The sequence below is a fragment of the Mangifera indica genome, chromosome 4, assembly GCF_011075055.1.
Source record: "Mangifera indica cultivar Alphonso chromosome 4, CATAS_Mindica_2.1, whole genome shotgun sequence".
Lineage (NCBI taxonomy): Eukaryota > Viridiplantae > Streptophyta > Magnoliopsida > Sapindales > Anacardiaceae > Mangifera > Mangifera indica.
This window is the reverse complement of record NC_058140.1, coordinates 2493707-2554654: the sequence shown is the minus strand read 5'-3', so window position 1 is coordinate 2554654 and position 60948 is coordinate 2493707. Positions and strand designations below refer to the sequence as shown.

The window sequence follows — 60948 nt, the reverse complement described above, 5'->3', positions numbered from 1 at the left end:
TCAATCTCATGATATAAAAACTATAAGTTATTATTTATATAAGACATTTCAAAAGATATAAAAGATTTTTTTTCTTATTTTTATTTTATTTTAAAACTTATTTTTCCTAACAAATAATCAAATTACTCAAAAATAATTAAATTTTTAAAAAATATCATAAATTTCAAACTAAGTTCTACCGGTTTTGATCGAATTTGACTGAGTCAATGAATAAACCACTTTTTAATGTTGGGGTTGGTTTCTGATTCAACCAGTTGAATCGATTGATTTGATTCGATTTTAAAAATTGTGTCGTTAACTTTTAAAAATCTAAATACTCATTCATCTATTATGTTAGAAATTTTAATAGATAAATAGATATTTAAGTTTTTAAAAATTAACAAATGAAAATTTGTCTTTTCACTCAATTTTAGGTGAAAAATAATCCATTGGTTATTCTATAAATAACATAATTGTGTATAGAGACAACAAAATACCCATTCATCTTTTATACTCTTATACTATTAGTTTGCCCAGATTCATCCTATACTATTTAAGCTTACAATCAAATGTTGATTGATGAGTTAGTAAAATTATGGATTCATTAATACATCACAGGGCAAAATACAAAAATAAATTCTAAAAATAAATCATATAATATGATTAGTTCAATATTATAAAGAATGAAATTGTATGCATTCGAATATGAAAATTGTCAGAGACAATCCACCGTAAGTAAAACAATCGGTTAAGATGATGAATTTTGAAGTATGGAGTTGGAAGATTTATATTCAACTCTACACTCTTACTAATGAATTTAAGTGTATATGCTGACACATAGAGATAATAATTTTGATATGAATTTAGGATTTCTAACTCTTATCGATCTTAACGGAAGGAGATTACTCGATAGAAGCAGAGACATAAACAAAAAAATCCTTGTAATTGAAGATGGGTTGGGAATGAGGATACATGTGTCTTCTTCCTGGCTCGCCTAATGCAACTCTCTCTTTATATTAATATATTTGTTTAAAATATTAATATATCTTTATAGTTTTAGATTATTTATATTTTCAGAATTTATTTATATTTTTTTTGTACATATTAAGGAGGTTAATATATAATATTTGTGATATTTGAAACAGTAAATTGATATTTAGAGGGTATACAAATAAGATTTTTTTTTCCATGGGAATAAGGATGAGAGAGGGAGGAGATTTTTCTTCCCAAAGAGGAGACAAGGACAAGGATTGATATCCCTTCTCAGTTGCCATCTCTACTAACACATTTTGATATACTTAATTTATAATAAAATTATATATATATATATATATATATATATATATATATATATATATATATATATATATATTAAATACATAAAAATGATTTTAAATTAATAATAAAATAATAATATATAATATATACTAAAAAATATATACACTTAACAATACTATCCTTATTAAAATAAGAAACAATAGATTGTTGGATTTGTCCCATGAAACACAATAAACAGACAAAATGCCCACGAAACACACAGGCCCAACAAAAACTAACAAGCCCTACAGATCTATAAATAAACCTCAGCCTAAACCAAAATAATAATGGTCTGGTCCAAAGAGTCCATTAACAGACAAAGTCTAACCATGACACACCAGATAATAGGCAGTACATTTATCTACATCTTTGTCCTAAACTTGACTCATTCGATTTAAATTTGAATTTAAGTTTAAATAGTTAAAACGAAATTCAGTTTTAAACAATTTTATAATCCAGATTTTTATATTCACATTTGTATTAGTAGTACTCTGATTCAGTATCCATACGTATACGTAACTCTATTTTTACGTCTAATTAATATAAATGATTAAATAGAGGAAAGAAATAAAAGGTCAAAATAATTATTCTTGTATTACATTATTGATACTCTTTCAAAATTCTTATCAAAGTCACATACCATCATCATAAAAATAAACTCTAAATAAATTTTATCGATATATCATTAATTTTATTAATATATATTATATTATATGATATATATATATACACAATCTATTATATGTATCAATTTTTTGCCGGGATTTTATTGTTATCATTCTCTATCAATGACTATGGTATGACTGTAACATGGAGATTTTGACAGAATGGAACTGACAAAATTGTAAATGAAAGTTAAAGTGACAGCGAGGTTTACCTGAACTCAATATCTATCTCTTATTCTGGTATATTCTAAAATATGCCCACGCCGTTAATAAATAAGCTTACTGTTGATTATTGCTTAGCTGGAACCTATTCCGGTTTGGTTTAAACAAAACTCAGAATTTGATAAACTCGAGAGTTATAGGATCAAGTTTATAATAAGAGCGATTGATTTAAGTTGGATTCAAGAAATTATAATTATAATTTATAATTTATATATTTATTAATTATTTTTATATAAAAATTAAAAAATAAAATTATAATTGTGTACAATTTTCAAATTTATTAATAGTATATTTAAATTGAATTCTATAATAATAAATCCGAACTTAATGCTTTTTTAAAATTATTTTGTAAATTTATATTAAGAGATTTTATTATTATTATTATTATTATAAAACAGAAATATCGCTGCCTAGTGATGGGTCGATTTGTAATTAAAGTATTTGTTTTTTTAATTTGTTTTAATTCAGCGAAATTGAGCAGTAATTTAGCACCACAAAATGAGATTATAATACTTACAAGAAGCCCCGAGAGAGTATGAATTTAAATATTATTTGATGATATTTTAAAATTAAAATCTTAACTTAGTTTAGTAGGTTTAGTAGCTACAAATCTAGTTGTTGGACTCGAGGTTTGGGGCAGTTTAGCTCAAATTGAAAAAGAATTAGAAGAATCATCGAAGAGTGAAACTTCATCAATGAGTCCTTGCACTCAGACCATGGTATTAAAATAATGTTTTAGTTCGATTTTGACTCATTCAAGCCAATTATGGATTCGATTTCAAGTTAACTTTATTTAAATTCACACATAGTTTCTTTTTGTTAATTATTGAATTAATGTATTCATATGTGCAAATTTACATATAAATTATGTTATTTTTAGGTATAATATTAAAAATTCATACTTTTCGATATAATATCCAAAACCCATACTTCGGATCGTAATTGATTCGTCAAAAAATTATGTTATATTTAGAAATATATACATGTAAAAAAAATGGCCAAAAGACATATTTCAACCCAATGTTTGTTGTAACTCCACACTAGTATCCGTTGGGTACTAAAAACCCAAAATCTAATATGTGAGCTATTATATTCAACAAAATCAGTTAGTTTCATAGGCAAAATCGTCAATTAATTAATAATATATTAAAAATAATAAAATATTATCTATTTTTCCCTTAAATTAAAAAAATTAACAATTTTTTTCAAGATTAAACTTTAAAATGTTATATTTTTCCCTCAAGGGTTTATTTATTTTTTCTCTCTCTTTTTTCAGGCTTCATCTTTGACCGACTTTTCTCTTCCTCTCTTTTTCTTCCCCTTTTCTAGTGTCTTTTTTGGACGAAGATGAAGTCTTCTTTCGGAGACAATGCATAAAAAGAGAATGGAGAGAGGGCTTAGCTAGAGATGACACTGAAAAAAGGGATGGAGAAAAGAAAGAAGCTATAGAGGAAAAAATATAACGTTTCAAAGTTTAATCTTTAAAGAAAAATCATTAATTTTCTAAACTTATAGGAGAAATAAATAGTGTTTTATTATTTTTAATATATTATTTATTAAATAATGATTTCACTTATAAAATTAACTAGTTTTATTAATTTTAATAATTTACAAACGAGGGTTTGGATTGCTAACATTTACCAGGTGCCAACTGAGAATACAACAAACCTTGGGTTGGCCTTAAAAAAAAAAAAAAGTATAAACGTAAAATCCGGAATTGAAAGCTTGCTAGAAAACACACGTTAGTAGTGGAAACAGCAGCCTCACTTTCATTGTTGGTGGTGTGTCCGTCAATAATCAAATATGTGAAGACGTTAAAACGAGACATCTTTTTCATTTTTTTAATTATTCGTACAAATAATTGTACTTACAAAAACACAAAGAAAAAATAGAAGAATTTATTTTCAAAAGGCCCACCCACAAGGCTGATTGATGACAATATATTTTTATAGTAGTTGGGGCTGTCGGTATTTGACACGGCGTGCACTGAAACTGGGCCGTTCATGTTGGTGTTTTAGCTTATGTGCCTAAAGTGTTGAAAATGACCAAACACAACACAACAATTCCCATAAGCTATTTGAACCTAAAGCTGTGTTCGGATTAGGAATTTTCATAAATGCTGTTGAGCTAGACCCTCCACTCCATGTGGGCTGTGGCTTAGTAGAGTTTTTTTAGAGGATTCTGTTCATACCTTTAACTTTTTTTTTTTTGGGTAACAAAAACATGGCTTTGATTAGTTTGACGGATAAAAACATAATAATCGGATCTATAGAGTCTCGTAAGTGTAGTAAAAATTCAAATCTAAATTTTTTTTCTAAAAATTATAATATTCTACTAATTTTATTATCTTGTTAGGTCTACATTCTTTAATATTTATATATAAATAACGGGTTGTGTTAAAATATATCATTAGAAGTGGATATATATATGAAATATCATATGTACAAATATTCTTTTACCAACATCGTAAATAAATTGGTATATTATCATGTTATTGAACGATTTAATTGTTGATAAAGTAATCGACACAAAAAAAAATCTGATATATAGCAATAATAATACTTCATGTAACAATGATTTTTGATCATGTAGATACTTATTAGTAACCGAAATATCATATTTTATGTAAACAAACCGAAAAGTTATTTGTTAGGCTAACCTCTTGGTGGGTAATAATAGGTACAAACAAGTTGACCTATTATTATATAATGAATAATAGATATATACCAATAATGAATACAAATTTGGATACTAACGATCATGTCTCATAATATAATTAATATTATTTTATTTGTTATTTAAAATCATTTAATTGTATAATAATTTTATTATTATATAAATAAATAATTTTAAATTAATGATTAAAAAAATATTATTACCTAATCACACAAAATTAATTTAAGATTAGTACCCAAATAACGTGTTTGTACCATCCATTTCAATTGAAAAAGAAGACTATCAATTTAGTGATTCTTTTTGTTTTAATAATTCAGGAGTTCCGTGACCAAGTTGGATTTGAAGTGGGACAATCTCTACAAGACAAAAAATAATATATATTTTTATTTTTATATTTAAAATTTTCGACCAAGCCGAATTTAAAGTGGGATAATCTTTAAAAAAATTAAAAAAAAAATCAAAGACCTTTTTCACGGCATAAGTACTTGTTTATGAGTGAACTTGGATCCCAAACTTTGTGAGTCAATATAGTAGCAAGACATACACATGGATATGTGATTATATTATTAATTATTAATTAATTATTAATTTAAAATTATTTAATTATATTGTAACGTGTGTGTTTTTATTATTAGAATTAAATTATGTTTATATATATAAGTTTAAAGCAGTCATGTCATGCACCAACCTTTTCTATTACAAAGCTATAGAAATGATTCAAAATAAAGCCTGATTTAATTTGTCTAAGATTTGAACCAAATCTGCAACATGTGACCACCCTTTTAAGAGGGAGGACCCTTGGCCAACTCCAAGCCCCCTAATCTGGTGAACATTAAAAGGGGAAAATGACCCCCATATTTTAGTTAAAAATAGATTTTCAATTGTTAATTCACTCGTTCGAACTCAAAACAAGAATATAAAATAATATTTGTATTATTTAAATACTATAAAACAACGTCATTTTGTTATAAAAATCAAACTAATTTTATCAAGCTCAAGTTTTTTTGCATTTGACCTCAAATATGACCAACCATAACAAACTCGAATTCGACTCTCTAAGAATCTCGAACTTTGCTTGAATCATACACATAATTTAATGGATTATGCAGAAAATTTGTATGAACTGTTTAAGTTTCAAACTTGTCATACGCCATATAAGTCTCAAAGTGGAAGAACATTCTCCACATTGCAGAAACATGTTAGGTAAAATAAGCAATTAAATAACTCAAATTTATTCCGGGGAAAATAACTCAAAAGGAGTAACAATTATGACTCAAGTTTATTCGACTCAAACCAAGAAACTAAAATCCAAAGCACAATCCAAACTGGTAAGAGTTCCCGAATTGGTTTCACCTGTTTGATATGATTGGTTTTTTGGTTCGACCAAGGGATCCTCCTTGACAAACAAAAAACAAGATAATTCAACTTCCCAAATTGAAAGGAGAAAAGATTCATCATTGATATTACTTAATGGGAAGAGATCTTAAGATTGAGGGACTTGTTGAGCCATGTCTTCCACTTCCCGCTTCCCCGTCGAGCAATGGCAGTTTCCAATGTTCCAGCTTCTCCAATCTTCTCAGTCTGTGGCTTCTTGCACAGCATAAAATTTCGGACGCCAGGCGAACCAATTGTATCCCATGGACTCAGAGCTGCAATCAAATTCACAATTAGAAAATCAGAAACTAATTGAGAAAAAAAATTTAACAATGATTTAAAAAAATTCACAAGATTGTAGAATAACCGAAAAAAATAATCAGAATTGTTTAGAGATGGGTATTGAAGAAACTCACCACCAGAGCAGGCATTGGGGCAATAGAGGAAGAAATCATTAAGATCAGAGCCAAGAATCGGCAATCTCCCTTCACGAGCATAAGATTTTAAAGCCGTATCAATAACAGCAGCAACAAGCTCTTCTTCATTCACCACAAAACGGATCGGGCCGGCGCTGCCCTGAACCGTAATGCTGATCAAGAACCTGTTGCCCTTTGGGGCCGGGTTCTTCTTCTGCTTGTACAACATTTTCGCTTACTAAATAAACAAAATCAACCGGAAAAGCTTGAAAGAATGTTAATGGAATTTGGGCTTCTTTTTTTTTTTTTTTAAATTGGTTTATTCTTCGAGATAAAATAAATCTAATCTTTTCAATCAAAACCAAAAAACCAAAAAAAAATCTAAGGGTCGACGCCAAGGCAGCGGAAGTACCAGCCTTCTTTGCAAGATCCAAAAGCAAAAGCAAGAGATGAGCTCGCCCTTGGTTCACAAAGGGAGAGCATCAATTTACTACTCTTCAAGATTGTTTCCACCATTCACAAACAATTTCTTAACAAAAACCACGAAGATTGAAATCGAAAATGACTAAGAATCTCCGTCTCGGGCTTATCAAGAGAGCGACTTCTGGACAATTTTCGAAAATCTGAAATATGGTATTTGATTATTGAGAAATTTGAGAAGTGGGTTTCAATTGTGGAGAATAATTAGCTCGGGCCAGTCTTTAAATAATGAAGGAATGCTCGGGGTAAATTAGGGTTAGGGTTTGTTTTCAAGTCGGTTTCGGTTTGACCTCGTTGTGTGCGAGGCCACGCTACATTGTGTTTCCGTGTTACGACGAAAGAGGCTTAGCAAAATACGGCGGCGTTTCAAAATCCAAAGGCTAGTGCATCCCAAATATCTCTCTATTTTAACAACTATTTGTTTCGATTTTTTTTTTATATTCAAATAGAATATTTATACTAAAATTTATTTATTTTTTATTTTTATCTTTGAATTTTGATAAATTTAATCTCATAATCATCCAAAAAAAAAAAATTGTTTCTAATTGTGCAAAATTTTATAAAAGCCACCATCAAGCACTGTTTTGTGTATTTATTACTATACAAATAAAATATATAGACATAACATTTTATAACTAAATATTTCAATCAAAGATTCATGCTAAAAAATATATAAACCATTATAAAAAATTTGCAAATATAATAATAGTTATAAGTATCTTATAATATACAATACGTACGTATATCGTATAATATAATATAAATAAAAAATAATATAAATTCTAAAATGTATTAAAAATTATATAATACAAAAAACGTATCATATAATACGATACATATAACTAATATAAATAAGTACACATATTTAAAATAGTGGTGTATCTGAAAGAATTTGAAAATTTCGAAAAATATTCATGATATTTTTTAAAATGATAATGTAATAATTAGATTTTTTAAAAATTATTTTTAGAAAGATGTATTTTATGATATAATATGATATATGATACAAAAATTATGTTTTTGATATACAACATGATACTTAATTCTATTCCCTAAGTGATAATAGAGATTTTCTTAATTATTTAATATGTTTTTTTTTTTCATGTAAAATGATTAATTATTCTTAATGAATAATATTATACATATTTACTTTGAATATATAAATGAGTAATTAATTATTTCTTTATTTTTTTGATTTGGTATAAGGTATCTTCTTGAAATTTGAGAATATAAATATATATATTTTAATTTAAAAACAACTTGTATAAAATTATTTTCTTATTATAGTTTTTTATTATTTATCTTCGTGTTCATAAAATTGAATAAATTTATTTTACTTATATAGTTACATAAATTATTGTTTTTAAGTCTGAACTAGATGATTGGTTTTGATTAGTAACAAATCCATTTTGAATCATGGGCAAAATGTTTTAATCATTAAATTGGATTAATATATTGAGTCATAATTTAATTATCCAATTAGATTAATTTATTCATCACACTGGTATCAACATGGTTAACATCCGTTTAAATTTTTAATTATGTTTATATAAACATAGAGATGTCATCGAAATACATTGGGTTCAAAAACCTTAATTCTTGTCTCTATAGAAGAAATCTTTGTCCGTTTTTATCTTGTCCGTGATATAGAGATGACAAGAATTCTTATCTCTTTCAAATGAAAAAAAAATTCTTTTACTTTTCTCTCTCCATTCTTACAAAAAAAATTTACAGCACTTTTATCTCTTTATTTCTATTAGAAAAATAATATAAAAAATATTTATAATAATTAAAAATATTTAAAGATGATTTAATATATAAAATTTTAAAAAATATGCTTAAAAAAATTACAAGCCGGAAAAGGGAACCAATTGAACAGTACATTATGACCATGGACATAATTAAATACGAATTTAATAAAAGATTTTAGCTAAATTTTGTGAACCGTGGAATCAAAATGGAGCCGACGTTTGTTGACTGTCCTTCGATTTGTCAAGACACGTGTGATTTAATTTTACCACATGTGTGCTTCTGCGTTGATGTGTGTTCTGTCGATACTTTTATTTGTATCTCTAAATTTAGCATCGAATGTTTATTACGAATTAATATTTTATTAAATCTAGCAACCATACAAAATTAATAATTAATATTTATTTCCTTTTTCTCTTTTAAAAATATCAAACTTAATTCTACTGCAAAGGGTTTGATTGGCATTTAAGAATTCTATCCAAAAAAAAAAAAATCTATATACTCATTTTGAAAATTTTTATTTTTCTCTTTCTCAAATTTTTTACTAATAGTAGATAGGGCCATAGTTAGGGTTGGAGTCGAATTGATTTAGTTGAGCTAAACTCGAAATCACTGAACTCGTTTTAAAAGTATTTGAGTTTGATTTGTTTGAGAAGAGTTGAATTAAGTTATACTCTACTTCGAGCTTGAATTGAGCTTTACGCTTAATTCGATATTAAATAATATCGTTTTGATATATATTAGTTGTTTTAGTCAATTTGTATCAAAATTTTCAAGCTCGCAAGCTTTACGAATTGAATACCCTTAAATTTTGAGCTAAATAATATTGAATTCTTAGACTCAGGCTTGTTTAAATCAAACTTGTTTTGGATTTATTCAAACCGAGTTTAAACTCAAACTTGAATAAAGTTGACGTAAATCCAATTCTAACTACATTTTCAGACATGAAAATTTAAATGTGAAGTCAAAGAAAGAACTCAAATTTATTCTCACCCTTTTGAGGGAAAAGTCTTGAGGTGGTTTGATTGTGGAATCATTAAAATAACATATTCAGTTTAATTTATATGGAATTCACAAAATTTGAACTTAAGTTTTACGTTACTTTAATTGTATAAAATTCTCAAATACTTTAATTTACCTGGAGTTCATATAATTTGAACTCGAAACACATTTTACCTAAAGAAGTTAAAAGATTAAATATTTAATATTTAGTCTAAATTTAAATTTATTCGATTAGATATATAAATAATATTATTGAATAGATAAATAATTAAACTAATAATTTTCAAATTGTCAAATAAAAATTCTAATTTAAAATAAGCATATTCAAGCAAAAAAAAGAAAAAAAAGTAAAATCTTGTTTTGTGTTATCTCTTTTACACATTTGTCGGACGATATTGCCCAGACGTGGGCATCGTTCGTGTGATGTTGTTTGACTGATCCATATGTCACTAAAGCACAAATCATCGCATAAATTTATGTGATTTTTGCATAGATTTGTATAAAAGATTTAGCCATTTTGATCAGATTTTTGATGATTTTCATATTGAAAAAATCACCATAGAGATAAGAGAGATGCTGTCAGAGAGAAACTTTGAGAAAAATGACCTTTGGAAAGATGAAATAAAGTTTTTGAGATGTAAATGTAATATTTTAAAGTTTGACTTAAAAGAAATAGTTAGTTTTTAAAATTAAGAAAGAAAAATAAATAATTTTTTTGGTTTAAATAAAAATATTTAAATGACAATTTTATCTCTGATTGTAAAATTAAAACTAACAAATAGGTAGATATTTAAGTTTTTAAAAACTAATGAGGATCATTTTGAACTTTTACTATACCTTGGATGGCAATAAGTCATTTGGCCTTTAAAAGTAAAAGAATTCACATTGAATCTACCTCCATGATTAAGAGCCATCCGCATGTGTGATTAATTGGACTCTAGGGAGAATCAAAATCTCTCAATTATTTGGTTCAAAGTTGTGGTCAAATTAACGTGGTAGGTCTATTTAATTAATGGCCAAACAACTATTTTCCACCCAAGGTATGCTGTAATGACAAGTTTCCACCCTTTAACTATGGAAATATCAAACACCCACCTATGATTGATTAAATTTAACAAAACTCTAACGGTGGTAAAGATAAAATCGTCATTTTCTCTATAATATTAAAAATAAACTAAAATAGAATCTACTTTTACCCCCCTAAACTTTAAAAACTAAAATTTTTCCCTAGCCTAAGTTTTAAAAAATTACAGTTTCACCCTAAGGTTTCGTTTTGAAATCTCCGACGACATCTCTGGCTCTATTACTGACGACCTCTCTCTCCCGAAGCATCCTCTCCTTTCGGCGATCTCTTTCCTCCCATTTGGACGCTCGATCGACGTCAGAGAAGCTATGGAAGACGAAGAACTTTGTCGGGGAAGACGAAGTGTCGTCTTCCCAGTCGTCGTCATCTGGGAAGACGATTTCTGTTCCCAAATGACGTATCTCTACGCCAGATGGGTTGGGGTGGAGTTGAGGGGGGCCGTCGGTGGAAGAGAAACCGTCGGGAGGGGAAGACGACTGACAATGACGCCAGAGAAAGTGAAAGGGTTTGGAAATAAACCCTAGGGGGGAAAATGCGATCTTTTCAAACTTAGCTTAGAGAAAAAATGTTAGTTTTTAAACTTTTAGAGGGAAAATGAGATTAAATTTACCACCGTTAGGATTTTGTTAAATTTAATCGACTATGGATGGATATTTGGTGTTTCCATAGTTAAAGAGTGAAAACATGTCATTACAGCATACCTTGGGTGGGAAATAGTTGTTTGGCCTTAATTAATTTATAATCACAGAGACGAATATTCCAAGTGATCCATTAGATTCTATTAATTTAAAGTCAGCTGAATTATTCTTTGCCAGACTGATGAGATTTGTCTCCGGGAATCTCTCATGTGAAAAAAGCTCAAAACCCTTTTGTCGTTTCTAGAAGGCCAAAAGACTTGTTCACACATGAGGTTTAGTGTAAAGATTAATTTATATTAATACAATTTTGAAAATTTAAATAATCACTTATTATAAAATTTGTTATTAATAAATAATAATATTAAAAAAATAAAATTTTATCTTATTCTCCCTCTTTAATTCGAAAAATTAATAATTTTCTTTTATTCAAAAGTTTGAAAAACTAACTTTTTATCGTAAGGTTTTATTCCTTCTCTTTCTTCTTCAACGATATTCTTTGGCTAACATCTCATTTGTCGATGCTCTCTCCAGCAACCTGGATGAAGATGCAACCACTGTTCTCTAGCCACAAATGCGATGGATTGTCATGCATCATCCAAATTTGATGCACGACGAACATCTTCGTGGTCACTTCTTCATCTTGTTTGTGGCTAGAGAACGGGTCTTTGTCAATGTCTTCCATATCTAAAGTCGAACAGACAAAAAATGCAACATATTCTCACCAACTGGAGCTGATTTGACTAAGCCTCTTCGTCTTCGGACTTCGTTGACCTTTGTTTGGTGTTGTTAACGATAGCAAAAGGAGATGCATGTAAGGTTGATCGACGTTGTAGCTGTTGTCAGAGTTTGCAATAAATCTTAGGGATTTGATGGAAAAAAGTTATTTTTTTAAGTTGAAATTGAGAGTGAAATACAAGTTTTTAAAACCCAAACAGGAAATAAGATAAAGTTATATATTTTTTAATATTATTGATAAAATAATGATTATACCATTAATCTTAATAAAAAATTTTAACAATAATTAATTTATAGATGAGTGTTTAAAATTTTAAAATTACATGAGTGTGTATTTTCCTTTGTATTAAAACTCTGGCAGGAAGTAGTCCCTTCGCCTTTTTAGAATCTCGCATATATAATTATTTATTCTAAATAACATTTTGAATGTTCTAGAAAAGAAGAAAAATCATCTGGGAGATATGCATGCATGCATGACATTTGCCGTAAAACAATATATAAAGAACCACGGTGGTCCATGCGGTTCTGTACATGCGGTCACATGGCAAACACATCAGCATGCACCGCACAAAAAAATCCAGTTACCATGTTGTTTCGGAAATATTTCTGTACATGGCTTGAAATGCAAGAGTGGGCGGCAGTAGCCATGTTTCTCAGCTTCTCTGTGTTCCCACGTTAGCTGTTATTCATAAATTCATTGAAGTGTCTCTGTTTGTTGCTGTGTTAGATACAATTGATGCTTGCTTCATAAATGGTAAAATAAAGGGGCGGCAATTTCAGAAATTGGGCTGGCTCTGTGCTAACTTCCAACAGCATATTGAATGTGCTCTTTAACTAATTTATTAGGGCAATTGATCAGTCAATACCTCCTTTGCTTTCTAATAACTAATGTATTAAGAAACTTAACTTAGCTGTTTGGATACTTTCAACAATTCATTCTAAGGTTGGATTTGAAGTGAGCTTATTCGGGTTTGGTATGAACTTTGTTTAAACAAACCGAATTTGAGTTTGACATATACAAACTTAAACCTGAACCCGAGTTAAAATATATTTGAAAATCAATCATTAACCTAAACTTAAACTCAAAACTGAGCTAAAATATATTTTAAAAAAATTCTAAACAATGTTGCACAAGCCACAAGGGAACCAAATTCAACCAAATTCAAGTCTGAGCCAAGTTCATTTTGTCTACATGAACTCTTGATCCATGAAGCAAGCCGAATATGAACGAGTTATTCTCTAGGCTCGACGAGCCTGAGCTGAGGACACCCCCCTGGAGAATGAGCTTTGCCCTATTCGAATTCAGTTCAATTCAAATCCAATCCTAATTCTTTCAAATCTAGATTGGATCAGTCAATTGAATCGGTATGAGTAGCCGTATCCAAATAAATGTTCACATCTATTTAGTCACTAGACTGAATTGATTTTGAATTGAATGGGTTGAATAGCAGTTCAACTACCGTGAAATTAGGAAGGGTAACATAATGCCAATAGGCCAAGTTGAAGAGTGAAAAATTTTGTAATTGCTGGGATTTAAATTGAGTTCATCTAGTAATGAATATGCACCATATATCACCCAATCACAATTTTGTTTGGTTGATACTATTTAAATGTTTATTTCTTTTATTATCATTTCAATCATCGAATGAACTGATCAAGACCTAGACAAACCATTTGTTCGAGTTAATGTCCGATCTAAATATGAAAACATTGAATTATCCGTTTGATAAATTGTTGTAGCCATAATTGTTACATTAAGTCAGTAAAAACATTTACCTGAATTTGATTTCACTCGTAAATTAATGGAATATACATATTAACATGTTTTTTTTGGTAACTGAAAAATGTATAGCAAAAAACAACACAGAAATATCGGTGACAACCTAAGCTCAACCAACCTTTAAAAAGGTAGGCTAGCTGAGCAAGCTAGAACAAGGCCAACCGACAGAACAACCCAACAAGCAGGCAGAGCAAGAGGAAGCAGGCAAACCAAGAGGAGAACACCATAAGCGACCCTAAACAAGCTACATATTAAACTATTGATACATCGGTTTAGAAATATGTTCATTCAGAAATACTCTATTTTAGCAAGTTCTTTTTGTTCGGGACATTAACTTGATCTCCCCTTTTCTGATAATCAAGTTAGCTCTAAATGTTACACTGAATAAGGGAAAAAACCTAACCAGTGTTAATTACAGTTATAAATTGATAGAACATAGCTCATGCTTGATGGAGACAAAAAAAAAAAAGAAAGATTCTAAAGGAGCCAAAAGGTCTTATCTTTGCAATAGACCGCATTTGTTTTGCTTGTAGCTCATGCTTGATTTACAGTGACCTTAAATGTAATCACAAATTTATCTTTTTTTTAATGAGAAAACTTTACTTGAACCGAATTGTTTATTCATGATTGAACTGATTATATTAAACATGTGAAAATCCAAGTCTAATGATTGATTGTATAACTATTACATCAATTTAATCAATAATTTATTCTTAAAATACCGTCGAAAGAGATATAAACATATGTTTTTATGCTTGAAATCGCACTCTATTGTTATTCAAGCTAACTGTTGAAACTATCAAATTTATCTGTTAAGTCATGTGGGTATAATCTCTCCGTTACTGCTATAGATTTTAATCCATATCTGGGATTCATAATTTTTGAATTAGAATGATCCTTTAGGGAATTCGAATTACCGCTGTACAATAATTAAAGATGTAAAATTTTGAAGTGATGGAATAACTTGAAACGATGGAGAGCTACCCCACTACATGTTCTTAATTATCTTTATGTCAATGTCAAAAAATTTGAAGGAGATTCTTTACAATCCTTTGAAAGGACATCATTTGAGATGGTTGGTGAACAAATTTATGCATGAAAATGACTGGAAGAGTTGCTTTGTTTGGCCATTGTGAAATTGAGATCTCTCTCCACATGCACTAAGGTCTGCAATTTGCAGTTGAGATCTCCCTCCACATGCACCAAGGTCTGCAATTTGCATTTGAGATCTCTCTCCACATGCACCAAGATCTGCAATTTGCAGAGCAGTGACTGCAAATGTGAAAGGATGAAGATGAAGTTACTTGAAAGTCTCTCTCATGTTTTATGATTATGTTCATGGAAAGATTTGGAAAAGGACAAGATTAATTGGCCACTTTTTTAATGTTAGATGAATATGAAAATATTAATTTCCCTCTACACAAAGATTTAGAATTTGAATCGATTGGAGAGGCAAAGTGTTACAAAAAAAAAAAAAATATTATGTGCGTTAAGTTTTAAGAATTTAATTGATTATTTAAATTATATATATCATCATTTGATTGAATATTATTTTATTTTTAATTCAAAATTATTAATCATACGATAATACATTATTTATATACTTAATTAAATATTCAAAATTAAATATATATAGTCTTACTGAAAATATAATGCTCATTTGAGTCTATGTTTTGCAACCCACGTATGATCAATCGGTTAAATTGGTTCAACTCAAACTCGATGGCTAACACGATTCAGGTCAAGTGTTGATTTAATTTTAGTCTTCACATCAAATTGATCAATAGTTGAGCTTGGGGAAAGATTATATTTTTTGTAAAAGTTTGTAATTGTTGAAAATCTAAATGATTATATAGTAGAAAATGTTTTGTAACATTTTGCAAATCCTAGGACTTAAATTAAGTTCATTTGATAATAGAATCGTGTATCGTAGGGTAGAATTCAATTTTTTCATTTGATGGACATAGTAGATTAAGCATTAGATTAAACAATATAAATAATAAAAAGAGTCCTCTCTCTCCCGTAAACACGTGCAAAAATTTTTCATCCAAATTCGTAAGATTAAGAAAATTAAGGTTTAGAGAGACAAACCAAAATTTTTACAAAATGATGGCTGCTACAAAATTGATGACTTCATTATTTGCTAATACAAATACGTTTTTCATAAAGCGAAAGGACTATTTTCTATTCAAGTTTTAATAGAAAGACAAATAAATATTTGTGACATTTTAAAAACTCAAACACCTATTTATAAATCAATTATTGTTGAAATTTTGTTTATTAGAATTAAAGATAAAATCATTATTTTATCAATAATATTAAAAAATATATAATTTTATCTAATTTTATCTTAGATTTTAAAAACTCTCATTTCACTCCCTAGCCTTAACTTTGAAAAGTATCTTTATTCTCCCAAATCCCTAAGGTTTTCTTTCCTCTTCAATAACGACATCGATGGTCACCACTATCTTCATCTTTAGGCTAATTGTCTCCCTCTTCAGAAGACTATGTCGACATAGATGAAGAACTTCATCTCTATAGATGAAGTTGTTTCATCTTTTTGTTGAGGAAGAGACGAAGATGTCTTCGTCTCTTCGTTGATAGAGACAAAATTTTTTGTCTCCGTTGTGGTTTGCTAAGGAGGGAGACAGACGAGCTAAATGTGGAGATAGTGGCAACCGCCATCATCGGAGAGAGGAAAAAACCTAAATATTTGGGAGGAAAAAAGTTACTTTTCAAAGTTAAAGTTAAGGTGAAATGCTAATTTTCGAAACCTAAAGGAAAAAATGAGATAAAATTATATATTATTGATAAAATAATCATTTTATCTTTAACTGTAACAAAATATTTTAACTATAATTAGTTCATAGATGGATATTTAAAATTTTAAAATATTATATGTATGTATTTGTTTTTACATTAAAAATTATGTTAAAAATAGTCCTTCAGCCTTTTTCATATTGGGCTCGTGAAAATATTTGGTTTAGGAAGTTTAGGGGATGGGCCTATTTAATTAGGTTCAGTGTGTTTTTTAATAAATTAGGATCAGCCGGGGCTTGTGTATGAAGTTTAGGTGAAGGGCCAATTATGTCAAGTTTAAGTGAGTAGGTTACTTATTTTCATACTTAGGATGGTTCCTAAAATTAAGATGTACTTTTTAAAGAAATCTTGATATAATAATTTTATATTTCTGTCTTTAATTTTTTATGTTTAATTTAATGTTTGAAAGAAATTATGATTTGATGCATTATTTTTATTTATGTAAATACATGCACGAAATCATTCCGATAGTTTATGTCACTAAATTGACTAAACTAAAATGTTTAATATATGGAAAAGATAGTAATTTATTTATATTAGGCGAAAGGACTTATACCCACCCAAGGTTTGATGTTTTCCCAAAATCTCCTCTATAAGTTTCATCCATGAGCTATTAACATTAGAATAATTTGTTCGTGTGTAAAGGTATCTATATAATTTATTTATGTTAATGCTAGAATATAATGAGTTTACGATAGGATGTGCGTAAATTTAGGACAAGTCAATTGTTGGTAAGTATGATGAGGTAAACAGTATGCAAGAACATATAAAGGAATTTTCTCCTTGTTAAAACCCTTTTGTTTTTTTATAATGTTGATAAAAATGATTAAGTGTATGATGAGTATTTCATCACTACCCAAATCATCGTGGATGTATGTACAACAACATGTTTATCGCATAGAGTTCCTATTGAGACAGTTTACAAGACTCCCTTTGAGTTGTGAACATGAAGGAAACCTAACTTCATGCATTTACATGTTTAGGGATGCCCAACAGAAGAGAGTTTACAATCCACAAGAAATAAAATTGAACTTTGAAACTATCATTGGTTACCAAAAGAAATCCAGAGGCTCTACGTTTTACCGTCCAAACAATTGTAAAAAAATTGTGGAAACTAGTACTGCAAAATTCTTTGACAATGGTGAAGTTAGTGGGAGTGTTCAACGTAAAGTTGTGGAAATAAGGCCAATGTTATTTTACCAGAAACTTCACTCATCCACGGTTAACCCAAGGTGTTTCAATAGTTAAAAGAACGTGTTAACAATATTTATTAACATTTAAATGAGAAAACACCTCTTAAAAAAACTAATATCCAATGATTAGATACATAAAGACTTCAAGAAACAGTCTTAAGAAAGATTTCAAAAAGAAAAAAAATCTATAAAATGTTGGTATAATAGAACAACTCATTATCAATATATTATTCATTTTGGACACAGTTTGTCATAGTTTGACTTATGGACTTTACAACCTAAAACATGTTTTAATAATTTAAGAGTTTACAAACTATTTAATCATTTATTTTCAAACAATGTAAAACACATATGCATATCTAACATCTGTCTTCTCCTATTTCTATATAAAATTTGCTTAGAGTTGTTATATTTATATTCTCTAATGCGACTTAATGTCTTCATTAAAGTTAATAAAAAGAATACGCTGAATGACTCTTATACTATACATTTGTAATGTTATAGTCCAACAACTCTTTTCATTGTCAAAGAATTATCTGTTTTAGATACATAATATATTACGATTTTACTTTTAAGTTTTGTAATTCAAAACGCATATTAATAATCTCTGAACTCCGGATACGTGGTTTATTTGAAAAAGTCACACTTCATTTAAGAATCAATAAAGATCCGCTTTAATTAGTTTCACAAGCCATAAAAAGTACAAAATCTGATAAATGGATTGATGCCTTAAAAGATGAGCTGAAACCCATGGAACAAAAGAATCCTGGGGTTTCATTGTCAAAGTATATAACCTTTCACAAATCTATTAACACCATAACTCATTTAGGAGAAATTTGATGCATTTCAAAAACTATTGAAGGAATTTGATTAAAACTGTCAAAAGTTAACTTGAGCAATCGATTTTTTTTTTTGAAAACTTGTGGTGGGTTTTTTATTTTTACCCATTCTTTATCATATTGTCACCCTAAAAGAAAGGTTGAACCTGATTTATAATATAATCCGGTAAATCCAAATCCACGAACACTCTTAGGGGCGTTTGGTTTGGATAATGTTTGATTACTAAAATAAAAAGATTACTTTGAAGATAGATTACTTAGAAGATTACTGGGTATAAATGATTACTATGTTTGATAAAATTTGATAGGTATAAATAATTATTGTGTTTGGTTAAAGGTAATAAAAGATTACTAGTAAATTATTTTGCTTAAATGTCTTTAAATATAATTATTTTTAAATATTTTTATATTATTTGTCATATTAATTAAAAATAAATTTATTTTTATCTCAAAAAATTAATAAATAATAATTTTTCTATAATAAACTAAAGATTACTCCAGTAATATTTAAATATCTAAGGTAAATGTGGTAATCAGATTACCACCTATATTACCTGCCACGTCAGCATTGGTAATAGAAGATTACTGTAATATTTTATTACTGATAAACCAAACAAGGGAATAAAAGATAGATTACCAAAGTAAACTTAAAAACCGTCAACCAAACGCACCCTTAATGTGAACAAGTTCGCCTTATCCGAAAATTAATCAGTTGGCAAAACTCAGAAGCCAAAGAGCACCACTAGTTTGAAATCTATGTTTCATTTTTGCTAATAAAAAACAATAGGCTCAGCTGCAAACTCGTTGGATCACAAAGCTAAAAGTATGTATTGGCACTGTAATTTTTTTTTTTTTAATGAGCTTTTATCTTGATGAATTTTCAGATTTCTGATATCTTGGAAGCAAATCAAATCAGGGAAAATTTTCATTTAGAAATAAAACTTCCTCAGGTTCAACATTGGTATAAGATTTTTTAAATTTTCTATGATTGGGAATCAAGCTTTGCATGTAAAACTTACATATTTGTCTGCATTTGTTAATTTTTCAGTGGCTTTTTTCGGAGCCTGTAATTATCCGCGGCTGAAGAATGTCTCGTTCAATTGAAAGTATGCTAGGCCTTCTCAAAATTCGAGTTAAGAGAGGCATTGATCTTGTCGTAAGTGATGCGTTTAGCAGTGATCCTTATGTTGTAATCACTCAGGGCAAACAGGTATGTTGTTTTATTAATAATACTTCATATACAAATAGTATTAACATATTAGATTAAGTCATTTAACACAATCGATATTGTTGTATTGACATGTTAGATTAAGTCATCTAACATAACTTTGTTTATACTCGATAATATTTTACCGTTGTTACACGTAATACTACTTTTTCGGCCAGATGACTAATTTTCAGCTAGGGTTTGATGAAAAGAAATATTTTCGTTCTTTAAGTTTAAAAAAAAATCAATTTTCCATTCATATGTTAATTTTTTTAAAAATAAAATTACTGAAAAGATTAAAGAAAACTCTCAAACCAAATAACAAGTTAATCCCAAATTTATATTAAATAATTTTATACTTTAATTTATATTGATTTCAATTAATAATAAAAAAAATTATAAATACAAATATAGATAAAGATGTCAATGATGTATAATAACATGTTTGAAGTAAATTGTAATTTTTAAAAATATTATAAATGTTAATGAAATCTTAAGGGTTTCAAATTGATACGCATAAATAAAAGTTGTAAATGTTATATTAAAAATTATTTAAAACTCTATTATATTTTCAAAATATATGGGTGAATATGATAATTTTTTAAATAAGATAGGAAAAATATTTATTTACCCTTAATAGGTTTTTTTTTATTTTTAAATATTGATATCCTACAATACAGTTCTATTATAATATTTAAGAAAAAACATAAATACTCTTTAGTTGTTAGTTAAAATTAACAATTGATTTTGATAGATAGGTAGAAAATTGGTTTTTTCAAACTTAACTGATGAAAATTGTTTTCATCAAACCTTGGGTGGGCAATAGTCATTTGGCCAACTTGTTTTTATTCATCTTTACATTCAAAACTAATGTAAAGTTTGCATAAATGACCTGCTTGAAGATGTTCACTATGTTCCATTTTATACTTGAATTTTGCTTGCAGAAATTGAAGACCACAGTGGTGAAAAATAACTGCAATCCTGTATGGAATGAGGACTTGACGCTTCCAATTAGAGATCCTAATATTCCAGTTCTTTTGGTAAGCAACTCATTTTTTATTCCCCAAAATCGAGCCTGAATTTTAACAATAAAATTATCAATATATATTTTTACGTATACAATTAGATATATAATTGATTTGTTATTATGTGATAAAATAATTTTGATTTAAAGATAAAATAACATTTAATTACAAGATGATATATTATTTATGTATCTAATTGTATACTCAAAAATATTTATGGATAGTAAGAGTATGTATAATTTAGTTCAAATTGTAAAATTGAATTGAACTACTTAAAATTTATGGTTTGAGTTGGTTTGGTTTAGGTTAATAAATTTTTGAAAAATAGTTTCAGTTTGAGTTGTGGCTTTAGTGATCTTTAAATTGAACCAAACCATAAACCGTGTATATATATATATATATACTAGGTTTATAGTTTGGTTCAATAAGCCAATATATATATAGTAGAAGTTTTCAATAAACAATTAGGTACATAACTTTTTATTTTTATTTTATAGTCTTCTTTACATGTAGATTGTATATATATTTCATATATATTTTTTGTTTTAAGAAAACTATAATTCAATTAATTTTATTAAATAATATATATTTAAAAGTGAATTATTTTAACATATTCAAATTGTAATCCAAATTGAATCAAAACATATTTTTTCAGTTTGGTATGCTTTGGTTTGAAATAAAAAATGGTTTGGTTTGGTTTAAAAAAATTTTAAACCGCTTTTCTAATTTGGTATGAAAAAACTCTCAAATTGGACCGTGCATGTCCCTAACGGAGAGCATTGCTCGAATTCTAATCTTATTCAACCTTTCAATATTTTCATGCAGACTGTGTATGACAAAGACACATTTAGTGTGGATGACGAAATGGGAGAAGCAAATATAGACATCAGGCCATATATGGAGTGCATAAAATTGAAGTTGGAAAATATTCCCAATGGCTGTGCAATAAAGAAGGTGCAGCCTACAAAGGAAAACTGCCTTCTCAACGAGAGCGGCATCATCTGGAACAATGGCAAAATAACTCAAGATATGTCCCTCAAACTGAGAAATGTAGCCAGTGGTATTGTGGAGATCCGACTTGAGTGGCTTGATATATAAGAGTTAAACAAAACTATGTATACAAACAAACCTTACTAATTTATCTATATAAACTGAGGTAATAACTTATGAGTGGGTAACGTTATTATTTTCTTTTTTTTTTAACTTAAAAATCATTTAATCAAATATTATCATATCAGAGTACTTATATAAATTTATATAATTTATTTGTATATATAATATTACTCACTAGGGTTTCATTAAGAATGCTCAAAACTTGATCATAATGAACGAGGTTGTCGCATCTGCATGCATGTGTGGCCTAAATTATGTGCCTTTTGAGTGATAACACTGTTCATTAATTGGCCAGTTTTCTTGTAACGAGAACCAATACTTCAGTATCTTTATATTATCTTTGTCAGAAAAAATAAAAAAAAAGACTTCCAAGTTAAGATTGGTATTGAATATATGATTTTAATTAATAATAGATTTAAATCGAATTAAATTTAAGTATAAACTTGAATCCATAATAGTTAATTAGAGTTCAAACTTGTTTGAACTAATCGGAGATATTAAGATAGTTATTAATAAGATAAATAATATCATCGAAAATTGATGAACAATTGATGCAATTTGTTGCATCAGCAACGAATCTGAAGCTGCAATTCCCTTTTAAAACAAAATACTAAAATGGAAAAGAAAAATGGAAGGACATAGTTAAACATTATGGCCTTTCAAATGAAAATTGTATTTGTATATGGTTACAATCTTTGGATACATTTTGTGTAAGAGTAATACTATATGTATAAATAAATTGTATAAATTTATTTGTACAAACTAATATAATAACATTTGAATAGGTGATTATATGAATAAGTTTGCTGCAAAATTTCAAGGCCACAGAAATTTCTTCCCATAAATTATCGTCTTCAGGAAAGCCAAGCATGTTACAGGAAGTCATAACAGTCAATTTAAATTTTTTCTTCAGGATTTCAGAATATCTGCTCTTTGATACTTTCATTTAGAGAATTCTACTCATGCACGTTTTCTACAGAGAATACAGAAACCTCCAAGAATATACCATCGCTCTCCTTGCATATATCATGAGACAGGAACTAAAAGATCGATCTAATGCAAGGCTTGAATAAAACAAGAAAAAAATCTGAGATTTTGGAAGCTCACTTACACATATTTTCCTTCGCCCGGATAGGTGTTGTTATTGTAAGGTCATGGTTTATTTGGCTAATCTTATCTCCTCTAATTTGGCTCTTGTAAAAATACCCCCTTCAAATACTTCCAAGCATGACAATTAAGAGCTCCAACTTGAACAAAAACAATGGCTATGACTGCAAGTTCGAAGATATACTTGCAAAACAATGCTCCAATAACAAGCCTCTCTTCAACTACAGGAAGAATACCATTTCAAACTAGTGTTAAATTTCCATTTATATTGTCTCCGAGTAAAAAACTGTGCGTAAAATCTTCAACTGTGACTAAGTATAATGAAGTTGTGGATGAGGAGATGGATAGAATTAGAAGGCTCCAAAACGGGTCTGATGTTCGTGGGGTTGCCTTGGAAGGTGAAAAAGGCAGAATGGTTGACCTTACACCACCGGCAGTGGAGGCGATTGCAGAGAGCTTCGGTGGGTGGGTAAAAAGTAAATTGGAGAAGGAACAGGGAGGGCCTGTTGAGGAGGTTAAAGTGTCGCTTGGTAAAGACCCTCGAATTTCTTGTGCTTCTTTGACTGTAGCAGTTTTTGCAGGCCTTTCTCGAGCTGGTTGCTTAGTTTTCGACATGGGACTTGCCACTACTCCTGCTTGTTTCATGAGTACTTTGTTGCCTCCTTTTGCTTACGATGCTTCTATAATGGTAGATTTCTGTATGGCATATCAAGCTGTCTGTATACTCATTCCAACTGAAACTATCTCAATACTGATATAGAAGTTCTTTTTCAGATGACTGCTTCTCACTTACCCTACACTCGAAATGGTTTAAAGTTTTTTACTAAGAGAGGGGGGCTAACCTCGCTGGAGGTGGAGGAAATATGTGACAAAGCTGCCCAGAAATACGCCAATAGGCCTGCTAAAGTGTCTACTTTGCTGACAACTCCTCCGACAAGAGTTGATTTCATGAGCACCTATGCAAAGCACCTAAGAGATATCATCAAACAAAGAGTTAACCATCCTCTGCACTATGACACTCCACTCAAAGGCTTTCAGGTTTGCTTCTTAATTGCTTGTTTTCAATGTTCTATTTCTAGTAGTTCTTATGAAAAAAGAATAGTACCATATATGCTCCACTTGTCTATCATATTCAATGTAAAATTCTGATTCTGATGCACCTAAAATGACAGATAATTGTCAATGCTGGAAATGGATCAGGAGGGTTTTTCACCTGGGATGTTTTAGACAAGCTTGGTGCAGACACTTTTGGCTCTCTGCATCTGAACCCAGATGGGATGTTCCCCAACCACATTCCCAATCCTGGGGACAAAACTGCAATGGCTCTTACCAGAGCTGCTGTGCTAGAAAACAAGGCTGATCTCGGGATTGTTTTTGACACCGATGTCGACCGCAGTGGAGTGGTTGATAGCCAAGGCAATCCAATCAATGGTGACAGGCTCATTGCACTGATGTCTGCAATTGTGTTAAAGGAACATCCTGGTACTACCATTGTCACTGATGCCCGGACAAGCATGGCACTCACAAGATTCATCAGTGACAGAGGGGGAAACCATTGCTTGTATCGAGTTGGTTATCGAAACGTTATCGATAAGGGTGTTCATCTTAATCAGGATGGCATTGAAACTCACCTGATGATGGAAACATCAGGACACGGCGCTCTTAAAGAGAATCATTTCCTGGATGATGGTGAATCATTTGCAGTCTTCTTTTTTGACGGTGTCTGTACTTTCTGCAGGTTGAATGCAGAGTTCTGAATCACAACGGATACTGACACTGATTCTGTTTGTTTTCTACAGGAGCTTACATGGTTGTAAAAATAATTATAGAGATGGTACGCATGAAGCTTGCAGGATCAGATGAAGGGATTGGTAGTCTAATAAAAGATCTTGAAGAGCCACTAGAATCAGTTGAACTGAGGATGAACGTTATCTCTGAGCCTAGACATGCAAAGGCAAAAGGTTCTGAGGCAATTGAAGCATTCCAAAACTACATCGAGGTAGTATTAGTAATCTAATTTTCAGATAACAATTAACATTCAGTGTTGAAGACATGTTGTTTACATTTAATTATTCACTAACTCAATTTACTTGCAGGAAGGGCGGCTTCATGGATGGGAATTAGACTCATGCGGAGACTGCTGGGTTAGTGAAGGTTGCCTTGTTGACTCAAACGACTCTCCAGTGTCCATTGATGCTCACATGTACAGGTGCAAAGAAATTTTCAGCCTGAGAAAAGTTTCTCAGCATTAGACAACATCATGCTTTTATATGAACATCTAAAGAAACTCTATGTAGACTTGCTACAAGTTTGAGCGTTGGCATACAACAGAAAAATTTTCTAAGCATTAGCCTAAATTTTTTTGTTTGGTAAGTAGCATTGGCCTAAAATTGTTACATACTTTCAGGGCTAAAGTTTCACATGAAGAACATGGACAACATGGATGGATACACCTTCGACAGAGTATTCACAATCCAAATATTGCAGTAAACGTGCAATCCACAGTGCCCGGAGGCTGTCTATCTATTACAAGAGATCTTAGAGACAAGTATGCCACATTGCCAAGTTAATATCCTTATATTTCTTTCAGATGAATGTAAGTTTCAATATAATTATGTTTGTGGTTGTCCAATCTTCTCAGGTTTCTCATAGCAAGTGGAATGAACAAAGTGCTTGACATTTCTCAGATAGACAACTATGCGACTAGTAGCTAGATGCCTAGGCTAGTAAAGAAGCAATAGTTCTTCGAAAACTTATATTAGCCGATTACAATTTCCTAAAAAACAATTCGCAGTTTATTAAGATGCGAGAATGGGATGGCCTATTGTGTACGGAGAAATTGCACTATTGTCATTGACTGAAAACAAAATAATTTTTATAATGTACTTCTTTGACTGTTCAAATGTTGCCAAGGCAAAACAAATTTCATTTTAGATGCATATAAACTTGAAATTTACTGTACTATAATTAACTTGGTGATGTAATGTTAAGGCTACAAAAAATAGTGAAGAGCAAGTACATGTTGGAAGAAAATTCAACAATAGAAATGAGAAAAATTCTAACATATTGGAAGATACAAGTACCTGATATATGTGAACTACACCTAGCCAAAAAAATTGACTGCACTAGTGCGATGTTGTACTGATATTGTATGACTTGCAGATACAGCATTCATATTAGCAGCCCTCACTAGAGGCAACCCCAGCATCTGTCTGTTGTTTGTCGGACTCAGACCTTGGCATTGCCAGGGGATCACCAGCAATCTCACAACCAATTCCCCCTGTCATGGTACTGTTTCAACCAATGACAATGTCTACGTGCTCATCACTTGTTTTAACTCTTTTTGTATGGATAGGTTTGTAGTCACAATTATCATCTTCAGCACTTCTTTTCAAATTACATCTAGTTAAAGAAGGTTTACCACTCAATGGAACCTCACAAGATTCCGTTTCTTGAGCCTCATCATCAACACCGTCACTCAGCATTGATGGGTGACTCCCTGACGAGCATGAAGACATTGCTCTGTCAACTGCCTTGGCATCATGACATATATTAGAATCAATTGTTGCTTCCTGAAAATTTTCATCTAATGGGGCATCATTATTGATAGTGCAAGCATCTTCAGTGGGAGTTTCATTCACACCATGTGATTCCTCCATCTGATTGTCTTTGATACCACTCAAGGTTTTAGTCATAGCAACAACCATGTTTGACTCATTGGGCACAGACAGAGATGGAGAGGCCTGTTCAGAGAGGGAATTCGCATCTGCTTTGTCAGAGTGAACTGTTAGCTCAGCATCATCTTTGCAAGAACCACTCTGATGAGTCACATCACATTGCTTCATGCAATCTATTGTTGATGGAGGCATATTAACAGCCAGTCGCTCCTTATCCATCAGACTTTGAAGGCAATCTTTATTTGATATAACTTCTTCAAACCCATTTTGACCAACACAAGTAGTATCCTTGGATGTTGGATTAATGCTAATTGCAGCTTCTGTATCATCCTTGGAGAAGCAATCACTGGATACAATTTCATCAACAGAAGCTAATCCAGGTGGGGAAATACATATGAGTGATGGGCCAACACCTGCACTTGCACAACAAATTTCTTCTTCAGCAGTCACACCACAAACACCGCTTTCACTGCCTACCTGATGAATGAGCTCACTTCCTGAATCATTTGCAATAATAACAGGAGTATCTGGTTCATCCACAGAACCCTTCTCATTGTGAGATGATACTTCCATATTCACGCTGTGACTGTCATTGATTAATTCTTTACATCGATGCACAGAAACCACCCCTACAGCTTGTTGCTCAATTGTATCTGCAGTTTGTTTCTCAATAGTATCCACACTAGTCTGGCGGCTTCCCACATCTATTAGTGCATTTAACTGGTTCTGCACAGAGACTGCTAAAGAAATAGCGTGATCACGAATCAAAGAATCATGACGTGAACAGTTTAAGATCTCAATCAGGGCCTGGTTGTATTGAAACAAACTGATAGAAGGCATAATAGATCCTTTCTTGCGACAGACACTAATGACTTTCAACATATGTTCGCACAGGTAGCCTGTTTCCGCCCAACTACAATTGCAAATACCAAACTGTGAACCAGGGTTCCACACAACATAAACTTTATCTCTGTCATGCTGGTCTGTGACTTTTGCACATCTACCTTCAATGACAACATTGGAATCTGGAATTTTCAGTGCTTTGCGCCATGATGTTAAACCACTCACCCACTCATCTTTCCAATATCGTGCAAAATCATCCTTCCCTGAGTATTCATCCAGCCAGAAATAAGAATGTACTTTAGTACCCAACTTATCAACCAACCAATCAGCACGTTGATAAACACCATGATCCTTCTCATTCAACAACCTGAGCTTCAATTGATTGTGGTAAAACTCCATTGCTGCACTAGTCTCCTGGCTGGCAATCGGAAGAGTCTTTAGTGCAGTGATCCAAGTCCCTGTGACCAAAAGAACATATATTTGTAAATCTCTCTAAGAAATTAGAAAAAGGCTTTGACATAGAAAAAATCAATGTACTAAAGATATCGGAGTGAAGCTTAAATACTCTGAAATAAATCATAAAATTTCATCTCCTTCACCAGTGCAGATAGCTGTTACATCCTGGAGACAATTCTCAAGAACAGATCATATTTTCCACCTCAACAGAAGGAGATGTAAACATATGTATGTTTATTTTATTGCATGTAGAGATACAACATAAGTAAAATTGACATACCATTACAGTGCAAAAAAGAGATGGAACACCATTTCAATGGTCAACCAATAGTTCAGCAGTAAATGTTGTAAAGTAGAGAGAAGAAACAACAAGTTTATAGATTTAATTATAAAGGGATGATTAAAAACAAGACCCACCTATCCTGGGATACCAAACTGCCTTGAAGTAATCCATAAAATCTGATGCATCCATGAAGTCTTCCATAAATTCATCAAACGAATCCACAGTTCCATGCCCTCTACAGATGCCATCCACAGCCTGTCCAAGCCGTTTCAAAATCTCTGCACGCATCTCTGATTCTATGCATCTCTTCACTAAGTTCTTATGCCATGAAAGGCGGACCCGCCAGAAAGAAATCAATACAGAGCACTGAAAAACATCCCTGAGTAAAATGATGAAACCTCAGTTTGGCCAAAATTTTTTACTAAGAAAACAGAGACTCACAGAGGATGTTGTTGCCCCTCATCATTTAACAATAACAAACTGTCCAAGGCCAACTCTTGGTTCGCTTCAAGAACCAAGATCTTACTTGCCCAGTCTTCGAACACAATCTTACATAGTTCCAAAATCACATTGCCATAAAAAATTACAGAACAAATAGGCATTGACAAGGAAATTGAACTAATAAATATTGAGTCTAATGCAGTAGCTGTTGAGTATGAAGAAACTAAATACATGAGATATAGCATTAATACCTTACTAAACGTATATAAATAGATATAAATAACAATAAAACTATGTGCACAAATTATGACGTGTCTACTTGTGATTGGGTGTTGGTTTATTTTTTAATTTTCAACTATTAAATCACATGATGACATATCGTTGATTGTACACAAAGTTGTATACAAAAGTTGTACATATAACATTACTTTATAAATAAACATGCAGGCTTGTCTTAGATCATTGTCTAGTTATAGTCCATCACAAATTTTCTCCTGAAAACCAAAAGTAACTAGAAAACATACAACAATCTTAATTGATTTCAAAAAGACTAACCTTATTGTAGGGACATCGGCTAATGGATCATCAACTATAAACCCAGCCAGTTTCCAAGTAGGATCTTTAGTTCGAACTCTATTGTAAAGAGCCCTCATCCATCTGTACGTGTCAGCACTGGAAAATCTTGGAGCTATTACCCAGGCTACAGGAATGGCCTTGTTGTCGGAGTTGAACACGATGAGACTGTGTAAAGGATACTGCATTTAAAATTGCAGAGAGCAGCAGAATTAGCTTCTGAGGTATTTGATGGCCCTCATAGAACTGAAAGCAACAATTAACAGTATCTTTGATGGCCCTCATAGAACCGAAAACAACAGTTAACACTATCAGATCATCATCTAATGCAAAAATGACACACCTTCAATTTGTTTGTTCCAAACCTTGAATCAGAAGCCACAAGGCTGCAGTTGCCAAATCGAATCATCTGCTGCAACTGCCAATCTGTTTGAATGCCTAATGTGAAAGGATCGTAATCAGAAAAATCCTCATAGAAGAAAACATGACTCTGGTGGCTTTCAACCCACATTCTGATGCTCCTTGCATCATCTGGGTCCAGTTCATATTCAGAACGCCGGATGCTCCTCTCCTGTCTTCGAACATATCTGTGGGTCAAGAGGTCATCACGATTACAAGGACCACCCTGTTTCTCCACTGATTCATTGTGTCTCTGCATTATTGTCTCCACAGAGACCCCGACGTATAATAATGATAACACACGAAGTCGGAGATCTTCTGATATGTATGGAGCAAACATAGCACGAGTTCCAGCAGCCTTTTTGTCTTGTGGGCCATGACATGGCAATCCATTCTTATCTACATGCTTATCATCATTATATATGATAAGTGCTACAGACGGTTCAGCAATTAAACGCTTAACAATAAAGTGGCATGTGCACCCTCTCTTAGTATTAGGTCGTCCAGCGTTTTTGTTCTTTGGAACATATGTATTCCTACTGGGTCGCACAATGCCACCCTTCCTATGGTCATCAGGCCCAAATGAACACCAATACCTACAGATTCAACAAGACCACTTAAATTCACGAGACAAAGGCAACAAAGTAGTAATTCTTATGAGAAAATTTGTTGAACTTACAGAATATATTCAAGAATTCCATCGACCTTGGGCTTGTAAGATGCATTTGTTGGACGCCGTCGCCTTGCTTCAACATGAAATCTTGTTGGACAATCTTTGTTGGCAGATTCACCCCTCACAAAATCATCCACTCTAGCAAATGGGATAAGAGCAACTCTATCTAATTTGTCGCGCCAACCTTCCACCTTTGACCAAACAATATCAGCAGCAGAAAACTCTAAGGTTGGAGGACTTTGCACGGGAAGGGATAAAATTTCATCCCATCTGGCCATCTGCATGGACATTACAGATTTTAGGAAATTATTTTATTCAGAAACTGTTATATTCCATGTGTTGGGCATAGATCAATTTAAAGGAAACACAACAATCAAATTCCCAACCTTTTTGCACATACAAAGGCATTAGAATTTAGGAAACATCAAGCTGCGGCGAGTCTGCTTAACATGGAAACAAAAGGAAGAATTTTCTAGAACTACAGTTGGACCTTGTGATAGGTTCAGCTTCAATAAACTTTAATCAAGTTCAATTAAAGTTCACAGAGGAACAATAATAATTTATCCAGAGTTTTTTTAATCAAGAAATACGAGCAACTTAAAATAACCCAAAACCACTACACCATCCCAGAAAGATATACCATTTTCTTATAATTTTTACCACGATTTTCCTGCACTTTCTCACCATGCAAACAAAAATTCAACGCCAAAAAAATAATATTATCCAACAAAAAAAAAAAAAAACAGAGATGATATGAAGCTTCATAACAAAGTGGTTACGCCAAAATCAATATTAATTATAAAAAAAATATTCATCTAGATAAAATAATCAAGAATAGATTAAAAAAAAAAAAAGACAACAAGAAATACAGAGACAAAATAACATGAACCTTAAGAAAAAGTATTACCAACAGAAATTTTTAGAAAAAAAAAGGCATGAGAAACGAGTCTTTGCGAACCTGAAACGAAAGCAAAGAAGAAGAAACAGAGCTGCTTGTAATGGTGAAGAAAAGGCTCCAAGGGAGGCTTGAGAAGAAGATGGTGGCTAGTTGAGAATACTGACAATAGCCGAATTTGTGTGAACAAGCCTGAAGCGGTTGGACGAAAGAAAAGAAGGTTGCTGGTAAATCCGGCCCGACATGTTCAAGCCGGGGCCCAAAACTTTTTGGTCTCGGTTTTGGGCATTTTCCTTTAAGCTTTATTTGTGATGTTCAAACCCGATCCATTAAAATATTTAAGTTTCAAACAGAATTTGGAATTTAAATCAGACCCAAAATAAAAGATTTTATTTTATATTTCTTACTAGGGAAACTTATGCAATTCTTTTTGTATTCGCTTAATCTCTTATATAGGTGTGTGTAATTTGATTTAAACTATAAAATTAGATCAAATTATTTAAAAAATACAGTTTGATTTAGTTTGAATTGACAAATTAAAAAAAAAGTTTACGGTTCAGTTTGTGGTTTGAAAAATTTTCAAACCGAACCAAATTATAAACTATATTTTTTAAAATACATGTATAAAACCATATTTGATTGAATTTTGAGTAAAAAATTAGGTGTACCATTTGTTTTTCGTATTTATTTTATCATTTTTTAAATATATTTATTATATATGTATTTTATATTTATTTTACATTTTTATTTCATGTTATAAGTAACTATGATTCAATTATTATTTAATAATTATAATATATTTAGAAATAAATGATTTTTAATTAATTAAAGCGGTAATTCAAATCAGATTAAATCATACTTTTTCAATTTGTTTTAGTTAAGTTTGGTTTAAAAATTTTTCACACCATTTTTTAATTAAATTTGAAAAAGTTACTAAACTATACCAAACAGGGTTGTACACACCCCTAATATGTTCGACTTTTGCTCTTGCTATGTCATAGATCGTAACAGTCCAAAATATAGGACAATGTACACAAAATTCTGGGAAAATTTTCCTAGAATTTCACTCAATCAGAGTGATCGAAGCAACAAAGAAAACAGTTAAAAAAGTGCAGAAAGTGACACAAAAACTAGAAAATTATCAACAAGAATGCATAATCAAAGTCAAAAAGTTGAAATTCTCAGTGAAAATGTTACTATCAATGTGATCAAAGATGCAAATGCGATGTTTTTAATTTACGAAAGAATGATGATGGAGAAAGATAAAATGAAAAATAACCTTTACAAACAAAACATATATACGTAACTACTTTGAATATATAATTGAACATATATTCGATTTGTGTTATTATCTAATTGATTATTAATTTATTTTTAATTCAAATAACCCGATTATTTGATGATATATATCAAACTTATACTTAATGTAAGTACATATAACTTAATTATATATTTATAGATATAATCAAGATTTTCTTATTTCATATTTTAGTAGGATTAAGATGGTAAACATGCTGTCCTAAGGTCCATTGTAACTTAATTATTTACATATTATCATGTGTTTTATTGTAGCCTGATGTCCTTTTTCACTATAAAAGGCTTCACTTTTGTGGCAAACACAAAACTCAATTTTCGTGCAACAGTTCTTTACCTTCTAGTTTGACATTTGTTGTTTCTGTTTTTTAAAATTATTCAGAAGAATTTGCTGAATTCTGGGGATTGTTCTTTTGCATAGAATGAAAATCCTTTAACGACAGTGACTTTAGTTCACAACTTAAGCTATTGTTTCACGCTGATTTTTGTTGCTCTAGGTCAAATTATTTGAGTTATCCAAATCGAGGCTTGAATTCTTTGTCTAGGTTGCTACTCAAGATCGCATCTCGTAGCTCCTGCCCAAGCTCCCCCAAGCCGCTGCTCTACGTTCTTGGTTTGTTCCCGTTGTCTAGTACCTCTAGTTTGTAAGTCGTTAGTCTAGTCCCACTTTTGATTTCCAGCAAAAAATTGCCTGGAATTTCTTTGTGAACTCAAAACCTCATAATACGAAGTTTAATAAAATTATATGTACCAACTTTAAATACATAAATAAGTATACATTTGATACTTGTTATCAGATAATTAAGTGACTTTGAATTACACTAAAAAACTTATTCCCACCCAAGTTTTGGTGTATTCCAAACTCTCACTTGTAAGGTTTCAAAAACTCATAATTTTGTTACAATTCTCTGTTAGAGTTAAGAGTAAAACTATCATTTAATAAAAATAAAACAAAACTAAAGTTTTATCTCATTAATTTAAAAAACCAACAATTTTTCTTTACCCAATGTTTGAAAATTTGCATTCCCTAGGATTTTATTTTTTCTAGATAACCATTTTTTAACAATCAATCTTGGAAGGTTTGTCGTCAATGAGAGTTTAGAAATACACTAAATTTTGGATGAGAATAAGTCTTTTTAACCTTTGAATTAAGAATAAAATAATACATAATCACATGATGATGTATTATATATATATACTTAAAATTGAATACACATAATATTATTTTAAGGGGGCTTTTGGTTTGGATAATATTTTATTACCAAAATAGAAAGATTACCTTAAATATAGATTATTTAGAAGATTACTGAGTATAAATGATTACTATGTTTGATAAAATTTGGTATGTATAAATAATTATTGTGTTTGGTTAAAGGTAATAAAAGATTACTAGTAAATTATTTTACTTAAATGCCCTTGAATATAATTATTTTTAAATATATTTTATATTATTTGTCATATTAATTAAAAATAAATTTATTTTTATCTCAAAAAATTAATAAATAATAATATAATTATAATAAAATCAAGATTACCTTGGTAATCTTTAAATACCTAAGGTGAAGGTAGTAATTAGATTACTACCTATATTATCTACCACGTCAGCATTGGTAATAGAAGATTACTGTAATATTTTATTATTAACAAACCAAACAAAGGAATAAAAGATAGATTACCAAGGTAATCTTCAATAACTTGAACCAAACGTCCCCTAAGAGATTAAAGATTTTCTTAGTGAAATATCTACTCCTAAGTCTTAACAAGGACATATGGACTCTTTTTAAGCCTCTGCTACATACCCTCGTGATGACAATATAGTCATAGTATATAATGTAATAAGTGTTTAAGTTAGATTTATTTAAGTCGTTTTTCAATTGTTTTGTATGTGGCCAACTTGTTTTTGTAACTTATTTCTTCGATTATCATCTTAATCTTTCCAACTTTTCTGTTTGTCACCACAAAATCACTTAAAAACAAACACTAATGAAGGCTCTATTTGCTACATACAATTTATTATTTGAATAAAGTTTATTGAAGTAGAGCTTATGATATACATGTCACTTATTTAAAATATAAGAGTCTCCAAACATACTGAAAATGCATCTTATTTAATAGGGTCCATGTATCCATGCATGGACGATGCACTTATGTAATAGCAGATCGATTCTTATTAGTTAGTTTGCAGCTGAGGAGCCTTCGGGTTGAGGTAAACACCCACATCTTTGCAGCAATCGACAGCGAGCTGAAGCAGTGAAGTTAGGTCCTCAGCATTCACATTCACCTTCTCAAAGTCAAGAGTCAACAGCACTGAGCAGCCCTTCTCCAAAGGAGTAACTTGAATACTGCTAATGAAGCTCTTGAAGGAGTTCATGAGATATCCTTCCACCGTTTCGTACGAAACGGACATGTTGCTGTCATCCATTTTCACTTTCGCCTTCGTATACTCAGTTTTTCCGTCTGGAAATTTATGTGAATAAGTTAGTAAGGAATATTTGTGTTTATAAGCATACATGGCTTATTAATTATGATGATTAAAATTTACCAAAAACAAAGTTCCAGCAGTAAACAGAGTCATCTTTTCCCCACTGGCCTTCAATTAAATCAACACTCAGAATTTTTCCAGGGCTTGATTGTTTTATTTCGTAGGCTTTGCGGGTGTACAACTCATACACTTTGTCAGCGGGAGCCCCAATCACAACAGTGGCCTTCAGCTGTCCCCGGAGAGCCATTTTTGTACACAAGAGATGCAATTGATGATGGTGCATGAACCCACTACGGCCTTCAGGTTATATAGAAAGAAGTTTGACAACCATTGAGAACATGCCTCGTGGAAAGCTGAGAGGTCTTCACCTAAAAGTTATTCTGAAAGAGAAATCTACACCTAAAGAGTGGGTATAAGATAGGCAAGGAGGACCATCACGATTGTAAAGGTAATCATAAATTATCAAGAAGGAAAAATAAGATTCTACCTAGACAAATCGCTTTGAATAATGGAGGCCAAATAACCAAGTCCCACCGATGGTTTAGTGAAAGGACAAGTTTCTACCCTTTTCACCCATTATCTATTTACTTTACTAAATCTGTTAAGTGTTTCTAAAAAATATATGTTTTGCCCCTTTATTGAAATTATAAAACTACTACTAATACTTGATATAAATGTTAAATCACCAACTTTAAAATTTTAATTAATTTATTACTCTTAAAAATTATTAAAATTTTAATGAAAAAGTATCCCTTAACTTTTTTCGAATTTCCAAAACCTCATGAAATATTTTATAAATACTTTCAATATTTATAAAAATTACAATTTATCTCCTAAATATGAAAGTGAAAATAAAAAAAGAAGTTAGAAAAGAAAAATAAAAAGAATAAAAAAAGAAAATATAAAAAATTATATAAAATAATAATTTTATCATTTCAGGTAACGAAATTTACTGCTAGAAAGTGAAGTAGATAATAAACAAAAATTTGACTTTTTAAAATCTAAAAATTGAGAACTTGTCATTTATGTAAACCTTTGGTGGGAATCACTCTTTTGGCCAAAAATAAAGAATCATGAATTTTCCTTTAAACTTCTTTCTGGATAAATACAAAGTTATTGATTCTATCTTTATTGTCATGAGTTTGTAAGTTAATTAATATTATTAAAATAAGTCGAAAGATAATGAAGATATTGATTAAAAATCTCATATTCTATGCTAAGTTTTAATAATCATATTTAGAGTCATCCGAAATATTATAAATATTATAATTTGTAAGTCTAAATTAAGATGTAAATTTTTAACATATAAGGAAATATAAGTAAATTTTGCACAACATAGTTCACAAAGAATTTTTTTTTCAAGATTTGTTATATTTTTTTGGATGGAAAATATTTTAAAAGTTGAAATAATTCTCTATATATAGAAGCTGTCTTACTCATCTTCGTCATGATAATATTTGTTTTACATTCATTCAATAAGAATATTAATGTAAATCTATAGAAGATGAGCATATTTACTTTTTAAAGTAAAAGGGACTATGGGAATATTGATAAAGCAATTGAATCTATGGATGATGATAATTTTGGAGCAATGTTATACGTATCTATTTTTGAGTACATACATAATATGTCATTATGTGATTGAGTGTTACTCTATTTTTAATTCCAAATCGTCTACTCACTTGATAACATATATAAAGTTTATACTAATTTGTATACTCAAAATAGATACGCATAATTTTATTGATAATTGCAAGGCACATCATTCAAATTCTTTTTCCTAAATGACAATAATTTTGTAATATGACAAATTTGTTCAATTGACATGTTGTGATTGTTTATTGTCTATTATTAAGTTCCTATTATTTTGGGTTACACCAAGTCAATAGTAATGTCAAATAAGTAGTATTTTACTTAATTTTAGTAGATTTTATGCGAGTAGTTGGTGTATTTTCTAGTCTTATAAATTCAAAACATTATGCTTCAATAAGATTTTTAACCTATTCTCCAAATATTAGTTGTCTTCATAAATTAATTTATGTAATTTCTTTATTTTATAGTATCAAAGACTTGTTAATTTTTTCACTGATATTATTTATCGAATTTACCTCTTTGGAGAAAACTGAAAATTGTAAGGAGGAATTTTTGTCATGCAATATGAAGTAAATCAATGGAGGAAATAGTTCTAATACAAGTTATGGTGTTGAGAAGCTTGCAGGCACATACTACAAGTATTGGATTACGTATGAAGTCTTATCTTCAAGGTCAAGAGGAATTAGTTGTAGGTTGATACAAAGATTCTAGCTGATAATATTGACAATGTTGAACTGTAAAGGAAGTGGAAGATCAAATGTGGAAATGCTTTGCTTGCTTTGAGAACATTAATTAGCAAGAAGTTCATTGATCATGTTCACGATGTTATGTCACCACAATATGGGAAACTCTTGAGAGACTATTTTCTAAGAAGAACATAACAAAGATACAATTCTTGGAAATTAAAATTGACAATGATGATACAAGGAGGTATGTCAATCTCATAATATTTTCTACATATTAAAAACATTTGTATTAAAATTTCAGAGTAAATACAAATGAGAAGATTAGTGAAGTTTGTCTTCAACTATTTTTTATTCGTGGTTTGAAGGAGTACACACCATTTATGACTTTTATTCAAGACCTCATAATACGAAGTTTAATGAAACTATGCATACAGTGATCAAGTGATTTTGAATTACGTCGAAAGACTTATTCCCACGCAAGGTTTGGTGTATTTTCAAACTCTTACATAGAAGGTTTTAAAAACCTAAATGCCTACAATTTTATTAATTTTTTTTGTTAGGGTTAAGGATAAAATTGTTATTTAATAAAAAATAAAAAAATAAAATTTTATTTTATTTTCCTTCGTAGTTTAAAAAACTAACAATTCTTTTCCACTCAAAGTTTAAAAAATTGCATTTTCCCCTATATGGTTAATTTTTTTTTCCAAATAACCACTTTCTAGCGACCGATCTGGGAAGGTTGGTGGCCGGTGAGAGTTTAGGAATACACCAAAATTGGATGAGAATAAGTCCTTTGATATTTAAATTAAGGATCATGTAACATCTATTTACATGATAACACATCACGTGTATATTTAAAATTGAGTATACAGAACATTACTCTAAGAGGTTAGAGATTTTTGTAGTGAAATATCTACTTCTAAGTCTTAACAAGGACACATAGACTCTTTTTAGGCCTCTGCTACATGGGGATCCTCGTGACAATATTGTTATAGTATATAATGTAATAAGTACTTAAGTTAGACTAATTTAAGTCGTTTTTCAATCATTTTGTATGGGACCAACTGGTTTTTGTCAGTTATTTCTTCGTTTATCATCTTAATCTTTGCAACTTTTCTGTTTGGAACCACAAAATCACTTAAAAACAAACACTAATTAAGGCTCTATTTGCTACATACAATTTATAATTGGATTAAAGTTTGTTGAAGTAGAGCTTATAATATGCATATCACTTATTTAAAATATAAGTAGTGCTATGTATACAATTTTTATACATAATTTTGTGTATAAACAATAACGTATCATCGTGTGATTGTACAGTTAAAAATTAAAGATAAAACGTCACTGCATCACATGATAATATATGATTATGTATGCACAAAAGTTGTGCATATGGTATGATTGTTAAAATAGAAGACTCTCCAAACATACTGGAAATGCATCTTATCTAATAGCATGCATGTATCCATGCATGGCCGATGCACTTATGTAATAGCAGATCGATTCTTATTAGTTAGTTTGCAGCTGAGGGGCCATCGGGTTGAGGTAAACGCCCACATCTTTGCAGCAATCGACAACGAACTGAAGCAGTGAAGTAGGGTCCTCAACATTCACATTCACCTTCTCATAGTCAAAAGTCCACAGCACTGAGCAGCCCTTCTCCAAATTAGGAATAACTTGAATACTGATAATGAAGCTCTTGAAGGAGTTCATGAGATGTCCTTCCACCTCTTTGTGCGAAGCGGACTTGTTGATGTCATCGATTCCCACTTTCCCCTTCAGATATACAGTTTTTCCGTCTGTAAGTTTATATGAATAAGTTAGTAGGAAATATTCGTACTTATTAATAATGACGATTAAAACTTACCAAGGACACAGTTCCAGCAATAAACAGAGCCATCTTTTCCCCACTGGCCTTCAGTTAAATCAACACCCAGAATTTTTCCAGGGCTTGATTTTTTCATTTCGTAGGGTTTGCGGGTGTAAAACTCATAAACTTTGTCAGCAGGAGCCCCAATCACAACAGCATCCTTCAGCTGTCCACGGAGAGCCATTTTTGTATACAGGAGATGCAATTGATGATGGTGCATGAACCCACTACGGCCTTCAGGTTATATAGAAAGAAGTTTGAGTTGGTGAGTGTTTTCCAGTTTATTTTTTCTTGCACTACAACCATTGAGAACATGCCTTGTCGAAAGCTGAGAGGTCTTCACCTAAATGTTATTCTGAAAGAGAAACATACAACCAAAGAATGGTTATAAGATAGGCAAGGAGGACCATCACGATTATAAAGATAAATATCAAGAAGGAAAAATAAGATTCTACCAAGACAAATCACTTTGAGTAATGGAGGTCAAAGGACTCCTTCCCACCCATGGTTTAGTGAAATGACAAATTCACACCCTTTTGGTGTCACTTATTATCTGTTTATTTTAGTGAATTTGTTAAATTTTCCTTAAAAAAGACATGTTTTTCCCTTTTATTGAAATTATAAAGCTACCACTAACATTTAATATAAATATTAAATTATCAATATATCTTTACTAGTTTAAAAATTTAATTAATTTTTTATTTAGACTCCTAAAAATTATTAAAACTTTAATAAAAAACATCCCAAAACTTTTTTTGAATTTCCCAAACCTCGTGAAATGTTTTATAAACACCTCTAGTATTTATAAAAATTACAATTTATCTCTTAAATATGAAAGTGAAAATAAATAAAAAGCTAGAAAAGAAAAATAAAACGAATAAGAAAAAAAGAGAAAATAGAAAAATCTATATAAAATAATTATTTTATTATTTCACTTAACGAAATTTACTAACAAAAGTGGATAATAAATCAAAAATTGACATTTTAAAACCTAAAAATCAAGAACTTGTAAACCTTTGGTGGGAATCAATCTTTTGGCCAATAATAAAGAATCATGAATTTTCCTTTAAACTTCTTTCCGGATAAGTACGAAGTTATTGATTCTATCATTTATTGTTATAAAATTTTAAATTAATTAGTATTATTAAAATAAGCCGAAAGATAATGAAGATATTGATTAAAAATCCCATATTCTATATTAAGTTTTAATAATCATATATAGAGTCATCCGAAATATTATAATTTGCAACTCTAAATTAAGATGTAAATTTTTAACATATAAGGAAATATAAGTAAATTTTGCACAACATAGTTCACAAAGAATTTTTTTTTAGAAGATTAGTTATATTTTTTGGATGGAAAATATTTTAAAAGTTGAAATAATTCTCAATATATAGAAGCTAGCTTCCTCATCTTCGCCATGATAATATTTGTTGGGATATCAAAATTTTTGCCACAAAATAGGTTTGCCTATACAAATATTTACACTACAAAAATTTTTGCCACTAAACATTTATACTACAAAGTTTACTGAATATTGAAATTATCTTTGTTTTCAACTTTATAAACACAAACTGACCTTTTCATACTAAAAATAACATATCTTTGAAAAATCTTATAGAAAAAACATCTAAATCCAAGTTAGTGTTGATCTATACCCGCTATGTTATTTCTTTTCTTGTTTAACAATTGAAAATAAAAAAAATGTTTGCTAGATTAATGTTGTGATTTCATGTGAAATATAAATTACTATTGTTTAATTTTGTGATTTCATATTGTTATATTGTTTGATGTTGATATAATAAAGTTAGAGTATTGATTTTTAAACTTGGAATAAGTTGACGAAGATCCGGTTAAATTCTAGATCAAAAATAGTATGAAGAACTAGTTAGCAATCTCACCAACCCTAGTTGAGGTTGCCAAGGGTAGGTGATCCAGCCACCTATGCTTTTGGACATGTGAATCACAATTAGTTATCTGAGGTATTTGCTTAACGTTTTAGGTTTAGTTTAAGTCAAATATGGAAAAAACTATTTTTAAGATTTGTTATAGAGGACAATAGATTTCAAGTGATAACAATGTGATAAGATATATCGATGGGATTGAGAGACTGATCTACATTGATACTAGTATTGATTTCAAAGAATTTGTGGCAAAAATATGCTATCATCTCAGAATCGATTGAAGTTAGTCAAATATTCATGTATTTATCCTTGGTGATCCATTAGTAGGTCCAACTGAGATTGTAGACAATGATAATCTTGAGTATGTGATGGTCGTAGCAAGAAGTTTATGAGGATAAGCAAAAGTCTATGTTCCTGAGAGTCTAATTGAAGGAAGAGACAATCAACAAGTCAAAGATATTCAGGAGGAAGAAAGAAATGATCATCGACAGATGACTAGGTACAACCACAAACTTTTTAAGAGTATGGTAAGAATCATGGTGATGATGATAATGATGATGATGTGGATATAGATTATGAAGTTGAGGGTAATGAGGATAATGATGAATTTCTAAGGTTTGATGATGACATGTATTGCATCTCGAGCCAAGATGATAAAATAAGTCAAAACAATGCTTGTAATGATGAGGCTGAATGTAACACAAGACATCATCTAAGATCATCACATACTCAAGACGTCTTGCATTGTTACAGCTTGCTAGTCAAGGTGTTGTAGCATCTAAGAGCTAATCATGGATGTATGCTACTAGGAGGCCCTCTAATACTCTCAAGGGTGAGAGGTGTGAGATGTAGACATCCATGGAAGGGATGCACATACATGATGAAAGGCTTTTTGAGACTCTCAGTGTTAGGAGGCATGAGACATAGACACCTATAGAGGGGACACCTATCTATGAGGGAAAGCGCTGGGGACAACAGGATAAGACCCTCGTGATGAGGAAATCCATAAATGGATGGATGCGGTAAAGACGTGAGGTTGACCACCCATGTGGGAGATTTTCAATTTAGGGGGAGGGATTGTTATGTGGATATAAGGGATCTAAGACCTAGCAATGGAGGATCGTGACAACCTAACGAAGGGTGTCTAGAAAGCATAATGACAACCAGACAAAGTATATTCCTCGTTATCTGATGAGGTATTTGGTGTCTATTTTCCCATTAACTCCAAAGCCTGTAAGTACCACTTGAACTCTTACTCAAGCTAAGTTGGATGTAATGCAGTTGTAATCACCTTTTGAAACATAATGAAAATTTATAAGAATTAATTCAATAGAAGATGGAATGATAAAATATAAATCTATAAATGAGCAAGTTATCAAATGAGCGTCCTAAATTTTTCCAACGTTATCCTAACTTAATAGTACAACAATCCTTTATTTTAGCATATGAGGGATCTGATAATCTATTTGGAGAGTGACATAAAACAATAAATTTTCAACCGTCTTGTAAATCCAATATTGTACAATGGACAATATTTATGGTTAGTATTTATAATTGTGTGTATGAATTTTAACTTTAAGAATTCTGCGATGCTTACCTTGATGCAATAGGGAATCCCATAATATTGTAGTTAGACATCAGGATCGACCTCCTGTAAGCGGGTAGTGCTATAGACAATACTCAAACTTGCTATATATGCCCTACCGTATAGAATCTACTGTCGTATTCCATGACACCAAACCCCATAGGTATCGACTAAATGTATATAGATCGTTGACTAAATACAACAAAACGATCATATATGAGATTTGTATTGTTCACCCCTAAAAGTCTTGAAAATGTTAAATACAATGCCGTAAACTTCATAGTATCCTCGTCATTGTCTCCCAAAATTTGTGCCTCAACTACATTCTTTGCCTTCTAGCTAGTTTCATATTTAGAGTCTTTTTAGAAAAGCTTGTTAAATCCTGAGAGATCGATCTAATTATAGAATAAAAATTCGAGGCTGTTGTCCAGCTTGAAATCGTTATCAAAGTCAAATTCTTTGTCTTGGTCACAACTCAAGATCGCATCTCGTAGCTCCTGTCAAAGCTCTCGCAAGCCACTACTTCACATTGCTTGTTTGTTCCTATTGTCTAGTTTACAAGTCGTTAGTCTAGACCGAATTTTCCAATGAAAAATAGCTCAAAATTTCTTCGTGAACCCAAGACCTCCTAATAAGAAGGAAGAGATTTTGGAAGTGAAATATCTACTCCTAAGTCTTAACAAGAACATGGACTCCTTCTAAACATCTATTACATGGGAATCCTGGATAACAATATTGTCATTTTAATGCAATGAAAAAGCATACAATGTAATGAGTATTCAAGTTAAATTGAGTTAATTCATTTTAATAATTAGAGCCAAAATATGTTAAAGGCGGGCTTAGATTTCTAACCTAATTTAATGGTTTTGTATGTGGTTAATAGAGATGGCAATGGACCAGATAAGGATTAAAAACCTTAGTCCCCATCTCTATCCTCACAAGGGAAACCTTTCCCCGTCCTTGATACAGTGATGATGGAGAATCTCGATTCTCTTGCTGTGGATAAAATTTCTTTCCCCTTTTCCTTCCTATCCACACAGACAAATTTCTCTATACTTTTCCCTCCTCAGCCTTGCTAAAAAAATAATAGAATATTTATTAGGTGTTAAAACGTATTTTTAATATTGAAAAATTGTAAGGGTAATTTAATATATAAGAGTTTATAGAATATATAAGGAAAAAGATGAGTTGGGGAGAAGACAAGTTGGGGGTTATTTATCCCCGTTGCTATCCCTCCCCTTACAATAAGAATTTGGGAAATTATATAAAATAACCAAAATTAAGGGGGTCTAAGCGAAATTACCAAAAATATTCAGGTTTAAGCAAAAATGCTCAGGTTTTGTGAAATGACGAAACTGCCCCAATATATAAACACAACAAATTTCCTTACTTCCCACAGTCATTTTACTGTGCAAATTCAAAAAAAATTGAAAATTTCCCACTCTCCCACGGTCATTCCACAGTCGACCAGATTTCCGTCGATTTTCTTGCTTTCCGACAACCGCAAATGGCAAAGAAGGTTAGTATATCTTGCGTAATCTTGTTTGAATCAAGTTATTGTTCATATTATTGAGATTTGATTGAGATTTTGCGGTTTGCAATTTTAGGGTTTTGATTTTGAACAATGCTTAAAATGTTTTGATTTTTGGTTGTTTTCGTTGAATTGATTGATGGGTTTTGTGTTATACCCAATGTAGATTTGATTTATGTGAAAATTAGAGGCTGAAACAACCAAATTTTGGCCGAAAATGGCTGTCGAAGAGATCAGTAGTCCGACCGTGGGAACAGTGTTTCCCACGATCAAATGAATTCTCCTACGGTCAGTAGACATTGATCGTGGGTTAGGGGGGTTAATTAGCTTTTTTAAAATATTGGGGAGCCGGGGAGAGTCCTTAGTCCATAGCGGGTTTTTCTGAAATTTACCACGTGACCGTGGGTTTGGGGAAATTACGAAACTGTCCCTATATACGAATTTCTTACTTCCCACGGTAATCTTTGCGATTTCACTGCGCAAATTCAAAGAAAATTGAAAATTTCCCACTCTCCCACGGTCATCCCACGGTCGACCAGATTTTTGCCGATTTTCTTCTTTCTGGCAACCGCAAATGGCAAATAACGTTAGTATATCTTGCGTAATCTTGTTTGAATCAAGTTGTTGTTCATATTATTGAGATTTGATTGAGATTTTGCACTTTAAAATTTTAGGGTTTCGATTTTGAATAATGATTAAAATGTTTTGATTCTTGGTTGTTTTCGTTGAATTGATTGAGGGGTTTTGTGTTATACTCAATGTAGATTTGTTTTATGTGGAAATTGGAGGTCGAAACAACCAAATTTTGGCTGAAAATGGCTGCCGAAGAGATCGGTAGTCCGACTGTGGGAACAGTGTTTCCCACGGTCAAATGAATTCTCCTACGGTCAGTAGACATTGACTGTGGGTTAGGGGGGTTAATTAGCTTTTTTAAAATATTGGGGAGCCGGGGAGAGTCCTTAGTCCACAGCGGGTTTTTCTGAAATTTACCACGTGATAGTGGACCTGTTTTAAATAGGAATTTTCATGAGGGGGTAAATTGAAAAATTTTCTTATCTAGAGTTTCTGATCGTGTAGTTTTCGAATTTTATATCCGTTTTTTTTGTTTTATGTAATTTTCAAATTTGAGATTCGAATTTTTGAATTTTGGTGCTTTTTGACACATTTTACGATGTAATGACGTAATTTCAACTCAATATTTCAATTTTTTCGTTTATAGGATATATTGATTCATGTTTTTGAATTTCAGTTTCGTTTTTTCGTATTTTGTCTTTTTATGATATATCGATTCGTATTTTTCAAATTTTCAAATGATTTTTTGGTTAGTGACATTCATACGTATTTCAATAGATAGAGTTCAAATTTCAATTCCGTTTTTTCGATTTTCGCCGTGTTAGGATAAATCGAGTATTTTTTTCAAATTATCTAATGATTTTTCGATTGTTCACATTTTATGGTATTTTTTCGAATTTCATTTTTGTTTTTTCAAATTTCGTCGTTTCAACGTCTAGAATTCGAATTTTAGTTCCGTTTTTTCTAATTTAACCGTTTCAGGATATATCGACTCGTATTGATTCATTTCTGAACAATTTTTCTATTATTAACATTAAAAGGTATTTCAACGTATAGAATTCGAATTTCTGTTCCGTTTTTTCGAATTTTACTATTTTAAGATATATCGACTCGTACTTTGAAGATTTCAGAACGATTTTTCGATTATCGTCATTTTAACATATTTCAAAGTATAGAATTCGAATTTCAGTTCCGTTTTTTCAATTTTTGTCCTTTCAGGATATATCGATTCATATTTTCTTATTTTTGGTCGATTTTTCGATTGTTAACATCCTATGGTATTTCAATTTATAGAATTCAAATTTCATTGCAGTTTTTCCGAATTTCACTTTTTAGGCTCTATCGACTCGTATTTTCTAGATTTTCAAATGATTTTTCGTTTGTTAATATTCTAAGGTCTTTGAATGTATAAAATTCGAATTTCAGTTTCGTTTTTTCAATTTCACCATTTCAGGATATATCGACTCGTATTTTGAAGATTTCCGAATGATTTTTTGATTATCGTCATTTTAAGGTATTTCAAAGTATAGAATTCGAATTTCAGTTTTGTTTTTTCGAATTTCACTATTTCAGGATATGTCGACTCGTATTTTAAAGATTTTCGAATGATTTTTTGATTTTCGTCATTTTAAGGTATTTCAAAGTATAGAATTCGAAATTTAGTTTCGTTTTTTCGATTTTTGTCCTTTCAGGATATGTCGATTCATGTTTTTTTATTTTCGATCGAAAAATTCAATTGTTAACATTCTATGGTATTTCAACTTATAGAATCCAAATTTCATTGCAATTTTTCCGAGTTTCACCTTTTTAGGCTATATCGACTCGTATTTTCTAGATTTTCGAATGATTATTCGTTTGTTAACATTCTAAGGTATTTGAATGTATAAAATTTGAATTTCAGTTCCGTTTTTTTGAATTTCACCATTTCAGGATATATCGACTCATATTTTGAAGATTTTCAAATTATTTTTTGATTATCATCATTTTAAGGTATTTCAAAGTATAGAATTCGAATTTCAGTTTTGTTTGGCTGTGTTTTTCATCCTTTCAGGATATGCCGATTCATATTTTCTTATTTTCGATTAATTTTTTGATTGTTAATATTCTATGATATTTCAACTTATAGAATTCAAATTTCATTACAGTTTTTCTGAATTTCACCTTTTTAGGCTATATCAACTCGTATTTTCTAGATTTTCGGATGATTTTTTTGTTTATTAACATTCTAGGGTATTTGAACGTATAGAATTCGAATTTCAGTTTTGTTTTTTAATTTGCACCGTTTTAAGACACTTAAATCTTATTTGTTAAGTTTTGTCATTTCCTTTTTGATTATTTTGTATTTTTCATCTTTTTATGTTTTTTTCACGAATACATTTGTTTACATAGTTGTTTTTCTAAATGCCTAATGAATTTTTAAAATTGTTATAGGATATTTCTCACAAAAGAAGATGGGTTGACGACGAGTTGCGAATCCTCGATGAGTCCAGACACTTCCGGGCAGATGCGATATGTCGTGCACAACGTACCACATTATTTAGGATTACTTCTACATTGACCTTGGATCAGTTACGACTATTTGAGAGGATATGTTTCAGGTCTCTTCTTCGTTTACCTGAAACCAAATTCTCTGGGATATTGGTTTATGCATTTTTACTACGACAACTACATCCACCCTTTGCCAGAGACGAGTTTAGGTTTAGGTTAGCAGGGTTGATGTGAGATTTAGCCCGTTTGAGTTTGTGTTGGTGACAGGTCTTTCGTTTAGCCAACAGACTGATGTTTATTCATATATTCCTCGCTCCTCTGGACATAGGATTAGGGATATGTGCTTTCATGATTGTCCAAAGGTGCAGTATAATGACATAGAGCGTGTTTTCTTGTCGAGGCCATGGGGGAATGACGATATTGACGCTGTCAAGATGGCCTTGTTATATATTCTTCACATGGTTTTGTTGGGGAATGATCGACGAAAGAAGGTGTCCACGGATTACTTACAGTTAGTTGATCATTTGGACGGGTTTAATTCCTACCTCTAGGGCCTTGTTGTGTGACAGATGACATACAAGTCTGTGTCACAGGCGAGTGAGAGAGTTTGTTCTAGACGGATAACTGGAATCCGTAAATACGACCTCTACGGATTTCCTTTCGCATTTCAGGTAAGTTTGATATTATTATTTATATATATTAATTGACAAAAATATAAATTGATTTATTTAAATCGTAAATGATTATATTGCAGTATTGATATATGAGACTCTAGACATGTTATACAATTGGATTGACCTTGTTGATCTCTATGCGTTCCCACGGATGTTTAGGTGGCGTACGCGAGACGTCCCTAGTTGGACTCATATAGGTCGTATTTTCACTGGTAATTCGGTATATACTCGTTAATTAATAAGGCGATTAATTCATATGATGTTGCAATTATTTTGACTTATATATCTTCATCATTAGGAGGATGTCACTTTCCCCTTTTATCCATCATCGATCGAGGAGGGTGCACCATGGTATTCTAAGATTCATGAGTACACCGGTTTACTCGATGCTGATTCCTCCTCATCTTCTTTGGTTCCTTCACCGATCGGAGACAGGGCTTCTCCAGCCTCAGTACCTTTAGATGTACCTGTCGAGACTTCTGAGACACAGGAGGGGCTTATTTAGCCTCCTGTTATGGAGCAGCCTTTATGTTCCCTCGGAGTTTAGAGCCCACGGAGGACAGACCATCCTAGAGTGGAGGGCCGTACTACCTATCATGCCACCGAACAGTGTCCCCTATCCGTATCATCAAGTATTTCTACATTAGATGTTACATTAGCGCACTGGGGTGCTACGATTTTACGTGAGATATCAAGTTTTTGTGATGATGTCTCTTCCCAGATGACTCGATTACGCGACGATATGACTTGATTATAGGATCGTATGACTCGTTTGAAGGACATCATCATGCATACATATCTAGCCGCCGTCGCTCAGGTTGTAAAACTACTTCTAATTTATTACTTAAAAAAAATGTCTACACTGTTATTATTCTGACAACTATTATTACATTTGTACAGGAGAGAGACGACGATATCTGATTGACATCCCCCATTGATACCGCAATACCATCCTATCAGCCACACGAGGTCCGTATGACATTTCAAATTTATATTTAATGTCGTTATTATATTATAGTATTGTTATATATGAAATGCCACTGATTAAGTTATTATTACTATTATCTTAGGGTAGTCACCATAAGGAGGCGCCGGTTAGCCCTTCTGTTGCATCACCTGTCTGAGCTGAGGTATGTCACTTATTAATGGATTTTCGTGATTTTTTTGATTGTTCGGTTATCGATTAATATAGGGTATATATATTCCTATAGGGTCTTTCTCATGAAGACCATCTAGTCGGATCTCCAGTTGAGGTATGCTAATTATTAATGATATTATATTTTATATGAAATATCATTTACCATTTTGCCCTTTTCATGCATATAGGGAACCGACATTGATATATTATTGATAGAGGGTTCTCCTCGAACACCTTCCTCTGAAGTTGAGGTTAACTTTTTTTAAAAAATATCATTGATTGATTTGTCTTTTCAATTATATTGTTTATTTAATGATGTTTTGACTCTTTTTCAGGACGAGCGATTATGGTTACTTGTCGATATCTCGAGCTCAATCAAAAAGATAGTGGATATTGGTTCACAGGAGGAGGACTTTCAGGAGGACATTTATGAGGCCATCGATATTGAGGTATATCAATTATACTTAGTATATAAATATTTGTATATATTGGTCACTGAGATGTTCAAAATTACAATTTTCCAGTTTACCGAGGGAGCACGCGTGGTGGACTTGATCATGATTCAGGATTTTCCAGCTAAACCTCTTCCCGCATACATGAAGAAGGTAAAATAAATCGAATAATGCTAATTGTTACGTAGGATGGAATGATGAATTAATTGTTTTTTGGGATAATGCAGCTGATTCGTACTACACGTGGTTGGATCATCCGGAAGGGTCCGCTGGTTCACACCCTGTATACAAATCCATTCAAAGGGAGGGCAAAATGGTAACTTAGGACCAGTCCATCCTCTGCCTCAGAGCGTGAGGAATCTTTCCTCACGTGGTACACCAGAGCTACGGCTTCCGACGCACATAATGTCTACTTCATCAGGTTGAAGTCAAAGCACAATTTTTGGTGGCTCGTGGTAGAGTTGCACGAGTGGCTAACCGACGATGTAAGTTTTCTATACTATGTAATTCCAGAAAAAGTTTGATATATTTATCAATAACTAACACATGTGAGCTTGTTTATACCATTTTAGCATGTGGATTCTTTTTTGGCTTTATTACGTCGACACTAGGATGACCACCGTGCAACAGTTTCACAGCGTTGGACAACTGCCCACACATTCTTCGAAGGCCATATTGAGATGGCTTGGAAGAGTTGGCAGACCACACCGTTTGAGGAGTTTGAGTTTTTGGGGCTCTTTACGAGGATGGTTGAAGCAGCGTACACCCTGAGATTATTGTACAAACCATGGGGGATGGTTGATCAAGTATAATATATATGTATTCTCATTACATTGAATTAGTTGAATTAGTCTATAATTAACTAAAATTTGTCACTGTTTATAGGTTTACATCCCTATAAACTTCGACTGCGCACATTGGGCAACCGAAGTTATAGATTTTCGTGAGTGGTTGATTATAGTATACGATTCGGATGTATCATATTCGGGGAATATGGGGTCTCTTGAGCAGTGGATGCGACCATATATGACATTCATACCCGCGTTATTAGAGGCGACGAGTTTTTGGACTGCTTCTGGATAGACTCCACAACGTGATTCCCTTGCTTTATATCGAGTTGATGTCCCTCAGTAGGGACTGGGCTCCGGTGACTATGGCGTGTTTATGTTACATTTTTTTGAGTGTTTGGCATTGTCACAGAGCGTCGATTTTTTCCGAGAGTCGTCTGCCTCGATGCGTCACCGTTTAGCATTGCAGTTGTATTTTCACTATATCGAGTAGCTCATGAATGTATATTTAGTTAGTTCATTATTTATTTATCGTTCTGCATATGTTTGTATGTATATATTTATTGTATGTGCGTATGTGTGTAATGTACTTTATCTGTCATTATATATAAATATGTATCTGATTTCATTTTATATGTGATTTGAGTGATGTTACTATCTAGCAACAATCGAAACAATAAAAACGTAGGATTTGATAACAATTACACATTTGAAACAATTAGTTGAAATAAAGATATACTCAAACAAGTCATTATTTATACTTAAGTTATTACATCACATGATAATACAATTACACATTTGAAACAATAATAAAAATACATCGGTTACATCAAACTGAAGTACAACAATGAAGAATCATATAAGCATGTCAAGATCTCGTTCCTTTGCCTTTTTTAGATGAACGTTGCAGGGCGGAGCTAAGGACCGGTGCTGGGGATTTACATTGGGTTTGTGCATGCCCCGGTTTATGGCAACGACTGCAAATTATCTGTGTAACCGTTTCTCCCTACGACGGACGTCGATTTCTATTGGATGGATGACGACTATCGAGGACGGGGGGTAATATAACTCTTTCTTCTGGTGACTGCAACCAATCATATTGATTTCCAAGAGGATTGATAGGTTCTTGATATATTACATGGTATATGTCGGTGCGGAAGAATGGATGAACACATGTATTAACATTCGTGAGCCTCATATGTCGTGCAACAACAATGACATGCTTGCACAGAATACGTGAAAGCTGAAACTTTCTACACGTGCAACACATTTCACCAAAGTCCACAATACCCATGAATCCACCAAATCCAACAACCTGATACCGAGTAGGTGTAATCGATTGAACCTCCAGACTTGCAGACTTTGATAGATGACTGCTAATCTTCTCCTCCATCTAAGAGGTGATAAAGTTAGGACATTCATCTGTAATTTGAAAAAATATTAACTACACATTTGGTAATAACCAAAACAAAGGAGAAAAAAGTACATGAGAAAAAAACTTTTAATTAATAACGATTTGATACTTACCTGCATGGGTTCTCCTCTCGTAAAACTATCGTTATATGGTATCACGAATAAACTCCAAGAGCATTGTTATAGGTAGGCCCCGTGCATGTCTTACAAGGGCATTAAATGACTCAGCAATATTAGTGGTCATGATGTTGTATCGATGTCCCGAAAAGTATGCTATACTCCAACACTCAAATCTGACATCCTATAGATAAACTCCAGCTTGAGGGTTCATCGAGTCAAGAGATTACATCATCACCCCAAATTCTGATTCTGTGTATGATTTTGGGGCTTTCTAATATACACCTGCAACCTGTAAGGTGGTAAAAAATATGAAAAACTGAGTATAATCAAAATGTATGAAAATGATAAACTGTTACAATTTTAATTACTTGTTTAAAGCATTATACCTTTGAGTCTCGTTTATACTTTGCTCGTATGTTACACAGAAGATGATGACAACAACATCCATGGTGGACATCTGGAAAGACTTCAGTCATTGTCGAGTATATAGCATGATGTCGATATAAGATTATTGCTAACTCAGATAGGTCATGGATACATTATTTAATCCTCTAGAGAAACCAACACCACGTGTCATGATCTTCTTTTTTGTCGACATCGAAATCGATGGGATATATCTGGTTATTACCATCAAGAGCCACCGCAATGAATAAATGCTCTAGATATCGACCTTTAAGGAATGCAGCGTCAATGCAAATAACCGGGCGGAGATATTCTTTGAATGCACGAATGGAACATCCTAATGCCATGAAAAAATTCATAAATCGATGGTCATCATCTGTTTCAATAGCAGTAACGGTGCCCAGATTAGTACGTTGTAGATTGTAGTAATAATCTGATAAAAGCATAAATGATTTCTCCGATGACCCCCCAATGAATTTATAGCCCAATTTCTTGCCCGCCAAGCCTGTGAGTATGAAATATCAATTTTATATCGGTCGACGATGTCAACAATTATTTCCTTAGGCTGATATATTCGATCAATCATCATAAACTTTGATCTTATTAATTGACCTAAAGATCGAGCCCCAACTTGTCTGTGATGTGACATGATTTGATCAACTGAACATGTATGGGTAGGATTCATAAAGTTGGTCCCCCAGACTTCATCGACTGTGGACTTGGTTGCATGTATATACCACTTACAATTTTTAGCCTTGCATTTAATTTTCCACCATTTCTTGTCAGACTTTTTTACACTAAATTGAAATCCTTTAAGTAAGGAGAATTGCTTTACAACGTCTTTCAATTAAACTTTGTTATGGAAAATATCACCAACCTTTACACCACTCTCCTTTCGGATCGATCTAGAATCACTTGATGATGTTGATGGCTGTGGAGAAAAATCAGGAAGCCACCTAAATGGATCAGTGGGGACATTGTCAAAAAAATGGGCTAGAATAATTTTCACCACCTGAAATAGGATCTTCAATCTGTAAACTATCCATACCCTCGATAACTGATGCCATATACTCAGACTCTACATCTTCTAAAGGAATATCAGGCATACCATTTCCATCAAAGTCACCATAGTCGGAAACTCTATCTTTTTCTCCATGAGCCCATGAGTTTGCAATGTACAGCGGGTCATTACTAAAATCAATCAACTTTTCCAAGTTGTATTCTTTTTTGACCCCACTACTTTCTTCTTCATCTTCATCTTCTTCCTTATGCCCTTCAATTGGGGTACATGTAACAAAAATAGGAATACATTCCTGTAAGTACTGGGACATATCAATAAGACCCTAGACATCTTCATCATTTTGGATCTGAACGGGGCAGTCGAACTCAATTTTTCTTGGCTTCATTGATAGTTGAAGGTAGTTTTTCATTGGATCAATACTACAAGACTCCTTCAAAAGCTCAATAAATCCCTCGAATGTTGTTCCATAAGGGATTTTAATCAATTGTTTGACTCCTCCAACATATTTCATTGTGTTGTTGCCACCTTGAATCCATTCTCTGTGGTAACGAACCGATGCATAACCATCCATTTTAATTTTCAATCCTGCAATGACAAGTTTTTGAAAATAATTATTCATTTATAATAAAAAAAATCTGTAATAACTATGTAAAACAGTCGTACAATTATTAATATTAAAAAAATTTCTCATATTTTTCTAATATTTTATTTAACCCCATATAATTATTTAACAATTTATATAACACCCTCGTATGTTATCTTATATCAAAATGCATCTATCTGTTCTTAACGTTCCATTTAAAACATTTTTATAATATCTATATTTTGAAATAAATATTAAAATTCTATACTTTGAAATACTTTAAAATGTCAATAATAAAAAATTTCTTTAAAAATCTAGAAAATACGAGTCGATATATCATAAAATCGTGATTTTTGAAAAATAGAATTGAAATTCGAATTCTAAAAGTTGAAATACCCTAGAATGGCAAGAATAAAAAAATTCTTCAGAAATCTGGAAAATACGAGTCGATATATCCTAAAATGGTGAAATTCGAAAAAATAAAACTGAAATTCGAATTCTAAAAGTTGAAATACCCTAGAATGACAACAATAAAAAAATTCTTCAAAAATCTGGAAAATATGAATCGATATATCCTAAAACGATGAAATTTAAAAAAACAGAACTGAAATTCGAATTCTAAAAGTTGAAATACCTTATAATGACAAGAATCAAAAAATTCTTCAGAAATATGAAAAATACGAGTCGATATATCCTAAAACGGTGAAATTTGAATTCTAAAAGTTGAAATACCTTAGAATGGCAAGAATAAAAAATTCTTCAGAAATCTAGAAAATACGAGTCGATATATTCTAAAACGGTAAAATTCAAAAAAACAGAATCGAAATTCGAATTCTAAAAGTTGAAATACCCTAGAATGGCAAGAATAAAAAAATTCTTCGAAAATCTAGAAAATACGAGTTGATATATCCTAAAACGGTGAAATTTAAAAAAACGAAACTGAAATTCGAATTCTAAAAGTTGAAATACCTTAGAATGGCAAGAATCGAAAAATTCTTCAAAAATCTGAAAAATACGAGTCGATATATCCTAAAACGGTGAAATTCGAAAAAATGGAACTGAAATTTGAATTTTAAAAGTTGAAATACCTTAGAATGGCAAGAATTAAAAAATTCTTCAGAAATCTGGAAAATACAAGTCGATATATCTTAAAACGGTGAAATTCAAAAAAATGGAACCGAAATTCGAATTCTAAAAGTTGAAATACCCTAGAATGGTAAGAATAAAAAAATTCTTCGAAATCTGAAAAATACGAGTCGATATATCCTAAAACGGTGAAATTCGAAAAAACGGAACTGAAATTCGAATTCTAAAAGTTGAAATACCTTAGAATGCCAAGAATCAAAAAATTCTTCGAAAATCTGAAAAATACGAGTCGATATATCCTAAAACAGTGAAATTCGAAAAAACGAAACTGAAATTCGAATTCTCAAATTTGAAATACCTTAGAATGCCAACAATCAAGAAATTCTTCAGAAATATGGAAAATACGAGTCGATATATCCTAAAACGGTGAAATTCGAAAAACCTAAAATTTCATTTATAATACTCCTACAATGTTTAATATCAAAATGCCCCCAAATTTTAATAACATTTCATTTGAACCCTCAATTATCTCTTTCTTTATTTAATACCCTTGTATATTGTCTTGTATCGAAGCAATATCTATCTATTCTTAACATGTTATATAAATCCTTTATATATTGTATACTATAAAAAAAACCCCATATTTATCTAAAATTCATTTAACCCCCATATTTGTCTAACATTGCATTTAACCCTTATATTATGACATATAAACTAGACTTAACAAATAAAATTAAGTTTTAGGCTAAGATTGATATAAATACCTTTTTTTGATGAATAGTCTTTTTTCGAGTCGAATTTAGAAATATAAGCTTCTTCCGTTTGAACGAATCCCTACTAATTGATCTTGAATAAAAATGAGAGTGAGAGTGAGTGTTTGAGTGATATGAGAAGTGTGTGTAATAAAAGTGAGTGAGAAGAGTTTATATAAATGAGAAGAAGGGTAATTTTGACATTTTAGAAAAAGTTATGAAATAAAAAAAATATATCAAAATGCCCTTACAATGTTTAATATCAAAATGCCCCCCTAATTTTAATAAAATTTCAATTAACTCCTCATAGTGAGTGAGGAGGGTTTATATAAATGAGGGGAAGGGTAATATTGGTGTTTTATAAAAAGTCATGGGCATTTTTGCTTGAAAATAGTGACTTTGGGCATTTTTGTTTAGTGGGAGGGTATTTTGGCCATTTTTTATAATTTCCCTAAGAATTTTAACCATTCTCGTTCCCTTCCTTCTTTGGGGAGAGGCGAGCCGAATTGCCATCTCTAGTGGCCAACTTGTATTTGTAACTTATTTCTTCAATTATAATCTTAATATATGAAACTAATTTTCTGTTTATAACCACAAAGCACTTAAAAGCAAATACTAAGGCTCTATTTGCTACATACACTTTATCTGAATAAAGTTTATTGAAGTAGAGCTCATAATATGCATATCACTTGTTTAAAATATAAGAGTCTCCAAACATACTAATATTGCATCTTATTTAATAGCATGCATCTATCCATACATGGACGATGCATTTGTGTTATAGTGGCTCGATTCTTATCAGGTAGTTTGCAGTTGAGGAGGCTTCTGGCTGAGGTAAACACCCACATCTTTGCAGCAATCGACAACGAACTGAAGCAGTGAAGTAGGGTCCTCAACATTCACATTCACCTTCTCATAGTCAAAAGTCCACAGCACTGAGCAGCCCTTCTCCAAATTAGGAATAACTTGAATACTGATAATGAAGCTCTTGAAGGAGTTCATGAGATATCCTTCCACCGTTTTGTATGAAGCCGACTTGTTTTTGTCATCCATTCGCACTTCAACCTTATTACACATAGTTGTTCTGTCTGTAAGTTTGTATTAATAAGTTACTGTAACTATAAGCATATGTTGTTAATAATGATGATTAAAACTTACCAAGGAGAAAGTTCCAGCAGTAAACAGAGCCATCTTTCCCCCACTGACCTTCGATTAAATCAACACTCTGAATTTTTCCAGGGCTTGATTGGCTCATTTCGTAGGGTTTGCGGGTGTAGAACTCATACACTTTGTCAGCAGGAGGCTCAATCACAACAGCAGGAGGCTTCAGCTGTCCAGAGAGAGCAATTTTTGTGCACGAGATGAAATTGATGATGTTGGTGAACCCACTACGGCCTTCAGGTTATATAGAAAGAAGTTTGAGTTGGTTAGTATTTTCCAGTTCAAGGAGGACCACCAAGACTAAAAAGATAAATTATCAAGAAGGAAAAAAAAAAAATTCTAGTTAGTCAAATTACTTACGGAAGGAATTATTACAAATACTGCATTAAATAAGTTAAAAATTTGATAATAATATTTTACTAATAAGTGTTAAACTTATGTTCTTACACTTGGAGATTTATCTTTTTTACTACTTAAATTATCCTTTGGAGGTATGTATAGAGTCAATTAAGTAATCAAATGATGACATTAAACTGATAGAAAGATCATTAAATGACCCACAACAACCATTTAAATTTTTTTAAAACTTTTTTGATTTATAGGAGAACCATATTCTCAAACCACTAGCTGAAATGGATCCTTCAATATAGTTAGCAAGGACCACAACCATGGAGTAATGTCAATAAGAAATAATGACCTTGCCATATAATATTATTCATTTTTTTTCTTCAGTTTAAATCTCAACATTATATATGCCTCAAAATTTTTTTATGAAAATTCAATGAATAAACCGGAAATATTATAATTTGTAAGTTTATATTAAGATGGTAAATTTTGACATACAAGGAAATATAAGTAAATTTTGCATAGCATTTTTTTTTTATACAATTTTTCATAGCATTAATTTACAAAGATTTCTTTTTTCAAGATCAGTTGAATTTTTTGGATGGAAAATATATTAAAGGATAAATAGTTTTCTATAGTCAGAAGTCGTGTTCCTCATGATAATATTTGCTTTTCATTCATTATAGAAAAAATATTAAGGTAAATCTACTGAAGATGAGCATATTTACTTTTTAAAGTAATGGGACTACGGGAATATTGGTAAAGCAATTGAATCTATGGACGACAATAATTACATTCCACATCATTCAAATTCTTTTCTTAAAATGACAATTATTTTGATTCATTAATTATTGTGTACTAAGTTCTTATTATTTTGGATTATACCAAGTTGTCAAATGAGAGAATATTTTATCTTGTTTCCTTAAAATTTCATGTAAGTAGTGGTGTCTTTTTTTGGAGAGGGTATGTTATGTTTAGTCTATAAATTCAAAACATTTGATGTATTTTTGTCATATTTCAATAAGATTTTTTGCTTATTATCCACATATAAGTTGTCTTCATAAATTGATTCTTATTCTTTTTTTGTTTTGTGGTATCATAGTTTTGCTAATTTTTTTTCACTGTTTTCGTCTATCAAATTTTCACTTTGGAGAAGAAAGAAAATTCAAAGGAGGAATTATTGTACTATAATATGAAGTTAATCAATCGAGGAAATAGTTCTAATTCGAGTTATGATGTATGATGTATGGAAGTTAATCAATGAAGGAAATAGTTCTAATAAGAGTTATTGTACTCTAATATGAAGTTAATCTTCAAGGTCAAGACCTGTGGGAGTTAATTGTTGGGGCTGACAGAAAGATTTCAATTGACACTAATGACAATGTAAGTTGAATTACAAAGGAAGTTGAAGATCAAATGTGAAAGGTTTTGTTTGCTCTAAGAATATCAATTAGTAAGGACTTCATTGATCATGTTTGTGTTGTTAGTTCACCAAAGGAAGTCTAGGAAACTCTTGTGAGAGTATTTTCTAAAGACACAACAAGGCTACAGTTCTAGGAAAATGAATTGGCAATGACAATACAAGGAGATATGTTAATATGAGAATATTTTTTATGGGTTAAAAACATTTGTGCTGAAATTTAAGAGTTACATGTGGATGAGAAGATTAGTAAAGTTCATTTACAATGATTTCTGATTCGTGGTTTGCTGAGAGAGTACATGTCCTTTGTGAAATCTATTTAAAGATGGGCAAACCAATTCTCAGGCGAAAAATTAGAATGTTTACTTTTGTAATACCTAAAAGTAAGCTTATACGCATTTTAATCTTTTTCTTTGTATTTATATGATTTGAGATTGAGTTTGTGTGACTTGAATTGTGTCTAAGTCAAGTTTTACTAGGAGGGTTGTGCACCACAAGGGTTATGTCTGTTCATGCCTTGTGAGGGTAGAAAGGTCATTCCATGTTGTGTGTGAAAATGATTAAGTATGGAGGAATACACACCCGTGTATGCAGAGTACATGCCCATGTGTAGTTATTGAATTTAAAAATTGAATAAAGATTAGTTTTGTGGTGATTTTGAAAACTGTTATTAGTGGATAACAATAGGGACACCCTCGTGTGAGAGGCACACGGTAGTGCGTCATATTTGTTTGGTAAAATGAAAGAGGCGCAAAGCCAAATGCATTATATTTGTTCATAATATTTCAGGAGCGAAACAAAAGAAAGAGAGGGAGTTTAGAGAACCACCAGAGAATAGCAGAAAGAGAATTGGATCACCAGATTTCATAGCCACGTGAAGATTTCCTTGATCGCCGGAAGACAAGTATGGTATTTCCTTTGGCAAATCAGTTTTGGATATGGCTGAGCTCATAGTTTGTATTCGTGAGTCTCTGATTTCTGGATATTGTATGATGCTTGGAATGATCACATGGGTGTTTATGTGTTTAAATAATGCCAAAACAGTAAGTGATTTTATGGATATGATGCTTATGCTAAGATTATAGAATTTCGATCACAATAATCATGATCTGAGAACTTCAGCATGTACTTGTGTTTTTGGTCAAAGAAAAGAGGTTTAGGATACTTAGAGACATGTTTTGAATGTTTGTGGTTTATTGGATTGCCGAATTTTGGCTGAAAAATGTAGGAACCAGTTGGGTGCGATTTCTACGTAAGCAGAGGTACAGGCTTGTGTATCTCCTTTGCACTACAACCATTGAGAACATGCCATAAATTAGTGGAGCATTGAAAACATCCCCAAGTAAAATGATGAGACCTCAGTTTGGCCAAAATTTTTTACTAAGAAAACAGAGACTCACAGAGGATGTTGTTGCCCCTCATCATTTAACAATAACAAACTGTCCAAGGCCAACTCTTGATTCGCTTCAAGAACCAAGATCTTACTTGCCCAGCCTTCGAACACAATCTTACATTGTTCCAAAATCACATTGCCATAAAAAATTACAGAGCAAATAGGCATCGACAAGGAAATTGAACTAACAAATATTGAGCCTAATGCAGTAGCTGTTGAGTATGAAGAAACTAAATACATGAGATATAGGATTAATACCTTACTAAATGTATATAAATAGATCTAAATAACAATAAAACTATATGCACAACTTTGTACATAAATTATGATGTGTCTCCTTGTGATTGGGTGTTGGTTTTTTTTTTAATTTTCAACTATTCAATCACATAATGACATATCGTTGTTTGTACACAAAGGGGTAATTTGGTTTCAGTTTTTTAAGATTACTTTGGTAATCTATCTTTTATTCTCTTATTTGGTTTGTCAGTAATAAAAGATTACAGTAATCTTTTAT

The 60948-nt window shown here is 31.5% G+C and overlaps 7 protein-coding genes across 9 annotated transcripts; 2 read left to right on the top strand and 5 right to left on the bottom strand.

The window, feature by feature from the left end:
- Positions 1 to 6075: 6075 nt before the first annotated feature.
- On the bottom strand, positions 6076 to 7417 carry LOC123212835 (uncharacterized protein At4g22758-like). Its single transcript, XM_044632047.1, has 2 exons — positions 6650 to 7417; positions 6076 to 6508 (listed from the first exon to the last, which is right to left on the bottom strand). Exons 1-2 carry the CDS (start codon positions 6876 to 6878, stop codon positions 6327 to 6329), a joined length of 411 nt encoding a protein of 136 aa, XP_044487982.1. The 5' UTR covers positions 6879 to 7417; the 3' UTR covers positions 6076 to 6326.
- A 12604-nt stretch (positions 7418 to 20021) lies between these two features.
- Positions 20022 to 22317, top strand: LOC123213609 (protein C2-DOMAIN ABA-RELATED 10-like). Its single transcript, XM_044633086.1, has 3 exons — positions 20022 to 20179; positions 21121 to 21216; positions 22027 to 22317. Exons 1-3 carry the CDS (start codon positions 20057 to 20059, stop codon positions 22297 to 22299), a joined length of 492 nt encoding a protein of 163 aa, XP_044489021.1. The 5' UTR covers positions 20022 to 20056; the 3' UTR covers positions 22300 to 22317.
- Positions 22318 to 23385: 1068 nt separating this feature from the next.
- LOC123213608 (phosphomannomutase/phosphoglucomutase) lies at positions 23386 to 26324 on the top strand. Its single transcript, XM_044633085.1, has 7 exons — positions 23386 to 24109; positions 24196 to 24459; positions 24594 to 25110; positions 25221 to 25420; positions 25518 to 25630; positions 25829 to 25969; positions 26063 to 26324. Exons 1-7 carry the CDS (start codon positions 23576 to 23578, stop codon positions 26133 to 26135), a joined length of 1842 nt encoding a protein of 613 aa, XP_044489020.1. The 5' UTR covers positions 23386 to 23575; the 3' UTR covers positions 26136 to 26324.
- LOC123213607 lies at positions 25399 to 31846 on the bottom strand. 3 transcript variants are annotated; one of them, XM_044633084.1, is made up of 7 exons: positions 31725 to 31846; positions 30773 to 31044; positions 30038 to 30689; positions 29677 to 29876; positions 28815 to 29059; positions 26505 to 28399; positions 25399 to 25649 (listed from the first exon to the last, which is right to left on the bottom strand). In XM_044633084.1, exons 2-6 carry the CDS (start codon positions 31042 to 31044, stop codon positions 26718 to 26720), a joined length of 3051 nt encoding a protein of 1016 aa, XP_044489019.1. In that variant the 5' UTR covers positions 31725 to 31846; the 3' UTR covers positions 25399 to 25649; positions 26505 to 26717. The 3 variants fall into 3 exon arrangements, with proteins under 3 accessions (XP_044489019.1, XP_044489016.1, XP_044489017.1); XM_044633081.1 differs by lacking the exon at positions 31725 to 31846 and adding an exon at positions 31153 to 31486; XM_044633082.1 differs by lacking the exons at positions 25399 to 25649; positions 31725 to 31846 and adding an exon at positions 31153 to 31486 and having other exon boundaries at positions 26363 to 28399.
- A 3113-nt stretch (positions 31847 to 34959) lies between these two features.
- Positions 34960 to 35732, bottom strand: LOC123214961 (MLP-like protein 28). Its single transcript, XM_044634987.1, has 2 exons — positions 35518 to 35732; positions 34960 to 35432 (listed from the first exon to the last, which is right to left on the bottom strand). Exons 1-2 carry the CDS (start codon positions 35702 to 35704, stop codon positions 35146 to 35148), a joined length of 474 nt encoding a protein of 157 aa, XP_044490922.1. The 5' UTR covers positions 35705 to 35732; the 3' UTR covers positions 34960 to 35145.
- Positions 35733 to 39080: 3348 nt separating this feature from the next.
- On the bottom strand, positions 39081 to 39934 carry LOC123214984 (MLP-like protein 43). Its single transcript, XM_044635010.1, has 2 exons — positions 39604 to 39934; positions 39081 to 39535 (listed from the first exon to the last, which is right to left on the bottom strand). Exons 1-2 carry the CDS (start codon positions 39824 to 39826, stop codon positions 39246 to 39248), a joined length of 513 nt encoding a protein of 170 aa, XP_044490945.1. The 5' UTR covers positions 39827 to 39934; the 3' UTR covers positions 39081 to 39245.
- A 16827-nt stretch (positions 39935 to 56761) lies between these two features.
- Positions 56762 to 57521, bottom strand: LOC123214929 (kirola-like). The gene is made up of 2 exons (XM_044634958.1): positions 57274 to 57521; positions 56762 to 57203 (listed from the first exon to the last, which is right to left on the bottom strand). Exons 1-2 carry the CDS (start codon positions 57368 to 57370, stop codon positions 56914 to 56916), a joined length of 387 nt encoding a protein of 128 aa, XP_044490893.1. The 5' UTR covers positions 57371 to 57521; the 3' UTR covers positions 56762 to 56913.
- Between the last annotated feature and the right edge of the window lie 3427 nt (positions 57522 to 60948).

What these genes read in the sequence shown, in the direction of transcription:
- LOC123212835 (XM_044632047.1), bottom strand. Translation starts at nt 6,878, where the DNA reads ATGTTGTACAAGCAGAAGAAGAACCCGGCCCCAAAGGGCAACAGGTTC. An exon ending in CCCCAATGCCTGCTCTGGTG is followed by an intron (nt 6,509 to 6,649) that starts GTGAGTTTCTTC and finishes ATTTGATTGCAG; the next exon opens with CTCTGAGTCCATGGGATACA.
- LOC123213609 (XM_044633086.1), top strand. Translation starts at nt 20,057, where the DNA reads ATGTCTCGTTCAATTGAAAGTATGCTAGGCCTTCTCAAAATTCGAGTT. An exon ending in TAATCACTCAGGGCAAACAG is followed by an intron (nt 20,180 to 21,120) that starts GTATGTTGTTTT and finishes TTTTGCTTGCAG; the next exon opens with AAATTGAAGACCACAGTGGT. An exon ending in CTAATATTCCAGTTCTTTTG is followed by an intron (nt 21,217 to 22,026) that starts GTAAGCAACTCA and finishes ATTTTCATGCAG; the next exon opens with ACTGTGTATGACAAAGACAC.
- LOC123213608 (XM_044633085.1), top strand. Translation starts at nt 23,576, where the DNA reads ATGGCTATGACTGCAAGTTCGAAGATATACTTGCAAAACAATGCTCCA. An exon ending in CATTCCAAAACTACATCGAG is followed by an intron (nt 25,421 to 25,517) that starts GTAGTATTAGTA and finishes ATTTACTTGCAG; the next exon opens with GAAGGGCGGCTTCATGGATG. An exon ending in ATTGATGCTCACATGTACAG is followed by an intron (nt 25,631 to 25,828) that starts GTGCAAAGAAAT and finishes ACATACTTTCAG; the next exon opens with GGCTAAAGTTTCACATGAAG.
- LOC123213607 (XM_044633081.1), bottom strand. An exon ending in GGAATTCTTGAATATATTCT is followed by an intron (nt 30,690 to 30,772) that starts GTAAGTTCAACA and finishes TTGAATCTGTAG; the next exon opens with GTATTGGTGTTCATTTGGGC. An exon ending in AGTTTGGTATCCCAGGATAG is followed by an intron (nt 28,400 to 28,814) that starts GTGGGTCTTGTT and finishes TTTTGGTCACAG; the next exon opens with GGACTTGGATCACTGCACTA.
- LOC123214961 (XM_044634987.1), bottom strand. Translation starts at nt 35,704, where the DNA reads ATGGCTCTCCGGGGACAGCTGAAGGCCACTGTTGTGATTGGGGCTCCC. An exon ending in CTGCTGGAACTTTGTTTTTG is followed by an intron (nt 35,433 to 35,517) that starts GTAAATTTTAAT and finishes ATAAATTTCCAG; the next exon opens with ACGGAAAAACTGAGTATACG.
- LOC123214984 (XM_044635010.1), bottom strand. Translation starts at nt 39,826, where the DNA reads ATGCACCATCATCAATTGCATCTCCTGTATACAAAAATGGCTCTCCGT. An exon ending in TTGCTGGAACTGTGTCCTTG is followed by an intron (nt 39,536 to 39,603) that starts GTAAGTTTTAAT and finishes ATAAACTTACAG; the next exon opens with ACGGAAAAACTGTATATCTG.
- LOC123214929 (XM_044634958.1), bottom strand. Translation starts at nt 57,370, where the DNA reads ATGAGCCAATCAAGCCCTGGAAAAATTCAGAGTGTTGATTTAATCGAA. An exon ending in CTGCTGGAACTTTCTCCTTG is followed by an intron (nt 57,204 to 57,273) that starts GTAAGTTTTAAT and finishes ACAAACTTACAG; the next exon opens with ACAGAACAACTATGTGTAAT.